General features: G+C 37.8%; 2 protein-coding genes across 3 annotated transcripts; one reads left to right on the top strand and one right to left on the bottom strand.

Annotated features, from left to right (window-relative positions):
• The first annotated feature begins 32085 nt into the window (after positions 1-32085).
• LOC109792808 (phosphoinositide phosphatase SAC6) lies at positions 32086-53285 on the top strand. 2 transcript variants are annotated; one of them, XM_020352247.3, is made up of 21 exons: positions 32086-32257; positions 32529-32696; positions 32817-32900; positions 33253-33380; positions 33464-33555; positions 39864-39921; positions 40169-40225; positions 40325-40358; positions 40523-40603; positions 42264-42370; positions 44241-44327; positions 44417-44494; positions 44747-44817; positions 44908-45006; positions 45346-45445; positions 45746-45854; positions 45988-46060; positions 46919-47012; positions 47127-47219; positions 50843-50909; positions 52844-53285. In XM_020352247.3, the coding sequence occupies exons 2-21, from the start codon at positions 32549-32551 to the stop codon at positions 52972-52974; spliced, it is 1791 nt and encodes a 596-aa protein (XP_020207836.2). In that variant the 5' UTR covers positions 32086-32257; positions 32529-32548; the 3' UTR covers positions 52975-53285. The 2 variants fall into 2 exon arrangements, with proteins under 2 accessions (XP_020207836.2, XP_020207837.2); XM_020352248.3 differs by having other exon boundaries at positions 33467-33555.
• A 529-nt stretch (positions 53286-53814) lies between these two features.
• On the bottom strand, positions 53815-54741 carry LOC109792809 (disease resistance response protein 206). Its single transcript, XM_020352249.3, has one exon. The coding sequence runs from the start codon at positions 54669-54671 to the stop codon at positions 54105-54107; it is 567 nt and encodes a 188-aa protein (XP_020207838.2). The 5' UTR covers positions 54672-54741; the 3' UTR covers positions 53815-54104.
• Between the last annotated feature and the right edge of the window lie 17348 nt (positions 54742-72089).

Below are 72089 nucleotides of genomic sequence, written 5' to 3' on the forward strand. Positions count from 1 at the left end.
TAAAAGCGAGCTCGACCGTCTTCGCGACCGCCGAGGCCCGTTTGGGCCGGTGGCGACAGATGGCGACTCCACTGGGGAAGCTTCGAGAGTCAGTCCCATTTAGTGACAGATTATTTTTAACAAATAATAGTTAAAATTACTTTATTACCCCTTGTTTGTATGATAACATGTTTATCTATGTGGCTTTTAAATAACTGTTGTATGTTTAAATTCCGCAATTGTTTGAAATACAAACTGTACACAAACCTTTGCACACAACAGTTCCCTCTATACCCGGGGGCATGAGTGATTAACCATAGGGAGTGGATGTTAGTACGGCCGGTTGTCGAATGGGTCTATAGGTGCCCGTAGACCGTTGTCGGAAAACATCGCTCAAGGTGATAACCATGAACTTGAGTCCGACGGTGCGTTGGAGCTTTCCATCGACCTACGATGAGAGGAATTGGGTCCCTATAATGGGGGCACCTTGGGGGCCTTGGACTGGTGAGAACAGTTAGAACCACCTTGAATATGCACCATTTCTGCAGGATACCCCTACCTCGTGATTCGCTCGTGACTGTTCGTGGATGAGTGAATTGTGTCTGCATTTTTTTATGTGACATTGTATGAGCATATATTTGCACCTTTTAAACATACAACATTCTTGTTTACAATAAAAAATAAGAATAAATAGAAATAAAGATTTTCTAGTACATGGTGTTAACATCTACCTCCATTGCATTCATATAGGTAGTTTCCCTTTTCACCCAAAATATACAAAAATACAAAATACTCAAAAAGAAAAAATACGTATTTATCCAAACCAAGCAATATCATGCATCATCTTAGGAATATCCCGAAAACATGATAATGCTTAGTTGAATAAACACTATGCATGCATATTCATCGCCATCATCTCATATCATGCATTGTATTGTAGATTATGGAGAGGTCTAGGGAGGTGCAAAGGCCATTAAAGAAAGTAGACTTCCTATTATACCGTGCTGAGAGGTTGGATCACCTCTGTACCTTGATGTCAAGAGAGGCTCGCGTCGAGTTTGAGAAATCTTATGGGCGAGTTCTCGATTTGATGAGGATTTGTGTGGATCCAGCTTTTCTGAGGGCATTGGTTCATTTCTGGAGTCCCGATCTGCACTGTTTTGAGTTCCCCCAGTTTGACCTGGTTCCTACTCTAGAGGAGTACGAGCTCATGTTACGGTGGCCTAAATCAGCTGGGGTCTACCTTTTTCAGGGGAACCATGTGGCCGTAGAGAGAGTAGCCACTCAGGTCAAACTACCACTACGATCAGCTGCCTTAGTAGGGAACGGCAGTATCAAGGGTTGGAAGCTTGCTATGATCGAAGACCACCTTTCTTCCTTGGCTGGTGAGGGAGATTGGTTAGCTTTCAACAAGACTCTTGCGTTAGCCGTGTTTGGGACGATCCTATTCCCCTTTCACGCTAACACAGTGGACCATGCTGCGATGGACGCTTTCTTTGCTTGGGACGTGCATATGAAGAGTCCCGTGCCCGCTATTCTTGCCGACACCTTGCTATCTGTTCATCTATCTCAACAGAAGCAAGGGAAGATCATCCGATGCTGCACCTCCTTGTTATATGTGTGGGGCATCACACATTTCTACGCCTCCAGTCACATGGGGACCTTGCCCGATCCGTTGAGAAGCTTCTCAAAGATCCCCGTCTGCCGCCGATATGCTTCCGAGTGGAAGGATGAGATGGAACAGTGGAGTATCGAGCACTTCACGTGGGTTTGCCCTTGGTTCCGTCCGAGCCATGTATTGACAAGATGCGGCAGTTATTCGAGCATACCGTTGATGGGCCTCAGAGGTTGCATAACCTACTCACCTAAACTGGTTATGAGGCGACTAATGAGGACCCAAATCGTTCCTACCATAGAGGAGCTGGGAGGGTTGTGTTTCTCTTTCGATCCCGAGCATCAGAGAGATATGCACGCTGTTATAAGAGCGTGGGAGAGACCAACCTATGAGGGAGATCTCGAGCTTGAAAAGCCTCGGGTGTCCGTTTCCATTGACTATGAGAAATGGAGGAATGAGAGGGGGGTGTCACAACCATCCACCTCTTGTGCAACCACGACTACAAGGAGGGTGTTGCATGAACAGGTCGACGCCTTGACCAAGAAACTGGGAATCATGGGAGCTCAGATGAGAGTTCTTGAAGAGAAAAACGAAGAATCCAGTTTCACCATTGATGGTCTTCAAAGGCAATGCAAGAAGAAGGACCATGAGATAGAGCGGCTCAAGGATGAGTGTGCTAACCTCAACGAGGAGACTACTCGGGCATCCAAAATGCCAAAGGTTGAACCGAGTAGTCAACTCCGAGAAGTCAATGAGAAGATAGCACGCCTTGAAGCCGAGCATGCAAAGCAGGCACAGTTGATCAAGGACATGCAAGATAATTTGTTTCTGACTCGATCCGACGCACAGCAATGGCGGGAGGTCGCTCAACGACAAGCCGCAAACCTTTCCGATTTCCGCAGAAAGGAAAGGGAAGGATTGGCACAAATGGCCAAACTCCAAGAGGAGAAGGATCGAGCCGAAGACGAGCTTAATGAGCTACAGGCCATGATCAACTACTATACTCAGAAAGCGAAGGAGGCTCAGAAAATCAGTGACGATATGAGCCAAGCGGTCCATACGCAGATTAAAGCAATGGGTCGTCATGTCGAGGAAGCCGAAGATGAATGGCAAAGAAACATGAACCCGCCTGTGGGTTTTTACCGGCTTTTCTCTTATTGTAAAAAATTGCTTCAAAGCATTGTATAAAGTTGTACACTTTCTTTAATGAATAAAACAGTATTTTTGAGATTTATTGCCTTTGCATCTCATTAGTCATTCATTTTGCATTTATCTCTCCTAGTAATTAATAATAAAGATTAATAAAAAGAAAGAATTAATCGATGCGTATGTTCAGAATGGATCGCACGCCATTTGTGATAAAATGCAAACCAACAACTGCGCAAAGTGAACACACGACGACGCCGTTGTTGGTAATCAAGACAGAAAAAGGGGAGGGTCCCACGCCGTTAAGGATTGTCGCTCCAAGACCTTTCCCTTACGAATCGAATAAGGCTGTGCCATGGATATACGACATCCATACTTCTGCCGACAATGATATCTCCAATATCGCTGGACTTGGGGGCATGACTAGGAGTGGCAGGATCTACTCTCCCGAAGATCTGCACGATAAAGCTCCCAAGAGTAAAGGAAAAGAAGAAAACCGAGGAAGATAGAGAATCCGAGGAGGAGACTGATGAGCTGTTAAAAATCATCAAACAAAGCGAGTACTCCATTGTGGATCAACTTCACAAGACACCAGCAAAGATCACTTTGTTGTCGTTGATCCTAAGCTCCGAACCGCATCGGCAAGCTCTGTTGAAAGTCTTGAACGAGGCGTATGTACCACACACCATATCCCAAGACAAATTTGAGGGAATTGTTAGTCACATCACGGCTAATGATCACCTCACCTTCACAGATGAAGAGATCCCCACCGAGGGACCGCACCATAACAAGCCCTTGCACATCTCTGTAAAGTGCAAGGAGTATCACATCGCGAAGGTCTTGGTGGATAATGGATCTTCCTTGAACGTGATGCCAAAAAGGACGTTCGATCAGATGGCAATCAAGGGAGTCCAAATGCGCCCAAGCAACATGATCGTTCGAGCTTTCGACGGCTCTAAAAGAGAAGTGGTGGGAGAAGTCAGTCTTCCAATCCAAATCGGACCCACTATCTTTAATGTCGAATTTCAAATAATGGACATTACTCCTGCATACAGCTGTCTCCTCGGCCGACCTTGGATTCATGATGCGAAAGCTGTACCCTCTACGCTCCACCAGAAAATCAAGTTCATCGTGGGTGACAAACTGGTGACCGTGCAAGCTGAAGATGACATACTCATCAGTAAGCCATCCAACATACCTTATGTGGATGCAGCAGAGGAAGCTTTGGAAACCGCCTTCCAAGCATTGGAAATTGCCAATGTTGAAACGTTTCCCCGAGAAATGAAGAAGGTAGCTCATATGCTCACAAAGAACGGATACTTGCCAGGACAAGGATTAGGCAAGAACTCCCAAGGAATCCCGGAGCTACCCATTATCAAGGACAATCCGGGGAAACAAGGGTTAGGATACAACCCTGTTAAAGATCAAAGAACGAAGAGGAATCAAGATCCTTCTCGACGTTCTTTAAACCAGATCTTTAGGAAGGCTGGTTCACAAACGTCAAGGCCAGCTGTCGTCATCAGGTGTCCTTTTCCTTCTAATAGGGATGTGTAAATCCAGTGACTATTAGAGATCACTCCTCGGGGACAGCCCGACCCCCGAGCCTCGATAGGGCACATGTTTCCATCATGATTATAATAAAATCATTCTTCATTAATTCTTTATTGCTTTTTTCTTGCTTGCAATAAAATTCTAGACCACATTATTTTAACCCTGTTTGAATAAACATGAATGAGGTTAAAATCATCTTAATAATAATAAACCCACATCATTTTTATGTGGAAGTGTGTGTGTCAACTTGGAGCACCTTTTCTTGGCCTCAATAAGTGCCATCATGGATAAAGAAATCCTAAAGAGCAAAAGACCCGCTAAGAATCCCACAAAAGGGTGACCTAGGCAAAAGTTAGGGTTACAAAATAAGACCAAAAGACCCGCTAGGAATCCCACAAAAGGGTGACCTAGGCAAAAGTTAGGGTTACAAAATAAGACCAAAAGACCCGCTAGGAATCCCACAAAAGGGTGACCTAGGCAAAAATTAGGGTTACAAAATAATGAACAAAAACAAAAGCCCGCTAAGACATCACAAAAGGGTGTTTTAGGCAAAAGTTAGGGCCGTCAAAAAAGAAGAAAAACAAAATAAATCCATGATGGTACCATCAATTGAATTCAACAAGGAGCTCAAGAAAAGCTATCCAAGTTGTCAAAGCACAATCATTAATAACAAAGATGTGCTTAACTTCATAAGTGTTTAATCGAACAAACCTAAACACAATAAGCCTACCATTGGCCAGCCATTCTTACAAAATCCATTTTTCAAAAATAAAACAATCCCCTCTAAAACACAAACTTTTGAAAATATATCTTTTCCTTCTTTTCTCTCTTGTCCCAACGATTTTTGAATAATCTAGTGGAAACATGGAGATATAGTGGTCAATAGGAGGGTTGACACATCTTCTAAAGGAAGGGAAGGATTATTTGGTTGATGACACCAAATCCCAAAATCAAATACGCATCATTCCTCGGTTACAGAAATCGGCAGAGCACAGCTCGTCTAGAGGAATGGCAAAAATCCAAACAGAAGAACGCATCGATTAATTTTTTTGAAAAAATGAATCAAATAGAATTAGGTGCATCATATACTGCATACATGCATACAGATGATAGGTGTACTGGAAAATCACTTATTCTCTGTTTATCCTCAAAAAAAAAAAAAAAAAAAAAAAAAAAAAAAAAAATCAATGCGCCCGTATTGAGTTTAATACGGGCGTAACAAGGTGAACGTTGAAGCAACGTTTCGTATTCAATACGACGTATTAAACACAATACGGGCGTATTGACGCTCAATACGGCCGTATTCCATTCAATAAGGGCCGTATTGATTGCCACATTTGTACAATAACGGTAAAGCCAATACGGCCGTATTATATTCAATACGGCCGTACTGGCGAAAACTTCTCTATAAATAAGACTCCCCCCCTCTCATTTTTGCATACCAATCTTCATTCTCTGCATATTTTGTTTGTGAGTGCACCCTAGACAGCTTCTCAGAAATGGCAGAGTCATCCCGAAAAAGACAGAGAGCCCCAGCTCGACGTGAGATGACGGATCGACACAGGCAACGGCTGGAGCTCATAGAGACATTCAACTTCGAGCCGTCAAGGGTGCTCGACTTTGACCTTCTCCGAGCAGTGGGCTTGGAGGATGACGTCAGGGGTTACTTCGGCAGCATAGGATGGGAATTTCTCCTTGATTCCCCTTCTCAGCTGTACTTGACAGCCACGAAGGAGTTCCTGGCCTCCGTCGGTATTACTGAGTCGACGAACAGTTATGGGGAAGATGTCTGCTCGGTTGACTTCTGGATGAATCAGGGGTACCGCTCCTTGACCTTGGACGAGTTCAATGTCCAGGCAGGATTTTTCAGCCGCACTGATCAGCTGGAATTTCGGGATGCCATATGCGAGTGGCCTGATCAGTGGACTCCGGTTGACATGTGGAGATTGCTCACTGGCCGAGAGGATTACCATTCAGGGGTAAAGGGTTCCCGGCTTCCGACCGCTCTTCGGATCTGCCACAAGATCCTTACCAGTACTATCCATGGCAGGTCCAAGAGCCCCGAGTCGATTACTCGTCCGGACCTGCTGGCATTATATTGCATGGCCACCGGACGGAAGGCCAACCCTGGATATTTCTTCCTCGAGCATGTGAAGAAGCTGGGGACACGAGAGGGAGGAGAGTCTAGACAGGGGTATATCTTGGTCGCCCCACTCCTCTCACAGCTGGCGGAGACATGGGGATGCCCCGATGGCGAAGAGCCAAGGGCGCTGGCGCCAAAGCTGATCGGTGCTACCACTTTGATTAGCATGAGGATCATTACTAGATCAGCTGGGGGGTTTGTACGAGTAGATGGCCCCGATGCCTATGCCGACATCCTCAATGACCTCGACTTTGAGGGCGATGGCAGCCCACAGCCAGAGACCGGCACTTCGCAGTCGGATAGGGCCTACTTTGATGCCCGCTTTGATGCTTTACAGCAAAGCATCGATACTCGATTCGATGCTTTTCAGCATAGCATCGGCACATGGCAGCAGAGTACAGATGCTCGACTAGATACCTTGGTGCAGGGGTTCGACAACCTCTCCATCTGGATGCATCGCCGCTTCCCGGACCCGCCACAGGACCCGCCGGCAGAGGAGTGAAGACTGGCTTCTGTTTTATTGCTTTTTCATGCATTAGTTTGGTTGGGCTTAGCCCCATTTCTCAAATTTTCCTTGTACAAATTCATTTTTAGTAATGAAATTTGCCACTTTTGAACTCAAAATTCTCTAGCAATTTAAATTCTGTACAGCAAAAGCCAAAAAAATAAAAAAGGCAAGGATACAGAAAATCCAACAAACAATTTGTACAGAATAACTGAGCCTGGAGAGGCTTACCAAAATACTCCTCATCCCCAACTGTACAGAGTAAATGAGCCTGGAGAGGCTCGCAGAAATAATACTCCCCAGAGAAAACCTCAACTCAAGCTCATGGAACGAATCCCCAGCAAGAGCTATCAAAGCAAAATCGACGCAATCCCCAATGGAAGTGCGATCATCCAAACAGTATATACAAGTCAAAGGACTTAACACTTCCTCAGTGGAAGATAGCTCTCCGACTCAAAGCGCTGAATGAGGCTAAGCCTGCAGAGGCTTCCTAAATAATACTCTGGGATACATAAGATCCCTCATTCCCCAATCGCCTACTCAGAGGCATCCCTGCAAAAGGAGAAAAAATCAAAAAAAATATCAATAAATATTTCCCAAGCGGAATTCGGCATGCAGCCAATCATCAAACATCAAGATAATTCGCCTACTCAGAGGCATCCCTGCAAAAGGAGAAAAATCAAAAAAAAAAAAAAACACATCAATAACTATTCCCCAAGCGGAATTTGGCACTCAGCCGAACACTGAACTCCAATTCCTCAGTCGCCTACATAAGAGGCACTCCTTCAAAAGGAAAAATCATAAAAAGATCAATAATCATTCCCCAAGCGGAATCCGGCTCTCAGCCTATCATTGAATATCAAGATGATCTGCCTAACAGAAGAGGCCAATCACAACCAATGACAAAATCCCCTGGCGGATAACAGCCTACACAGAGGCAACAAAATCCAAAAGTTAAAAAGAGTTACCCGAATAAGGATAACCGGGATACTCCACCAACGTCAAAAGGACGTCAGCCAAACATAAGGCATCGCTCAACTCAGAGAGAAAGAGCATCTGTGTCTATACCCCAAGGAGTCAGAAATTCCCCAAGGGTACCAACAATGCAATGCAAGTTGGGGCACAGGAACCTGTGAATGACTGCACATCCCCTAGACGGATCCCTGCGTTATCCAGCCCTCAGTGGCACAAAATCAAAAAAACAACCGTCGAAGCAGCATCGTGGACTGTGGAGACAAAATCATCACAAATCCCTGAAAAGGAGATATTCACACTACCCCGTCGTCACAAACACGGAGGTACACAGCTTCCGGCTCGAGCAATGAGCGAAGCTATCTCTGGAAAGGAGGCACTCACTGCTTACTGTCGTCACAAAGGTACTTAGCTTCCGGCTCGAACAAAGAGTGAAGCTAAGCCTGGAGAGGCGGTACTCACAGCTTCCAGCTTGGGCAGCAAGCAAAGCAAAGCCTGGAGAGGCGAAACTCACACTGCTCACCCTCGTCACAAAGGTGCTTAGTTTCCGGCTCGAACAAAGAGCGAGACTAAGCCTGGAGAGGCGAAACTCACACTGCTCACCGTCGTCACAAAGGTGCTTAGTTTCCGGCTCGAACAAAGAGCGAGACTAAGCCTGGAGAGGCGAAACTCACACTGCTCACCGTCGTCACAAAGGTGCTTAGTTTCCGGCTCGAACAAAGGGCGAGACTAAGCCTGGAGAGGCGAAACTCACACTGCTACCGTTGTCACAAGGGTACTTAGCTTCCGGCTCGAACAAAGAGTGAAGCTAAGCCTGGAGAGGCGGTATTCACAGCTTCCAGCTTGGGCAGCAAGCAAAGCAAAACCTGGAGAGGCTACTCGACAATTTTCCACCGGAAGACACTACAAGTCAGAAGGTTGGCTTATTACCCGGACAATTGGGTCAACTCCTTTACTTGTCAATCGATGCACTAAAAAGACCGTTTGACTAAGTAAAGGGGGGGCAGCTGTAGACCCCTAAAATTGTCCGGGTCGGAAATAAAAGCTTGAAGACTCTCGAAGACTGAAGGAAGATCAGCCAGAAGGACTCCTGGAAGGCCCTAGGAGGGTTCTCTGTAGGTCTAGAGGTCTTAGAATAGCTCAAAATAAGGAAGTGGAGGGAATGAAGCCCAATACGACCGTACTGAACTTAATACGGCCGTATTGAAGCTTCAATACGGCCGCAGTGAACTCAATACGGCGTATTGAAGTTTCTGAAACTTCAATACGGCCGTACTGAAATCAATACGGCCGTATTGAAGCTTCAATACAGCCGCAGTGAACTCAATACGGGCGCATTGAAATTTCTGAATTTCAATACGGCCGTATTGAACTCAATACGACCGTATTGAAGTTCAAAAATTTCAATACGGCCGTATTGCTTCTGTAGGCCGTATTGCGCCTATTCCCTATAAATATGACGTCAATTGGACGTCATTCCACACTTTTTCAGATAGTTTCAACCCTCTCCTTGAGTATTCTGGGGTTTTTGAGCAGTGTTCTGCCCTAGAAATCACTCGGAGAGTTGATCCGACAAAGTTCTTGAGCCCCGAGCCATTTTGCTTGAGGATCGAACCTAGTCGAAGGGAAATCCTCCGGATTTCCATAGTTAAAAGTTTTAGGAAGGAGCGAGCGAGCTTGTAGAGCGAGGGAACGCCAAAAAGCTTCCCAGTTTTACTCGATATATAAAAGCACGCTTCAAGAGGTTTCTTCTTAAATCCTTCCTTTTACTGCTTTCTGTGTGCATATTTAAACTGTCATCATGTAGATAGTTAATTTATAATCGCTTATAATAAATAGGGGTAATTTAGTAATTTTACGTTGTTATTTTAGAAAATAATCTGTCATAGGGAACCCGAAAGGGGCGCTGTGGGGTGCTAACACCTTCCCCACGCGTAACCGACTCCCTTACCCAACTCTGGTTGTAATGGCCAAAGTTGATTTATAAAATCAATTGCCTTATCCCTTTTTCCAATGTTTTGAGTAAAACATTGGTGGCGACTCCACGAACCCTCCTTTTACGAAAACCACTAATCCATGGAGGGTCCCGCTTGGGATTAATATGGATCGGTGAGACTTTTAATAAATAAATTGGATAAGATCGACAAGGTCTCAGTTTGAGAACAAGTCGTTCTAATAATCCAATACATTTTCAAAACTAAAATAAAAGCGAGCTCGACCGTCTTCGCGACCGCCGAGGCCCGTTTGGGCCGGTGGCGACAAGGGTAAATGCCTATAATTCCTCAGACCATCTTTATCATCCTTCACCCTTCTTAGTTCTTTTTCTTCAAAAAGGATCCTTAGGAAGTAGGTTTCCATCAATAAAGATTGCAAATTTAACAATGATGAAGACATAGGTGGATTAAGGAAGCTTGACCGATATACTTTATATGTTTACCTTCCAACAAGTGCAAATTCTAGAATCCCAAATCAAACCTTGTAATGATTAGTTAGTCGATTTCTCAAGAGAAAGAGTTTATATGAGGAGATATGTTAACTTGATGACTACCTTCAATGAAAATGATACAAAAATAATAATTATTAGTATAAGGTACATATTGGTTAATGCCAATATCTCCTAGAATATCTATTGGTTGACTCTTTATTAGATAACTTAGGGCCATAGTCTCAACTCCACACTTAGCCATGAAATTTTTGTTCATCAACAAGAAAGATAATGACCATTTATGTTGATTAGAAGATGACCAGAGAATGCTATGCTTAATACATAAAGATAACCTTATTAATCAACCAAGCTAGGGCTAAATTGATGCCCAACCCAGAGAAAGTTCATGTTTGCTTAGAATGTAAGAAGCAAGTAATGAGGCATAAATGGAACCTTTTGATCTAACGAAAAATTTCAGCTCAAGAGAGGTGAGGAACAATGCACTAACATTATGTAGACACCGAATTTTGTCCAGACCCACAAAAGCAATGAAATGGACATCTATTATCAAGGAAAGGAGCTCCCAAAGCATGGAAACAACATTACATGACATCAAAAAGACTAAAGCCTAACAAAAGGTGATTTAGTAGCCCAGAACGAGCTGTTCCAAAAACAGAACGGCTCGTCCCCAAACTGAAACGGGTTGTTCTCAAGTTGGAACGACCTGTTCTAAAACCGGAACGGGCCGTTCCAAACCACAAAAACGGCCTAAAACCCTAGTTTGAAATAGGTCGTTCCAACATGGTAGTTATGTGTTAAGACTCAATTTTAGAACGGGCCGTTTTGATTTCAAAACAGGTCGTTCCAAGATGTGAAATTAACACATAACTTACAGATCTAGAACAGCCCGTTCCAAATCTAGAACGGGCCGTTCTGGCAATTTCTGATGTCTATAAATAGCAGACTCGGCCACAATTCTCAAGGCCAGAAAATTTTGTCCAAGACTCCTTAGAGCTCAAAATTTCTCTTTCTCTCTCCTCTGTATTTCTTAAGATTTTGTGAGGTACATTGTAGTGTGTTAGGTCGCCAAAAAGCGCCTAAAGGTCTTCATATTTGAAGATCTAATAAAGCTCAGACAAGAGGTATTTCAGTCAATACTTCTCTCTCCTTCTATTTTCTTATTTTTTTTTAAATAGTGTTGTAATAAAAAGTAGCCATGTAGACATTTTAGGGTCAATCGCTTAATTTAAATTTAAGCATGTAAATAACAATTCATAAAGGGGACTAAATATTTAGATTATTAATTCTTATTGTGTTATCTTCATCATAGGGTACCGATTTAGCGCGTTGTAGGGGTGCTTAATACCTTCCCTACACTAAAACCGACCCCCGAACCCAATTCTAGTTATCAAGGCCATTATTGGACTTTTAAAAAACCTTTTCTTTTTCTAATGTTTTGAGTAAAACATTGGTGGCGACTCCATGAACCTATTTTCAAAACCATTAATTAAGGATTAGTCTGGTGTCTGGGCATTCCTTAATTGATGAGATTTTCAAAAGGATGTCTAAACCATAGGTCGCAAGATCGGAAATTTTCAGGTTGCGACAAATGGCAACTTCACTGGAGAAGTTTAAAGAGGGCCAGACCCAAATAAATGATGAAGTTAATAAAATAAGAATAATAATTTAAATATTTTTTCTCTTTACTTTGTTTGATTTATTTGTTTGGCTTTAATATCTTTTTGCCTTTTTAAAATTATGCACTTGTTTGAATAAAAATTATACACAAACATTTGCACACAACAGTTCCCCCTACACCCGAGGGCATGAGGGTATTAAACATAAGGAGTGGTTGACGTACGACCGGCCCAAGTTTGGCCTTGGAGCCTGCGAGCCTTGTCGAAAATCACACTCAAGGTGACAACCGGTTACTCTAGCCCAAAATATTGCGATAAACCTTAAAGTTTGCCAGGTCACGGCTATAGAGATACTGGGTCCCTATAATGGAGGCACCTTGGGGGCCTTAAGACCGGTGAGATTAGAACTATCCTATACAATGCACTTTTCTTACAAGGACCACAAACCAAGGATTTAAACGTGACTGTCCGCGGGTGATGGCATCCTATCTTGCATGAACTTGAGATGATGAGCAAGGGAGAGGACGCCTATACCTGGATCACGTCCTCCAAGGGTAATGCGTGATTTAGAGAAGGAATAAGGTGGAATGGACAAAAAATGGAGAGTGTGGGTGAAGTGTTTGATGAAAGGTTTGAGAGGGCACTCTAGGGTTTGGCTCACTTCAAGGTAGATGAAGGCCAATTCTAGGATTTTTCTCTCAAGGTGGAGATAGGATGGGTGGTGGCCGGATTTAGCCAAGGGTGACTAAGGATGATATAAAGGCAAAATGCTCTTTTTATATTCAATTTCCAAAGTATTTACATGATGCATAGCCTAGGGTATTTATAGGAGTGGGAGGCATCTAGGGTTGCATTTGGAGAGTGCATGGCCGAAATTCACAAGCCAAATGCACACCAAATGAAACTCAAGTTAACCCTAGATGCAACTTGGTGGCCAAGGATGGAATCTTTGGGTTTAGCTAGGCTACTTCTAGGTGCATGATAAGACCATGTAACATTTGCCCTCCACTTGGGCCTAAGCCTTTCTAACACCAAAAATAGGTCCAATAGCCACAAAAATACGTCTAGGTTTTTGTTCCCACCCTAATCAAATACCTTAGCCTAAAAATAAAAACCTATGATCTAAAGCACCTCATAATACAAGGGTAAAATAGGAAATACAAAGAAAATAAACCCTATGACTAAAATACCCCAAAATACAAGGGTAAAATTGGAAATACAAGTAAAATAGATCCTATGTCTAAGATACCCCAAAATACAAGGGTAAAAATGGAAAATCAAAGACAAGGGAAAAATAGGCATAAAAATAAATTCTAGGCTACCAAAGCTTAGGAGAGTCATTAGTGTATTTTAATCTTGAGAAACATGTATTCTAGGGTTTTGAATTCCCTAACCTTTTCCAATCTCCTAGCCATTGGCCTAGTGATGGGTCCCACATGAAGCTCCATGGATGGTCCTCCATCATCCCCTCCTTCTTGAGAAGGATTTGACCACAAATCTTCAAGCTCAATCATTCCATTGGTACCTTCAAGAGATGTGAGGCCACAATTAGGGAAAGAAACTACTTAAATCTTAGCTATGCAATCCTTAAGTACACAATTTTTTGAATAAAAGTGTTAGGGTCATTGAGGAAGCCAAAAGGCATAACCATATAAGAAAATTTTCAAAAGTTGTGGTGACCCCATGTAATTCATTCACTAAATCATCTATCTTAGGGATTGGGTGCCTTTTATGCAATGATGGCTTTTATAAAAGGTGCTCATCCTCCATTGCCATCTTCAAAGGAAAAATTCTTTTTTTCTTTTCTTTTCTTTTTGTTTTTGTTTTTGCTTTTCTCTTCTTCATCTTTCTTAGCTTTTAATTTGAGTTGTTCCTCATTCACTTGAGAGGGTGATAGAGGACACCACACAAACTTCTTACCAAAGTGTGGGAAACTTATTTTATTTGTGAGGCCATCATGGATTGTTTGCTTGTCAAATTGCCATGGCCTCCCAAGCAAGACATGACTAACCTCCAATGGCACTATGTCACACAAAACTTCTTCTTGATAATTACCAACGAAAATTGGTATGCTTGCTTGTTGGTTAACTACAATACCTCTCTCCTCATTGATCCATTGCATTCTATAAGGTTTAGGATGAGGTTTTATAGTCAAGGCTAACTTATCAACCAATCTGGTGCTACAACAATTGGAAGTTGACCCACTATCTACAATGAGAGAACAAGTTTTGTCTAAGACCTTACATTTTGTTTGAAATAAGTTCTCTCTTTGAGATTGGTCAATGTCACTAGATTGATTGTTAAGAAGCCTTCTTACCAAAAGTAAGTCTCCTTCACAAGGTAAAATCTCTTCCTCGGAATCTATGGCTTCTTCTTCACTACTAGAGGAAGAAGGAGTAGCTTCATCAAGGCTACTATAATGATCTTGGGCTTTTAAAACCATAGTTTTCTTTGTAGAACATTGGGAAGCAATATGTCCTCTTCTGTAGACACCCAATTTCGTCCAAGGGCACACAAACAAGGAAATGGACCTATGTTATAAGGGGAAGGAGCTCCCAAAGCAGGCAAACAACAAGACAGGACATCAGAAGGCTTAGAGGCCAAATAAGGTGATTTTAGTAGCCCGGAACGGGCTGTTCCAAAATCGAAACGGGTCGTTCTAAACCCTGGAACGGGCCGTTACAATATCAGAGCGGGCCGCTCCAACATGACTAAAACACCTAAAGAGTACTAGGCTGGAACGGGTCGTTCCAACACCAGAAGGGGCCGTTCCAAACAAGTCAAATTTAGAACAGGTCGTTTTGGAAAAGGGAAACTTTGTGTTAATCTCCACTCTGGAAAGAGCCGTTCTATTTTCAGAACGGGCCGTTCCAGGGTCCGTAATTTGCACATAATGACTGGACCAGAACAGGCCGTTCCGAATCCAGAACAGGCCGTTCTGGCCCCCTTCTGATTCCTATAAATAGAAGCCTCAAGCACAGTTCTCAGGGCGGCCAAAGAAATTTTGAATAAGGCTCCTTTGAGCACGAAAATTCTCTATCTCTCTCCCTTCTATTGTATTTCTTGAGATTTGTGTCGCATCTCTATCTTCTCGCTCCCTCCTATTGTATTTCTTGGGATCTGTGAGGCATATTGTAGTGTGAAAGGTCGCCACAAAGCACCTTCTCCATATTTAAAGATTCAATAAAGCTCGTTCAAGAGGTATTTCAGTCAATCTTCTTCTCTTCCTTTTATTTCTCATCTTTATCTTTTTTTGTTATAATAAACGTCATAATGTAGATATTTTAGGGTTAATCGCTTAATTTATATTTTAAGCATGTAAATAAACATTAATAAAGGGGATTCAATATTTAATTTATTAATTATTATCGTGTTAATTTCATCATAGGATACCGGTTTAGGGCGTTGTAGGGGTGCTTAATACCTTCTCTACACGTAATCAACCCCCGAATCCAATTCTGGTTATCAAGGCTATTACTGGACCTTAAAAAACCGTTTCTTTTTCCAATGTTTTGAGTAAAACATTGGTGGAGACTCCATGAACCTATTTTCAAAACCATTAATTAAGGATTAGTCTGGTGTCCGAGCATTCTTTAATTGATGAGATCTTTAAAAGGATGTCTAAACCATAGGTTGCGAGATCGGAAATTTTCGGGTTGCGACATCTTCCAAGACACTTAAAGCACTTGATTTCACTTGACTTAGACTCTTTGGAAGGTGCTTTAAAAGATGATTTTTCTTTTTCTTCTTTTTTTTCTTTTTCTTTTTCGTCTTTGGGATAAGGTAGGGAAGAGTGGCCCTCCTTCTTAAAGTTCTTGGGATAAGAGGGAGTGGAGTCTTTTCAAAAAGTTTTCCTTTTAAGTTGATGCTCCACCCTTGAACAAAGTTGAACAAGTTCATTCAAGTCCCTATAAGGAAAAAGTTCAAATTTGTCTCTTATCTCAAGATTAAGACCACTTTGAAATCTAGATATTGTGGTCCTCTCTTCCTCCCTAATCCCAGCCCTCATCATTAACAACTTCATAGCTTGCCTATATTCTTCCACACTAGAGGATCCTTGTTTCAATCTTTGAGGCTTATCCGTAAGCTCTCGATCATAGTATGGAGGAATATGCCTCCTTCTTAAGGCACTATGGAGCTCATTCCAATATTGGATTGGGGGCTCATGATTTATTCTCCTTTCTTTTTATAAGGAGGTCCACCAATACATAGCATGCCCTTGGAAGCTAAGGGTTGCTAAAGAAACCTTCCTATCTTCACTCACTCCATGGCAAGAGAAAAGTTGTTCAACTTTCATTTCCCAATCCAAATAATTTTCAACATTATCCTTGCCATGAAATGGGGGAAGTGTGATGTTAGGTTCTTATTAGAGGACTCCTTATGTCTATTTTGCCTTGGGGGTCTTTGATAGTAATCATTATTGTGATGACTACTATAGAAGATATTACTTGGAGGTGGGGTATGATGCCCCTCTTCCTCATGAACAATTGAAGGTATCATATGCCCTTTGCCTTTTGAGGATTTAGGGGAAGTGACTCTTGGTCTTGAACCACTAGCCTCCCCCCCCCACAACTAACCTAGCAAACAACCTTTTTATCTCTTCATTATTTTTTTCATTTTCTCTTTCTTTTCTTCTTAACTCTTCATCTCTTTTTATATTTTCCTCTTCTTTTTTTCTTAGGTACTCTTTTAGTTGCCTAAGTTCATCCCTAACACTAGACCTAGAACTATAAGAGTTATGACCATGTACATTAGAATGATCACTCATCTTTGATCAAGAAAAGGTTTTCACAAATTTGTTTTCAAAAAAGGTTTGAAAAAGGTTTTCACAAAGAGTGAGTGATAAAAGGTTTTCAAAAAGAGTTTTTAAAGGTGTAGGATTGGTGTAAAAAGGCCTAAGTGTACAAATTGAACTATCAAAGGGAGGTGGACTACAAGGAATCACTTAAAAACCAAGCCTTATCAAGTAGGAATCACTAAGCCCTTTCACACTTTTCTTACAAAACAATTTTTGTACTAAAGTTAGGTGTGTGTGTGCACGACCCCCTAGTAGGCAAATTGAAGCCTTCTAAAATGAAAACAATTAAAGTAAAAGACCTAAACAATTATACTACCAAAGCACTAAAGCATGCAAAGAAAGAAACTAAAGCATGTGCTAGTCGGATTCCCTAGGGTGGGAGCTTGAAGTGACCTTGGTGGTATTCAAGCCACTCCCACAAGCACTACTCGAATTACCCTAAAAACTACTTGGTTTAAAGAGGCCAATTACAAACCAAAATCAATAAAACAAAGGCCAAAAATACAAGTGGCCAAAAATTGCACAAGATAAAAGCAATTTTTAGAAGAAAATCAAGTCTTCAAGTCTCCAACTTGCTTCCCTTCACAATGAACACCCAAGTTAGTCCTCTCCTTGGTGTTTGCTCTCTAAGTGGTTTTTAATCCTCCAAAGCAATTCGGACAGCCCCTCCACTCAATCCACCAAGAGAATGTGTGGTGTTTAGAAGCTTTCCTCACCTAAGCCAAGAATAAACCAAACCAAGAGTACAAGAGGCCAAGGAATAAAAACTAAAAAGGCACAATTAAAAAGGCTAAACTCAAGTGGAGATTGATGAGACAAACTTAAGAATAGAAGAAAGACTCAAAAACTAAAATTAAGGCACATTAAAGAAAGGTAAGCACACAAAAGAGTAATTCCTAGAATGGTACTAGAATAGAATGGCAAGTAGGTTTAAAAGAAAATTGATGCACTTAACATGTTTGATTTATTGTCTCATTCGGCTATTAAGCATTGTCCAATGGTCCAAAAATTTACTCCAAGTGCCAAGGTATGAAAATTGGTCCAAAACTCCACAAGTCTAGCAAAAGGGTTCCCTTTTTCATGTTTTTGGTTTCTTTGTTCTTTTTGGGCTTGTCCAAGTCTCGGTTTTAATGTTCCAAGTCCATCCACTTTTCTCTTTTTTATTTTTTGAATTTTATACTATTCCTTTGCTTGGGTTTTACACTTGTTTTTGGTAGTTTTGTTAGCAACTTTTTGGAGTATTCTTTTAGCAACTTATAGTAGCTTAATGAGACAAAATTTGAGTGTTTTTCTTAGGTTTTTAATAGCCCACGTCCAGTAGCAAAAATAGGCATATAGAAATCAATTTCACGCTCAAATTATCAAACATCATGTAGGCATACAAGTTTACCAAGGAATACACAAAATTGGCCGAAAATTTTAAAGCAAAAAATGTGTAAGGATACAATCACACATGATATTTTAGTGACATGGAACATGCTAGAACTAATTAGCATGCATGATTGACTTTTCTAAAGCATATAAGTCACGACCAATTCATCAAACACATGGCATGCATGTCATATTTTTTTTCATTTCAATGGTTAAGCATAAAAACTTGGAATTTTTTTTTCAAGGTAGTTCAAAGAGATAAGCTCATGACAAAATCGAATGGATTAAAAAAATAAAAACATTAATGTATAACATGCAGCCCAAAATTTCCAGCAACTCAAAAATTTAAAGAAAAATGCAAGAACCTAAATAAGAAAGCCTAAAATGCCAAGATGATTCACAAAGAACATATGGTATGAATCAACACATGATGAGAAGAGATTTATGGATCATCAAAATATGGAAATGATGATGATTCATTTAGGCACACTTAGGAGACATGTAAGGAAGACATGACATGACCGAATATTTTTAGAGATAAAGAGATTGTTACCCTTGAAGAACCAAGGCTCTAGATACCACTTGATGGCATCCTAGCTTGCATGAACTTGAGATGATGATCAAGGGAGATGATGCCTACTCCAAGGATCAAGTCCTCCAAGGGTAATGCGTGATTTAGAGAAGGAATAAGGGGGAATGAACGAAAAATGGAGAGTGTGGGTGAAGTGTTTGATGAAAGGTTTGAGAGGGCATTCTAAGGTTTGGCTCACTTCAAGGTAGATGAAGGCCACTTCTAGGGTTTTGCTCTCAAGGTGGAGATAGGATGGGTGGTGGCTGGATTTAGCCAAGGGTTACTAAGGATGATATAAAGGCAAAAATGCTCTCTTTATATTCAATTTCCAAAGTATTTACATGATGCATAGCCTAAGGTATTTAAAGGAGTGGGAGGCATCTAGGGTTGCATTTGGAGAGTGCATTGCCGAAATTCACAAGCCAAATGAACACCAAATGAAACTCAAATTAACCCTAGATGCAACTTGGTGGCCAAGGATGGAATCTTTGGGTTTAGCTAGGCTACTTCTAGGTGCATGATAAGACCATGCAACCTTTGCCCTCCACTTGGGCCTAAGCCTTTCTAACACCAAAAATAGGTCCAATAGCCACAAAAATATGTCTAGGTTTTTGTTCCCACCCTAATCAAATACCTTAGCCCAAAAATAAAAACCTATGATCTAAAGCACCCCATAATACAAGGGTAAAATGGAAAATACAAAGAAAATAAACCCTATGACTAAAATACCCCAAAATACAAGGGTAAAATTGGAAATACAAGTAAAATAGATTCTATGTCTAAGATACCCCAAAATACAAGGGTAAAAATGGAAAATCAAAGACAAGGGCAAAATAGGCATAAAAATAAATTCTAGGCTACCAAAGCTTAGTGTATTTTAATCTTGAGAAGCATATCTTCTAGGGTTTTGACTTCCCTAACCTTTTCCAATCTCCTACCCATTGGCCTAGTGATGGGTCCCACATGAAGCTCCATGGATGGTCCTCCATCAGCGGGTGTACATTTGTTTGAGCATATGCGTGTTGCATTTGTTGTGTTCTCTTTTTGTTCATTTCAAATAGAAAGTAATTATAGAAAAACAAACAGATATCAATAAAAAAAAATTAACAATCTTCTGTATACCCTAGCTCTAAAGCATCATATAGGATAGTTTGTTTCGAAAAAAAAATAAAAAAATATATAGAAAAAATCTTGCATCATAACCTTTAGTAAAAAAAATGATAAAATTTAGCCAGAAAACAAACATCATGCATCTCATAGGATAGTACATTAGCATACATTCTTTAGAAATGGGAGGCACATATAATAGTATGCAAAGATGTTCTCTAAACAAGAATCAATGAGAATGATATTCGTTGAATTTCTCAAGTGTCTTTGCATCCTATTTTACGTTTCATATAGATAACACACCTTTTTTGTAAATAATAAATAAGAATAAAAAGGGAAACCTAATCTGTGCGAGTTAATCAAATAATGGAAATTACTGTAATCAAATGCGAACCCGACACATCAAATCGGGGAACACTTATCAGTAATTGGGGCATCACACGCCCAAATCGAAGATTCAAACACCGAGACTTTCCCATGCGGAAATGACAATTGTTGGGATAGGAGGAATGATCAAGAATGGACGAATCCTTGCTTCTAGGGAATTACAAGACAAAACCTAATTGAAGAATAAAGGCATTGCATGATGAGGACCCGCTAGGACGAAAACCCGCATGGAGCGTTCTAGGCAAAAATATTAGTGCAAAGAAAAAAGAATCAAAATCCCGATAGGATAAGTCCTATGCAAAAGTTAAGGATATATAAAAATTAAAAATGTTTGTCTGAGTTGAAAACCGAAAGGCGGCTCAAGTATTCCCTTTAGAAAGCAAGAATTCATAAAGGTTTCACTCCAACTTCCATACACCGGTGTTCAAGCAAGTGGGAATGCGTTCCTGAAGTAGTCCGACCAATCATCAACCATGACTCTCTAGGGGCAACCTCCGTCTATCTCTCCGTGTACGAATCATGAACTCGGGGCACGCCCGAGCCTTCGATCTTTGCTAAAGGGGCATGTGTAAATTGAAAGTACTATTTTAAATGCCATAACACTCTTTCATTTCTCTTTTCCCTTTAAATATTCACTCTAGGCCTCATCCATCAATCCTTAATAAACAAAATGTATTTGTGACAAAGATGTTACTCGATAATAGCATGGAAAGAATAACAAAGGAACAATCAGGAATATAAACATGATTGAAGATAATAAAATTAATCAAAACTCTGAACATCTACGACGCATTATCTGAGTCTAAGGCAGATAAGGAAATCACTTCCTTAAAACACACAAAGATGAGAAAGTGATCAAATGCAGAACCATGAGATTCGCATCGCATAAGAGGAGTCTTACACAAAAAAATAATAATAACTTCAACTCATTTTTTGCCGACAAAGGAAGCACAAATCTTGGTGCATGAAAGGACTCTTGACACCCATAGGCCGGGGCAACATCTTTCTCCTTGGTGTATGGGACGAGGGTAGAAGGCATTGGTCTTCCCAAATATGGATGGCAAGAAGTTTTGTTAAAGCAAAAAAGTATTATGCTTGAAAAATATCACTTGCAAAATACCACTAGGATGAAAACCCGCAAAGAGCGTCCTAAGAAAAAAAAAAGATCAAAAGTTCCCGCTAGGACACGTCCTAGGCAAAAATTAGGGATCTAAAAAGAAAAAAAATAGCAAGTGACGACTCTCCAAGTTGGAATCCAAAAGGTTGCTTGAATACTTCTATAAGATGCCGAAATACAAAGACTTTCCCCAAGACTCAGACATGTAGTCCAAGATAATTAGGAGAATGATTATAATTATTATCCAAGGAAATGTTTGTTTAAAAAAAACTTAAACACTAACCTATCTCAACCACCCATTCTAAATCATCATTTCCCGTCCTTTCTGTCTTGTCCAATCATAATGACGTATATTATGGATGGTTGTCAAAATTGAACATGTCAACAAAAAATGAAAATGACCCGCTGGGATGAAAACTCATAAAGGGCGTCCTAGGCAAAAATTAGGGCAAATAAAAAGAGCAAAAATACCCACTAGGATACATCCTAGGCAAAAGTTAGGGTCTCTAAACACAAAAAAGAGGGAGCCCCAAGATGGTTCAATACATCAAATGGCCAATACAACTAAAGTTGTGCATCAATCGAAGCAGTCTCTTCGTGAGAAGGAGAAAAGGAGAGCCACCTTCTAAAAAACAACTAAAATCAAAACATGCATTGCACGCACCCACAAACATTTCACACACTTAGAAAGTTTTCTTTATCGAAGGGGGATTATTCAAAAATAAATAAATAAAAATCATGCATGAATAAGCATCCAGCATTTTTTGTATCCTGACAAAAGGCAAAAGCAGCCCAAACTAGGGGCATCAACAATCTTCAATCAAGAAAGCATAAATAATCACTAGTGCAAAAATTGGATTTAAAATTGGAGTTTTAAGATCGGTTATAAGGTAACCGATCTTAAAAGTGACGCGGTGGCAATTTTGTAAATAACATGAACACTTTTAAGATCGGTTAAAATTTAACCGATCTTAAAAGTACTTTTAAGATCGGTTATTCTATGACCGATCTTAAAAGGTATGTCTGATACAACTTTAAAGATTGGTTATAAAAGAACCGATCTTAAAAGTGACACTTTTAAGATCGGTCATAAAATAACCGATCTTAAAAGTACTTTTAAGATCAGTTATTTTATGACTGATTTTAAAAGTGCTACTTTTGAAATCGATTATTTCAGAATCGACTTTGTATGTAGTATAAAAAATCGGTTCTTAGATAACCAATTTTAAAAGTATCATCAGAAATCTTTTATATTCCCCTCCATTTTCATTGATGGCAAAAACTAGGAGAAGTGATAGGTGTTCTCCTCCTTGGATTCACCAATGCTTGGATCTCTTCAATGGAGAATGAAAACCGAATGGATGAAGCTTGAATTGAAGGAAGATTTCAGAATAAGGTAGCCTAAACTAAGGATGGAAGCATCCAAGCTTAAGCAATAAGAGATTGTTCACTTCAAAAGGTAGGAAACTAGGTGAGTTTCTAGGGTTTTGAAGGCACTCTCTCTCAAGGTGACTCTTGAAGAATTTAGCTGAATAATGGTTCAGAAAATTCAATATATCAAAAATGATTACAATGTGTGAAGGAGGGAGAATATATGGATCCGGAATTAGGGACACTTGGCGCCAATGTGGAGGCTTCACATGTGGCGCCAAGTTTTGAATTCAAATTTTGAATTTGAATTCAAAACTTAACTCACATGTACAAGTCCGGTTCACATTGATGCTAGGTGTATTTAGGTTTGATTTAGTTTGCATTTAGGGTTGAATTTGAGTCACACATGTTCAGCCAAGGTGGTGCCATCCATGTGACTCAAAATGCAACTTAAATGCATGCTAAATTAAACCTAGTTTTGCCTAATTCAATTAAACTAATAATCCTCCTTAAATACTAATCTAATGACCTAAATACAATGGCCAAACATATACAAACATTAGGAAATAATAAAAGAAACAAAATGAGCCCAATATTGAGTACCAAAAGCCCAACCATGAAGCCCAAAACTAGGCCCAATAAGCCTATGGCCCAAAAATGATGCCCTATGTGGTCCAAAATACAAGACCAAAATATGTGAAACCTATACTAATATAATATGTACAAAATATAAGAAAAATAAATTTATCAAGAGATGGCCCATGTGAAGCTCAAATTGGGCCTTCTAGGCCCATCGGGCCCATTGGGCCTTGACTGGCCCATACCTTCATGTCTAGCCAACTCCTCTTGGCTCCTTCAATATGTCACCCCTTGCCTTCCTAGGCATGATTCCATCATCCTCTCCCTCTTGAAAAGGATTTGTCCTCAAATCACGAGGATCCATGGGAGAAAAATCATCACCTACATGCACAACAAACCATGTATAAGAGGTGACATGTTCATGGAATGGAATGTGGATCCTAAGAGGAATCCTTCTATCTAGCCTAGCAAAGAAAACTAAACTATTGAAATTGAACTTCCTAAAAGTAGAAATAGGATCCTCTTCTAAGCATAACCTATAATGAAATCCTAAAAATGTAGTAACACTAAGACTAATACAATGGAAAGAATGATTCTTAAAAATTAAAACATCTTGCCTAAAATACCCTAAATGGTAACCTAGGCATTTCCTAAAATATAAAGAAAAGACTACTAGGAAACTTCCTAGACAATTTTGAATCATATTGTTTGGTAGATAAAAAGATAAAGTCCCATGGAATCTTGAAAACTCATATAAACTATTTTTGTCTTGTAGGGAAGGAGGCAAATTAAGTTCAAAATAAAGATGAACTTCCCAAAAGATCAAAAATAGAATATGAAACATGACAAGATGTATCTATCAAAAAATATATTCCAAAATTTGGGTACTTTATTAGAACAACTAAGGTAGAAGGAGTCCTAAAGAGAGGGAAGCTTTCTTCCTTGGGCACCTCCAAGGAAGTAGCACAAGAAGTGGAACTAAATGTAGTCCACTCCTTCTTCACTATATCTTGAAGTTGAGATTCATTTTTCTTTAAAATATTTTGTTCTAGAATCTCTACTTCATGACTAGTGGTAGCATAAGGGTAAGAGTTAAGGTCTTGATGTATGAGGAGAGTATTTTGCAAATGGTTTATAGAACAACTCTCTTCATTCACAAGTCCTTTAGAGGAGATATTTTCCTCCTTACTTTTCCCTAATAGAAATTCCTTTTTTCTTTCTTTTTCTCTTGTTTTTCTCAATTTTTCTTTTGCTAAAAGTTTTTCTTCCTTTTGTTTAAGAATATGAATTTCTTCCTCTAAAATTGCAAGTTGTGCTTCTCTTTCAAGTTTTTCTTTTTCTCTTTTTAACACTTCTTGCTTTGTCCAAGGTGTTAGTGATTTAAGCCTTTGAGTAGGATGTGAAAAACTTTTTGGAGAGCTTGAATCACTACCACTTGAGGAATATTTTCTCATGATTAAACAAAAGAATTTTTATATGCTATGCAAAAAGAAAATATTTTTGAGCTTTTCTAGGAACAAAAATAGCACTTGGAAGTCTAAGTGTACAAATTGCACTATCAAGGGAGGTGAGCTACTAAGAGCCACTTAATAACCAAGCCTTTTCAAGTGGAAATCACTAAACTCCTTTGTGGTATTTCAATTCCACAAAACTTTTCATAAAGATTTTTATGTAGTATGTTTTTCACAATTTTTTTGGAAGCTGTCTAAACGTGAGCAATTAAATCTACACAATGCTAGTGGATTTAGGACACGAAAACAAAGCAATTAAAGATCAAACAACTTAAAGGAAGCAAGGATAAACAACTAGTCGTTTTGCCCTAAGTGGAAGCTTGAAACATATGAAATTTCCAAGCCACTTCCACTAGTACTACACGTGAGTGAGCTACCAAGGGTTAGATATACCTGACCAGCTTCTTAATACTCCCTCCAAGCTTTACAAAATTGATTTAAAATATAAAAGAAATTGCAAAAATTTAAACTACACTAGAAAAAAATTTGTGGCGGCTTTAGTGACCAATTAGTGATGGATTTGTTGTCCAATTTTTCTAACACTTGTTTAAGTGTTTCAATCCGCCACTAATCTTTGTTTTTGCTTGCTCCTGGACCCTGCACAAAGAACACAACAATGTGATTAATGTAGGCTGCTCACAAGGTTAAGGGAATGATCACTCTTGTGAAGGTAGTTTAGGAAAGTTTTGGTCACTAAATTAGGTCAAATTTGAAAGTCTTTTGTGTCCAAATCTTTCCTACTTTTTGTTGAGTCAATGTTTGATCCTTAAGCAAGGATTTGAGGCCACTTCCAGCACAGAATTTTTAGTCAAAGAAAACAAGACAAGCAACAAAAGCACAATTTAACAAGCTTATACCAAAAATTGAAGAGTAAAGTGTTTAAGACAAGACTCAAAGATATTCAAAAATTAAAAGAAGCTAGCACACAAAAGATAACCTATCAAAGGAACTAGAGTTGATTAAAAAAAATCTAAGATTAGAAACAAAATTAAGACACAAAATATGTGGCTGGACTGAAAAAAATTATAGACAAGAACACACCAAAACCGAGAGCTAGGTATACAAGATTTTTCACTCCTTTTGGCTTTTTCTTTTGCTATTTTCTTTCTTTTCTTTTTGCAAAATATTTTTCACTTCTTTTTCTTTGATTAATAAGGAGTTTAAATGCCTTTTTAACACTTATAGGTCTCGGCCTTCGGCTAGAAAAACTGCAGCAAAAATTTTCACACAAAACAAGAGGTGTTCACTTGCATTTTGTAACTAGTGCTTCACAATTTTATAGTATTTTTAGGTCAAATTTTTAAGCACTCATTCTTTTGTTTTCTCATGTATTTAGAACACCAACACCTCTGTTTTGCCTCTGTTTTAAGTGTATAAGATTTGTTAAAAATTTCAGCCACACAATAAGACTCAAGGAAACCTAATAGGAATTAGTGTTTAGTAATTTTTTTGACAAAACTTTTAACAAGACATAAAGGAAACCTAACTCTAAGAAATTTGCTAGAACTAATAGAAAATCATGAACTCAAATATGTAAAACAAAAGCACATATAGGTAAGGTTCAGATTCAATAAGAAAATATGCAAAAAATTTCGGACACAAACAACACACAAACAAAAACTAGGTTAAACAAGCTATTCAAGGAATTTGCAACATATAAGAACTAAACACAACTTACTAAGACAAAACAAGGATTCAAAAACAAAAATCTAATGCAATGGATGAAGTCCAATCACGGACACATGCTAGGAAATGAGAGACTCAAACAAAAACAAAAAGAAGCACAAGCAAATAGGTCCTAAACATATTGATTGTGAAAGAAAATCAAAATACAATCAATCAATGGATCTATGGATAGAAATTTTTCAAAAAAAAACAAATAGATCCGAAATGAAACTCAAACAAGACACACAAGAACACAAAGAAAACAATACAAACGGACCAAAACAATTAAGGAAACTTATCTCCAAGAAGAACCTTGCTCTTCATACCAAAAATGATGGCAAAAACTAGGAGAAGTGATAGGTGTTCTCCTCCTTGGATTCGCCAATGCTTGGATCTCTTCAATGGAGAATGAAAACCGAATGGATGAAGCTTGAATTGAAGGAAGATTTCAGAATAAGGTAGCCTAAACTAAGGATGGAAGCATCCAAGCTTAAGCAACAAGAGATTGCTCACTTCAAAAGGTAGGAAACTAGGTGAGTTTCTAGGGTTTTGAAGGCACTCTCTCTCAAGGTGACTCTTGAAGAATTTAGCTGAATAATGGTTCAGAAAATTCAATATATCAAAAGTGATTACAATGTGTGAAGGAGGGAGAATATATGGATCCGGAATTAGGGAAACTTGGGGCCAATGTGGAGGCTTCACATGTGGCACCAAGTTTTGAATTCAAATTTTGAATTTGAATTCAAAACTTAACTCACATGTACAAGTTCGGTTCACATTGATGCTAGGTGTATTTAGGTTTGATTTAGTGTGCATTTAGGGTTGAATTTGAGTCACACATGTTCAGCCAAGGTGGTTCCATCCATGTGACTCAAAATGCAACTTAAATGCATGTTAAATTAAACCTAGTTTTGCCTAATTCAATTAAACTAATAATCCTCCTTAAATCCTAATCTAATGACCTAAATACAATGGCCAAACATATACAAACATTAGGAAATAATAAAAGAAACAACATGAGCCCAATATTGGGTACCAAAATCCCAAAGGCCCATGAAGCCCAAAACTAGGTCCAATAAGCCTATGGCCCAAAAATGCTACCCTATGTGGTCCAAAATACAAGATCAAAATATGTGAAACCTATACTAATATAATATGTAAAAAATATAAGAAAAATAGATTTATCAAGAGATGGCCCATGTGAAGCTCAAATTGGGCCTTCCAGGCCCATCGGGCCCATTGGGCCTTGACTGGCCCAAACCTTCATGTCTAGCCAACTCCTCTTGGCTCCTTCAATATGACACCCCTTGCCTTCCTAGGCATGATTCCATCACTCATTCTCTTTAATCTTTCCCTCCATTTCTTTCTTTACTCTCTGACGCTTTCATTTTCTAAAGTCTCCAATAAGGTAAATTTCGTTGTCATTTTCGTTTTCATTTTCATCTTCTCACGTTCTTCTTGTGTCTCTTTTCATTTTTCTCATGCTCTTCTCGTCTCTATTTTCGTTGTAGGTTCAGTTTGGGTAAATTTTGAACCTGGAACGGCCAGCCATAATAATACTCAGCATTCAGCAGGTAGCCTGGAAAGGTCAGCCATAACAATACTCCCTCTTCAACAAGCTACAAATAAAAGAACACACTACCATGTGGCAAACAGAACAACAAGAAGCATCCACATCAAGCCTGAAGTCTAGACGTTTTAGTTTACCATCCTTGAACATTCAACAGGGCATACCACCCAACACTCAGTTGCCTCAAAGGGCAAGGATACTAGTAAACAGCATCTACCCGAAGGAAACGATGTGGAGGAATCTAATGTCAAAACAGGAGAGAAGACACGAATCTTCACCTCACTATCACAAGAGGAGCTATTAGAGCAAATGGCATGGAGCATCTACTCGAAGACTAAAGATCAGGTGTACAGTTTGTCAGCCTTGTTACCCACTAGAGTACGCAACCAACACTCAATTGCTCTAAAGGGCAAGGATACAAGCAAATACAACTATCCAAGGGAAACAACATAGAAGCGCCAGCACCTAAGAGACGAAGAGAAGACTCGTACCAAATGTCTACGTCTTTACTGGCCTTTGGAAAAGAAACACATTACTATTCCAAAGAATAAGTAAAGAGGGGCAGCTGTAGACACCCAATTTCATCCAGACCAACAAAAGCAATAAAATGGACGTCTATTATCAAGGAAAGGAGCTCCCAAAGCATGGAAACAACAGGACATGACATCAGAAGGCCTAAAGCCCAACAAAAGGTGATTTAGTAGCCTAGAATGGGTTGTTCCAAAAATAGAACGACCCGTTCCCAAACTGGAACGGGTCGTTCCAAACCACAAAAAAGGCCTAAAACCCTAGTTTGAAATGGGCCATTCCAACGTGGTAGTTATGTGTTAAGACTCAATTTTAGAACGGGCCGTTCTGATTTCAAAACGGGTCATTCCAAGATGTGAAATTAACACATAACGTACAAATCCAGAATGTCCCGTTCCGAATCCAGAACGAGTCGTTCTGGCAATTTCTGATGTCTATAAATAGAAGACTCGGGTACAGTTCTCAAGGCCAGAAAATTTCGTCCAAGACTCCTTAGAGCTCAAAATTTCTCTTTCTCTCTCCTCTGTATTTCTTGAGATTTTGTGAGGTACATTGTAGTGTGTTAGGTCGCCAAAAAGCGCCTAAAGGTCTTCATATTTGAATATCTAATAAAGCTCAGATAAGAGGTATTTTAGTCAATACTCATCTCTCCTTCTATTTCTTATTTTTTTTAAATATTGTTGTAATAAAAAGTAGCCATGTAGACATTTTAGGGTCAATCGCTTAATTTAAATCTAAGCATGTAAATAACAATTTATAAAGGGGACTAAATATTTAGATTATTAATTCTTATTGTGTTATCTTCATCATAAGGTACCGATTTAAGGCATTGTAGGGGTACTTAATACCTTCCCTACACGTAATCGACCCCCGAACCCAATTCTGGTTATCAAGGCCATTATTGGACTTTTAAAAAACCTTTTCTTTTTCCAATGTTTTGATTAAAACATTGGTGGTGACTCAATGAACCTATTTTCAAAATCATTAATTAAGGATTAGTCTGGTGTTTGGGCATTCCTTAATTGATGAGATTTTCAAAAGGATGTCTAAATCATAGGTCGCAAGATCAGAAATTTTTGGGTTGCGACACATTGGAGGTTGATTACTAAAAATTTGAAGGTCTTAAGTTGAAATGAAGATGTTGGAGTTTTGACCCATTGAAAACCCATAGTTGATATGTTGGATTTAGGGTTTAAGGTTTAGGATAAAAAGTGAGTTAATATGCTGGAATTGGATCCAAGGGCCAACAATGAGGCACAAATGGAAACTTCTGTTGTAATGAAAAAATTTTAGCCTGAGAGAAGTGAGGAACAATGCACTGACATTAGAACTCAACTAGAGTTGGAAGATAAAAAACAATTGCTTGCTACCTTGAGGGATAACCCCAACTTGTTTGCATAGTCTTTAACACCCCAAATTTTCTAAAATTAATTAAAGGATGTATGAATTAATTAAATGAGTTTTAAAAAATAATTTAGAGGCTTTAATTATAATTTTTTTAATTAAATAAAGGAATAGTTTTGAAATTATTTTGTTATAATAAGTATTTGTAGAAAAATAGGTGTTTTTTATTATAATTTTTTTTATGTATTTTTTTATAATTATGTTGGGAGAAATATATTTATTTTATATATTATTTATGAGTTTAATTAATGAATGGAAAAAAGTATAATTTTAATTTATTTGATTAAATAATGGGCTAAAAGCGGGTTAGAGAGTTTTTATAAAGGGTTAGCGACAATTTTTCTTTTTAAGCTTTGCCATTTTTCTTATGCTTCTTCTTTGTGCTCTTAAGAACTACTTGGAGATCAGGAAGGTGATTACCCAGAAGATTTACTTTCATCTACGAATGCTCATTGAGGTAAAGTGGAGTGAGTAGTCTAACTCTAGGGTATGGGTTATATGTTGGGTAGTGAGATTGACCCCAATCTTTTCACTATTCATGTGTAACACCCCATTTTTTATAAAATATAATATAGGTATTTTATTAATAATTTTGATATTTTTATTTTTATTAATGAGAGCTGATTAATATTTATTTTATTATTATTTACTATATTTTGTGATAATTAAATATGTTGAGTTTAGTAACTAGTGGTAATTATTTTCATATGAATATATTTTGAGGTTTTATAATTAAAGGTTATATTATTTAATTATTTATTAAATAAGGGAAGGAATATTTTTTTGAGATAACCATGGTTCACATTTTTTACTAAAGGGTTAACGAGAGGTTAAGTTTAAAAGAGAGAGATAGCTAATCGGATTTTAAATTTTTACTTTTCACGTACGTGTTTACACTTTAGAGCTTAAAGAACTTGAAGGAGGAGGAAACTATCCCGGAGTTGATTGTTCATCTTTTTTTGCTCAACAAGATAAGAGAGAGTATTGGATAGTGGGATTGGTCTCAATCTCATCTCTATTGTATGTCTATGTATGGGAAGTTTTTCCAAATGTGTCTTTTTCTTCTCTACAATATTAATTGATTCAATGAATATTTATAATTCTTAAATATTTTTATTAAATAAAATATAAAAATATGATTGTTTCAATCTCACTGAAAGATAAAATCAGAGATAATATAAAATTATAATAAAATAGTAAAAAGTTTGTATATATCAAAAGAAAATATCTTTTTTATTATCAGTATAAAAGTATAGATATAATTTCAGTTTTTTGTTTCCTTATTTTTTCTTAATACACCAAAACAAAACTTTTAATGTTATAATTTTATAATAGTTTTAATAAATTAGTAGATTTTTGAACTTTTTACGAGTTTTTTTTAAGGCAGAGTTTATAATTGAGTTATTGAGTTTCTACAACTTTTGTAATTAAAATCTAGACTAGTAAAATTACGACAAATCGTTACTTTTATACTGGTTGTAAGTACCACAATTAATTTTAGAGATTCAAATGAAAAATTATAAAATTCAATTACTGAATTACAAATTTTAAAATAAAAAATAACAAAAAAATCTTAAAAAGTTCATGCACTTAAAGATATATCAAACCTTCTATAAAGAATGTTTAATATGTTGTAAAATAAAATAAAAAATATTATTAGTAACACTCGTCATAAAAAAATGAAAAAATAAAATAATAATAAATTTTAAAAAATTTGCAATTAACTTTATAATAGTGAAATATTTAAGAAAATATGTTTAAAGGTATAAAGGTAATATTTTTAAGGGGTAAAAAATTAAAAAAGAAATACAAAAACTAAAAAGAAGCTATCTTTATTCAAGTTATAGATTTATATAAACATGAAAGGAAATTAAATCTAAATTCTAAACTAGAACATGGTGGTGGTATTTTTTCTAAGACTGTTGAAGTGTTGAACACGCTGGTGGATTATTATCAAAATTTAAATTGACTATGTCATATGCCTCATAGGGTTCTCCATGGTAGTAGCCTAGTAGATCTCACAGACCAGTAATCACCTTCCACGTGTCTCCAAATCACACTCATGCGGCACCATTGTAGCAGAACCAATCGAAGTTTCCGCCCCAATGCCACAATCGCGTTTGGACATTACGAATACAAACCCGCAGCATGTCCCACATTGGTCGCATAAACAAAACAAGTGATTTGTGAAGCTTCCAAACACCCCCTTAGTTTCAAAACAAAAGAAGCACACTACTCCGTCGGTGCAATATAATCATTAAGGCTTAATCCCAATTTGCATTCTCAATCTTCATTCTTCAACCAGGTAAACATTTTCAGTTTCTCTTTGAGCATTTTTTTCGCGAGGGAAAGGAAAATTCTGGAACTATACTTTCAATTCATTTTTTTCGCGGGAGCCTTGTTCTTCGATCGAATCAACTCGTTTGAGTAATATTGACTCGATAATTGCTTCTGTGAATGTGAAAAACCCTAGAAGATTATTTTAATTTGAATTTGATTGTATATTCTGGTGAATGTAGTAAGTACCTTGATATGTAAATAATTGAGTGCATGTGTGTTGTTGTTGTTGTGTTCAGTGTGGTGGTGAATTTCGATAATGATGGAGAATCCAGATTCTGTACAGAAGCTGCACACGCAAATGCGGCTTTGGGAACTTCCGAGTCAGTATGTGATTGAACCAATCGATGGATCTTCCTGTTCTGCTTTGGCAGTTAGTCGAAAAGATGGCTCCATGATGCTCATTGGTTCGTTGTTAATTCGTTTCCATTGATTTTTTGCTTACGCTTTTATTTGTGCTTTGCTTTTAGTGTCTCTTCGGTGTAACTGAATCCTTGGTTTTTGCGTTTTTGTTTTGTTTTCGATAGATGAGATTCCTGAATGCAGAACCCTTCGAGTTCCCAAGATTTATACGATTTATGGTGTGGCTGGGATGTTAAGGCTTTTGTCTGGTAAGTGAATGTGTTAGCCACAGCAGAGTTAAGGTGAATTATACATTTTTTCTTTCTTCTTTTCTAGTATTGTTTTAAATGAAAAAGTAGAGAAGATAAGGATTAAGAAAGATATACAAACATTTGGATTCATTGTGATCCTTGGTTCATTTGCCTATACTCTGCAGTTAGTGCATGAAGTCTCTGGTTTTTCCATTCGCATGTACTTTTGATTTTGGTCTCATGATATTTTTTTTGCATATCTACTTTCGATACCTGAGCTTCTTTCTTGCATGGATGTATTCCTTTTCAAAAGTAGACATCAATTTGACCATTCACTTTGGTGTACAACTTTCATATACTATACCTTTAGGATCGTATTTGGTGGTTATAACTGGGCGCGAATGTGTTGGATCCTACTTGGGGCATCCAATTTACAAAGTTTCATCTTTGAAGGTTTTTCCATGTGATTGTTCTCTAAATAATACCTCTACTGAACAGGTAAGCTACTAGAGCTCCACTTATTTCTTTTATTTTATGTTCATAAGCAATTTGAAACTCAGTTGTTGTACAATATGTGGTAGAAGAAGACAGAGATGGAATTTTCAGGGATATTAAATGTTGCTGAGAAGACTACCGGTCTGTTCTTCTCATACGACGCTAATTTAACTCTCAGGTGAACTTTTCTGGATAATTTTAGCAAGCATACAATTGTAATTGTGACTGGAACAATATATAATATTTTTTATTCACATATATAAATACCCATATTACTTACCAAGCGGGTCTGCAACCATGTAACCTTTAATGTTCAAACATTAAAAAACACACTTTTTTACATTTGTTAACATCACATTTAGGATAATCACATCAGGTTTTGGTTTTTAATGGATAAAGTGTGTATTATTAATTCATGCACACTTGAGAAATTATCTTTCGTATGCGGCATTCACGCCGAGGTAGAATTTTTCAGCAGAGTTATCACAAGTCTTAGTTAAATCCCGTTCGTATTCGTACATACACATTTTCTTTCATCATACTTTCACTCTATTTTTCCTCTCTGTTTTTATTTATTTTTTCCCCATAATCCATCACATCATTACTTTCTATTTTTTCTTTTTCTTTTTATCTCTAACGTATTTCAACCCAAAATAGGATCAATAAATATCATTACTCCAAGTCTTTAAGCATGTCAGTATAAGTGCAATATTAGATCTTGTCTATTTCAAGAAGGAATTGTCTGCAAGGGAATTGAGTATGACCTTGACCACTGAGTATAGCTACCAAGTCCTAAATTCCTGACTAACGAGAGGGAATTGAATAAGGACTACCAAGACCAACATTCCCGACCAAATTAAGGAGAGGGAATGGGAAAACGCCTTGACCAGTTATGGAGTGTTTGGGGAAGTGATTTAGTGGGTAAAGGAGAAAAAAGAGAGGGATTATCACAAAATTAAAAAAAAAATGTATTTGAAGGAAATGATTCAAGTGAATTTGTGAAAAAATTATGATAGGATTTATGTAGATTTAATTTTACTTTTTTATGAGTAGACTTGTGTGAAATTTTCTATAAAAAAAATGCTTACACAAGACTAATCTTATACTATTATCTAAATAGTTAATAAAAAATAAAAATATAATTGTCTAAATAAGATATTTTTACATAAAAATTTAACTATATAAAATATAATTTTAAAATAACAATATTTTTTTATTTCTCACTTAATTTAACTATGTTAAACAATTACAAATTTCACATCATTTTCTATTTATTTTCTATCAAATTAATTTTCACATTGTCTTCCATTCTTTCCCTCTTTTAAACAAAGTCTTAGGCTTCATCTGGTATTGTGGAAATTGTACTGTATCAGTCTGTTCCATACCGAAACAAAAATAGAGAATAAATGGGAGGAAAAGAATGAAAATGGAAAAGTCGAAATAAGTTGGATTGTTTAGTGAGTAAAATATTAGGTGGTGAAAATAAAAAAGTAGTAAGTCCTCTAAACTGCGTGGAAATATCGTGAAATATTGCTGCACAAAAGTTAATCGATTGCGTAAAATATTAATAGATTTAAAACTGCAATAGGATGAGTAACAAGTATGAACAATAGTTTCCTAAATCAAATATGGATTCTTTATTCCTAAAATCTACCGGTTTGGAGACACCTTCATCTGTTTGCTTAAGATGGCATTGCTCCTATTGCATGTGAACTTATAGATCACTGGTTTTTAGGGCAACAACTTTAGGAAAAAGATTTTCACTCATAAAGTTTCCGCCCAGCATCTCTAGACTATAATTATTAATATGATTAATTTTAAGTGTTTTAGAGAAAATGATGCATGTGATTGTTTTATTTTAGAAGTGGTTTTAGAGAAAATGAATGTATGTGATTGTTGAGGGAGTTTTAAATAATGGTGTGAATCTCTTCTACATGCTTTATTTAAGAAAAAAGTATTTTTAGTTTGCAATGATTAATCATTGATCCTGAAAGCTTTTATAATAAGATTAGCTAGTTGACTCACAGTTTAGGTTTTTTTTTTTTAATCTAAAACGAGGAACCCTTTTTTAATTTAAGGGGATAAAAAGAAGAGGACAAAAATAATTATCTAAAAAAAACTTCAAATTATAATTGAAAGCCTCTTCCGCATGGTATGCTCCTATGAAGCAGAAGTACCCGATTTCACTTTTGGAGTTTTAATACTGGATAAGTTTAGGTCTATTTCCTATGAGAAAAAGAAGTTGCACAAGGGAAATTTCCGCAACTTCTCCCAATATTTTTATAACAGAAAGAAATAGTTATATATATATTATTCCTACCATAATTTCTTAAAATATTTTTTTACAGCATATTTTTTCTATCACATTGTTTTAATATACTTCATATTTTATCTATCTATTTATTCCTGTAAAAGAATTATTTAAATTTATTATGTAAAAATAATTTCTAACAAAGAATTGTGATTACCTAATTGCTTTGACAAGACTGACGGTCCAGACAAAAAAATTGTACCACCCTTGAAATGAAGTGTATATTTAAAACTTTTAAATAAAATTATTTATTGAAAAATAGAAATTCTCAAATAATCCTCTGATGTTATATAAATTATTCTAGGTGGTGGATTTTTTCTTTCCTTTTAACAACTAGATATTGGGTGCCTATGGGATATGTATATTCTTAACTTCATTAAAAAAGTAAATTTGAAAGCTATTTTCATGATTTATATGGTTATATATATATATATATTCATCATAGATATATTTTTACTTATTTTATTTATATGCTAATATACCTTTGAAAAAAGTTATTTGCAATTGCGATGAATATTTACTCTCTTTTTTATTTATTTATTTTTATATATAACTATTTACTCTTATTATTTAACCACTAATACACTCATGTGATTACCATAGAAATATTTTTTGTTAAACTTCTCTCCATATTTTAAATTTATTCTTAGAATCTCCAATTTAGAAAGGGCATTTAAGGGAAAGTCTAGCATTTTTCGGTGCTTAGTAAGATATTTGATAAGTTTATAAATTCATTTGACAAGTTTATAAACTAATTTGATTAAAATAAGTTTATTTAGTATGAGAGTTTGTTTGAAGAATTTGTAATTTATTTTCTACTTGAAGTACTTATGAAATCTTATTGTCATTTTCATAAGCTTGTCTCCATATAAGCTCTAAATTTTTTTAATTCTGATTAATTTACTTAAAATCTTTGTTTTACTTTTTGAATTTAGAAACCATTTTGTTTACATGTTCTTTGACCTTTATTATCAAGTAAATAAATATGTCATTTAACAATAATTAACTAACTTATTAGCTAATTTTAATAAACATTTTCAATTCAATCAGTTAATTTATAAACTTTTAGTTTTTCAATTCCTAACTTATGAGTAAGTTTGACAAGGCATTATGAGCTTATAAGTTCCTTTGATCAAAATAAGCTTGTTTGGATATATAAGCTTATTTTAAGGCTTATAACTTATTTTAATAAGCTAATTAATGTAGTCTACAGCTTATAAGCTCTTAGTTTTTCTTTTTCTTTTCTCTTTCCTTTTTTATATCATTAATTTACATGATATCTCTTTCTTTTTTTTTTTTCTTTTTTTTTTGTCCATAAACAAGGTCCATGTAGAAACCATTTTTTCTACATGTTACCCTTTCACTCTCCTAATTAAATAAATAAATATGTTATTTACATTAATCAACTAGCTTATCAGCTAATCTTACCAAACACTTTTAGTTTTGATCAATTACCTTATAAATATCCAGTTTTTCAGCTCAACTTGTAACTTACAAGCTTTTAGTTAGCTTATAAGCTTGCTTGACCAAACACATCCTTGGTAAAAAAGTACTTAACCTATTCATGTTCATCATTTAATTAAACAAACAACAAGTGCTTTTAGAACAACCAATGTCTAGCACCACACACCTTACGCTCGACGCCATTGGGATAGGGAGTTCTCTGTCTCACCCACGCTCGACGCCGTTTGACCTATGCTTAGTGTGGATTAGGTAGAGATCCCTTAGACCTTTATGCTTGGCATGGTAAAGTCTCACACTCGGTCTCAGGCCAACTTGAGACAATTCTCTTTCCTCACACCCAATGTCACTCCTTAGGCGGCCAACGTCAATCCAGGCAGAGTCAATTCTCTCACCTTGCACTTCATACTATTGAAACCACATCCGATGTTAGTTCAATTCAAGACAATTCTCTCTCCTCATGTTTGATCTGATCAAGATAGAATGTCTCTGATTGAACTACGCTTGGTGTCATGAAGGCATGTTCGACGTGACGATCAATTTTGCATTTAGTAGACTCATGAATTTACTCCCCAACACTTGAAAATCAAAAGAACCAAGCATGCAATGCAATATTCCATACATATGTATCACAACCAACTCATTTACTACGTGCAACAATTAGATGGCTCCATTCATCAAAATCCACCTTCATATGCTCAAAGCACCAAAATTTAACAACTCATCATTTAATCTAAATCTATTCAACGTAACAACTGTTTGATAAAAGAAACCAACATGCATCACAAGCATTCCAACTAAAGACAAGTTTTAGCTTCCTTTACCTCACTCAAATTTAAGAAAAGAGATGAAGGAGAAGGAAGAACAAAATTGAGCTCCTCCGTGGAACTTTGCACACTCAAAGCTTTGATTCACAACTTTATGGACATGAATCAACAACAATAACTTAACTTTTTGAAAGGAGGATGACACACTCATAAGAAGGTCAAAGGAAGAAAAAGGAAACTTTGACTTCAAAGAACTTCTCTGTAGTTTATTTATCTAAGATTTTGAAGAATTAAACTCATGAGACTCAATTCTTACCAAAATCTCCCTTCAAGGTCAAATTGAATCTCTATCCAAAGAAACACTCCAAAACACTGAAGGACTCTTTAGGAGTTCTTTAACTTCCAAAATCTCTCAACACTTCACTTTGGAACAACTCAATACATAATTATTGTTAAAAGACAATAATTAAACAAAAACTTGTGATATTACAAAATCAACGTATATTTAACACATTAATGTTTTTCATCAAAATAAATGAATAAATTTTTTTGTATATATTGGTGTAAAAAAAGTTGTATAGATATTTCTAGAGAAAAAAAAATCATTTTAGAGAAAGAAAAAAAATTGTTCAATAATTTGAGAAAAATAAACACATGGACTAACAAACTATCATTTATATTAAGTTTGTTAACTTTAATAATAATTTTAAAAGTCACATAAAAAGTAGGTTCTAATTAGTTGAAAATCTAAAATCTTTTACACCAACAAAACATATCATTAAACTCTAAAAATTTTACAGTTAAAATATAGTTATTAATTGATTTAATTAATATTTAAAATATTTTTCTTAATTTCTTGAGTATAACATTCACTCTTATGATCTGTCAAAAAAAAAAAGAGTAAAAAAACTCACTCTTTTAAAATATGTTTCAGCACGTTTTTATATAAAGTTTTTATCCTCATCATGGTATATAAAATTTACCCACGTAATTTAAATACTGACATACTTTTATATAGTTTAGGTAAAAAATTTACTATTCCAATTGAGACATTAATTTATTTTCTTTTATAATATGCTTTGGTATGAAGTTTTTATTTATGTAAACTATAAAATATTTCTATCTTGTATATACACGTATAAATATTTACATGTATAATTTGCATAAAAATATTATTTCATATTGACTTTCATCATGTGAAATTATTTTAAATTAGTTAATAAAAATAAAATCCGAAAGTTTAAAAATTAAATTACTTATCTAAATAAAATTATTATAATAATAGGTAAAATATTTATAAAAAAATAAAAAAATGCATAAATTTTATTTTTAAATTTAAACAAAAATTTCAATAATTTTTTGAGAATTTTTTTTTGAAATTTGATAAACATAAATAAAATATTCAAAATAATAAATAACACTTACAAGTGGAAATATTTTCAAAATATAATAATTTCAAATATTTAAAATATTATACATATATCTTAATTTAAATAATATTTTAATTTAATAATAACAGGTTATATTTTATTGTTAAATATTTTTTAAATATCTTTTATGCACAATTAAATTTCTACAATCTAAATATACAAAATGTGAAAATTATTATATATGTGTGTGTTAATGTAAATAATTATTTACATAAAATAATAAAATGTAAAATTAAAAAATTAAATAATTTTAATATTAAAGAGAGGTGGGTAAATAAAATTTATAATTAGGAATGTTTATTTGTTGAAATAATAAGAAAAAGAAGGCATAAAAATTAAATTGATTTTGATGAATACTTGATAATAAAACTTTAAGGTGGGGAATGTTTATATTGTATTATATATTATAGTTAGATGCATGGTTAAAATAATAATTTATTTATATTTGCGATTGAAATAAAATTAATTGTAAAATTGTAATTATTGATGTTATTATTTTTAATATTATGTGTTGCAGTGTCCAACGACTAAATGAACTTGGTGAAGAGTCTAGGCTGCTTCCCCTTTGGAGACAGGTAATGTATTGCCTTTTGTGTCACTAGTCGTTTTACATGATATTTTTTCTACAAAAGAGTGCGGATGCCATGATTGAAAAATTATTCTTCTTTAGTTTGTTCTTTTTTTTGGATCACAATTTATAGTTTGTTCTTATTACTATCCCTTGGTCTCTCGATGTATATGCAAAAAATATCCGGATCATTCAATCTTCTTTTCTTTTTGTTTTCGTGTTTTTCTACTTATGATACAAATGCTTTATCACAGGCAGAGCCACGGTTTTTATGGAATAATTATCTGTTGGAAGTGCTTATAGATAACAAGGTAGGCCTTTAAATTTGTTGATATATATTTTTTTTATTTCTTCATTACTTATGCATTATAATATTACTAAGTAATTAATGTTTGATCTTGTAAATGCAGCTTGACCCATTCTTGCTCCCTGTAGTCCAAGGCAGTATCCTTTTCTCATTGTTATATTCCTCATTTTATGGTTGTTTTTCTATGACATGCAATGTAATTTTTGTTTGGGTTGTTCATTTGTTTAATTTGACTAATTATATTGTTACATGGTAATCACTTAAGTATTTCTTTTTAGGATTATCCTTAACAAATCATTAGGCTTTCATCACTTTCAATCAGCTATTGGGAAAGATATCATTGACATCACTTTGATTGCTAGAAGATGCACAAGAAGAAATGGTATTTAAATTTTTTGAATAAATTTCCATATGTTTCTAGATTAAATATGCTCTTATAATGCTTTTGTATATGCCTTTTTTATGATTTGGAAATTAATCTTTCATCCCATGAAATTAATAGAGGTTATATTGGTAGTGCTTATAAAAGTAGCTAGTTGTGGAAGATTGATAGGATGGTTTGCATTACATTATAGGTATGTTTTACAGACCATATATAGGTTCTAAGTTGTAAAAAGTTAGATTTGGTATTAGTTCTTATTGGGAAAAATCTAAGTCCTACATCGACTAGAGATAAGGTAATTAAAGAATATATAAGTGGAAAGCAATCCTCACTTTACAATACAAGTAGATTTTATAGGATTGATATTTTAAGAGTTCTTTCTAGAAAATAGAAAATGTGTTATGTTTACTGTTAAGCTAAGCCAACTGTGGTCATATTATTTTCTATTTGTCAAAAACCATTTTCTGGTGATCTCATTAAAGTTTAAAAGAGCAATTTCTCTTAAATAGAATACAAAATGGTCTAATTAAGGAATTCCTAAAGTGATGCATACACGGTTAATTCTTAAGTTACATATCGATGGTGTCAGGCGGATATATGTACCTTAATAGCGGGGCAATGTATTTTACAAAATAAAAATTAATAATAATTATTATCATGAAAATGAATGAAATGCAATGTGAAATAAAAAAATCTAATTGAATAGTGCATAAAAGTACTAGAGAGCTTAAATTAAAAATAAAAAGTAAAAAAAAAATACTAGTGGATGAAAAACAAAATTTGATAATAGAGTAAAATATTTTAGTCAATGAGTTCAAATATACAAAAAAAAAAATTTAAAATATATATATATATATATATATATATATATATATATATATATATAGGAGGACAAAATGCAAAAATTTGACTTACATATACATAAAATTTTGAAAGTGAACAGTGCATTTGCCGACCCCATTTCGATACATGTTCTAATTCTAATAGGTCGTAATTAAGGTGGGCTAGGGGTGACTGTAATGAAACAGGATTTCCAACATTCCTAATTAAGGAAATGCATAAGCTATCGCGTACGAAGTAAATTTCGACGTTCTAGGATCAACGATTCTGTACAATAATTATAAACGAGACAACTATTATATTCTCATAATTAAGGCATTTAGTTCTGTCTATATGAGGAAATATCATATTCTGATCTATCCAAGGGATTACAACACAATCAATTTAGTCATGAGAACATGACTTCAGCAAAGGAGAAGATTGATGTTGTTCTTGTTCATGTATGTCTTTTCATTATTGGAATAATATGGAATAAGTAGGGATGGATTGGAAAGAGAAGGAAAGTAACAAAACAAAAGTAAGCTACCTTCTTTATTTCGAAGCTTAATAAGGGAATGGAACAAAATTAAATTAGTATTTCAGACATCTCATATCACATAATCTATAAACTTTGAAAATTGTGTTAGAAAACTTCGTTGTCATTTGGCTGCTTAATGAAGCATGTGTCCTCAATAATAGTGATTAAACTACCATATTAAGAATTACTGTTACGTAGCTGCCGAGCATTGCACAAAAAATTTTCAACAGATTGTGCTGCAGTAGTGTCTTCTTTTATTGGTTGGTTGGCCAAATGATAAAAACTCAATTCATTTCCTAAAAGGAACTCGAATGTGGAGAAGAGGAGCTGATTCTGATGGGTATGTGGCTAATTTTGTGGAAACAGAGCAAATTATGAAGCTCAACGGTTATACAGGATCATTTGTTCAGGTAATTTTTTGTATTATGATGGAGCAACTGCATTTTGCAATGCACGATATAATGGTTTTCTTGATTTTATTTAATTTAGTGGTCCTATTTCTAATCACATGGAGCTATAATTGTTTTGAAATAGCTCTTTGATAAACATTACCCTCTCAACTTACAAGATACTTAACAATAGGTTAATTAATAAACTGATTTTTTCTTAGATGTTTTTATTTTAGCATGAATTAGCTAACAAAATTGTATTTTTTTAGTTCTATATGTTTAGAAAATTCTTCATTCCCTTTGTTTTTTGGTCGAACTTCATTCCTTGTTTGAATAGTACTTGATGCTTTATTTCAAATTATTGATTGCGAACTATACAGAAGTTAGCTTTTCAGCCCACTAGCAAATAAAGAATTGCTTCAAATTGTGTAAAGTTTCGGTAACATTTTCTTATTGTTATGAATAATGTTATTTATACAAGAAATTGTACATCAAGTTTTACAATAATGAGAGAGAAACATATGATGTGATGGAGAGAAAAAAAAATAATTAATTTATTATATAAATTATTATGAGTAGTTGCACGAGTGACACTGGAACACTTCTGATAGAAACTGGTAGTATATTTAAGGGAATAGCTGAAATTCTAGAAGATCAAATCTTTTACAATAGACCAATATTACTCAAGTGTAGAAAAAGAAATAAGAAAAATAGGAATAACAGAGCAGAAAAAAAGATAACTAGAGTTATAGGTGCAACCTCTACCTCTTAGACAAATGCCTAACCAACTCCTCACCCTCCTAATTCCCCATCGTCCTCCTTTGCTACGCTTGTATCCTATAAACATGTCTTCCACTATCTTTCCCATCATGGTAGAATATTTCACTTCAATGCCCTCTAGCCACGTGCACATTCTGTTAAGTTTATCATACCTTCTATTTTTACATTCCCTTACTTGACTCATTTGTTCCCAGCCCATCTCCTCTTGCCTAACAGTGTGATGGAGAGAGATGACAGGAAAAATGTAATTTTTTGTGTAAATTATTAATGAATTGTTGCATTGCTAACTGTAACACATCTTTATTATAATTTGATGGACAAGAAAGAAAATACAATAAGAGCAAATAAGCAATGCATGTTTGCTTGGTAGTTATATTGCAGAGTATAAAACTAAGACAATATTTAAATGTGTATTATTTTCGTCAATTATTAACAAAATTTTCAAAAATTAAGTGTAATATATTATTGATGCAAAAGCTGAGTCACAAAAAAACACATCTGTTTCACAGAAAATGATCTTTGAGGAATGTTGAAAACAGAACATGAATATAGAGATGTATAACTAAGAACAAATATAATATGTTGAGATTAAGAAATCTGCAACTTCACACACAAAAGGGAGTAAAAATTGATCTGATTATTTGAGTTATGAATTCAGTTTTACACACTTGAAAGTGTTTACAACAATTACTTAAATACTAAAACTAACTCTTGATTGGGTAAAGCAAATAACAAATTATGAATAAATTAACAAGTAAACATCATTTGTTTGTACTACTTATTTTTCTGAATATAAGTAACCTTTAACCTAACTTACAAGCAAAATAGAAAACTGCAAACACTTTAAAATATTTAATTATGAGAGTAGAAAAAGTTTGGATTATATTATTCTTGAATCTTGATATAATTTAGATTTTCATTGTTTATTTGTATTATAACAATTTGCTCCCAAGTCTAGAATATTTTACAGTTCGGTCACCACTCACGAAGCATCTGCCATTTGCTGCAATGCTATCCTCCATAATTCCATGCTGGAATTTTTGACTTGCTAGAATGAGCTGCCATCGAACTTCTCATTTGCGTAAGTGCCATTATGGTTTATATTTTGCAGGTTCGTGGTTCAATTCCACTGCCTTGGGAGCAAATTGTTAACTTAACATATAAACCAAAGTATGAGTTATTGAAACATGAGGAAGCTGTAAGTGGTTTTATGGCTGTTATATTACTTGAGGTTTTCATCTAATAATCTACATGTATTTGATTGTCGTTTCTTTACTTATAATACAGCCCCGAGTCCTAGAGAGGCATTTCTTAGATTTAAGGAAAAAATATGGGGCCGTGTTAGCTGTTGATCTTGTCAACGAGGTGAATATTCTTCCATTGCAAAAATACTTAGAATGCTTATCTTCAATTTTGTCTAATGATACTAATGTTTATGATTGGTTACTGAACTTTATAAGTAACTTTAGAAAATGGATGTTGTCAATAATATGGCATCAACCAAATACTATCTTTATATAATGTTGTGCATAGTCTGAGAATATATTGTGTTAATATGGGTGGAGTTATGTATCAGCATGCATCTCTTTAAGTGTCTTTTATCTGTTTTTTTATCAGCATGGAGGAGAGGGGCGGCTATGTGAAAAATTCGGAAGCACAGTGCAAAATGTAGCTAATAATGATGTCAGGTAGGAGTCTTTTTCAATTGACTATTAAAATATGTATATGTTATTTGTTTTATTTTATTTGGTATCCATGCAAACCTTCTGTTTTTGTAGATATGTGCACTTTGATTTCCATCACATTTGTGGGCACGTTCATTTCGATCGTCTCTCAATCCTTTATGATCAAATTTCGGATTTTATTGAGAGAAATGGGTAAGAGATTTTATTAATTATATTTTGAATCATCTAGATATGAAATTTTCTTGAGTGTTCATTCAAGAATTTGATTTTCATTCATCGCCTCGTTTTATACAAGGCGGGTTTAGCAAATTAATAATTTATAATAGTGCATTTATTATGTTGCATATTGTGGAACTGTTTGCTAAAAGGTTTTGGATTATTGTCAAAGCATAATTTAATTTGTTGTCTAAATGTAAAATGGTCCTAAACAATTTTTTTTTCTCAATATTTGTAATCAAACTTTTACTCATCTCTAGCTAAAGTGCTCCAGAAATTTGATCCCTGTGTTGCAATTCTGTTTTGAAATTGTAGATATCTTCTATTGAATGAAAAAGGAGAGAAAATGAAGGAACAACTTGGGGTTGTTAGGACGAATTGTATTGATTGCCTAGACCGTACAAATGTTACTCAGGTTGGTTGGTTTATACAATGCAAGTATTCTGTGCCTTATTAGATGAATAAAAAATGTTAATTTTCATTCCCCATTTGAATGTTCCGTTCCTCTTGTATTATCTATTTTGGACTTACTTCTTAGCATAGCATAAAAAGCTCAACATTATACATATATGCTTGTGTGCATACTACATACGTGCACTCAAACACTGAAATTGCCTTCATAATTCTTATGTTCAATTTAGCTACATGTATGCATGTGTTTCTATGGCATGATTTTCCCACTTAATCAGGTTATTATTATATTACATGTATGCAGAGCATGATAGGCCGAAATATGCTAGAATGCCAGCTGAGAAGGCTTGGGGTCTTTGGTGCTGAAGAAACCATTTGTTCACATCCAAATCTAGATGAAAAATATAAGATATGTACGTGTATTACTGCATATTTTTGGAGTATAAATATGTGTTGCACTATGTAGTTATTTTCATTCGATACGTTTTAAATGGTTAAACAGGACTTCAAACCTAAATTCTATTCTAACTGATTCTCTATTATCAGTGTGGGCTGATCACGGGGATGATATAAGTACTCAATATACAGGCACTCCTGCTCTCAAAGGAGATTTCGTCCGGTATTTTCCCAAGATCTTTTCCATAAATTTCCATGTTCATCACATGTTAAAAATAGAGAAATCCACAAAATGTTATTTTATTGTTAAAATTACATTGGCATAGGATAGTAGCAAAGTCACATAAATTGTATACCCGCCCTAATTGCATTGTGTACAATAAAAGTGTATGAAATTTTAAGTAGCAAGTAGAAATGTGTGATAATTGCAAAATCACATAAATAGTATATTAACTTTTTATTTAGATAATTATTTTACTAAATTTCAGGTCAATACAAAATTATATTGTAATTCATTTGTATATGTCAAGATTAAATTTATATATAAAACATGAAATTTAATATAAAATATGAGTTATTGAATGAGTAGATTTTTTTTTGAAATAAGGAGATTTCTCCTCATATATATATATATATATATGAAAATAAGAACTATTTTATTATATTTTATTCTCATTTAGTTTTCATAAAATTTTACACAAACAACATAACTACATAAGTGATGATAATTATAACTAAAGGGAAAAATTGATAAAAGTTGCATTCTTATAAAGTTATGAAGGGTGTAATTCTTTACTTAATTCAATGAAAATTAATCTTTCCTAATTGATTAATGTTTTCTCTTTTTACCATATCCTTAATTAGAAAATTTTCATGCTCTTTTTTTAATGTTAGTTATTATTTTTTATGTTGTATATTTTAATTACACTATCAAAATATTCAATTAGAATCAAAATTATAATGCAATTTTGCAATTGTTTTATACTTCGAGATTGAATTACTTCCATATGTATCTGATAAAATTTATATATTTAAAACTTAACCTTATGCCTCACCTCATTAAGGCTTTGGTTGGATTCAGATTCGGGCATCGCACAATTCAGGGGATACTAAATGATGGTTGGAATGCTCTTATGCGCTATTATTTGAATAACTTTTGTGATGGAACAAAACAGGTTTCAGAATCTCATCTCATTATAACTTCTGTGACGGAATAACTTCTCTTGATTTAAAAAAATCATAGTTTTATCTGTAACTAACTTACCCTGTACATGATATTTTGTTTAAAGGATGCAATTGATCTCCTGCAAGGACACTATATAGTTTCTATGAACCGAGATAAGGCTCCTTCTTCTCAGAACCAAGGCCTTGAAGCTATTATTGTGAGTCAAATTTAGATACTAATATTTTCTACTCTGAAGTTTTTGGTTTTGCAATAGTTATTAGAAAGTTCATAGTATAAATACATATTAACTTGTGCGACATATGGGTAATTTCATTCTAATTATACTTTAAATTAGTTGAAATTTAAGCCTTCTGGAGACAGCCTACATCCCTCAACATACTTAAGATTATATACACCGAAAAATTATTCACAATATGTTATTTAAAGAATAAATAAATACATGAAAGGATTTCCTAGATTATTAAGTTCCAATACTCCTTAAAACTATATGTACCATGTAAATTCTAATACACCCCTCAAGCTGAAGCATACCATAAGAACATCTACCACTTCATCATTAGACTTGATAAACGAATGTCATTTTACCTAAGATATTAAGGAAATGGTTTCAGGTGATTTGTATAAATAAGAAACAGAAAATAAATACACAGTCCTATACTCCTATTTACAATCTCTCAATGATAATAGGATATAAATACAGAATCTTCATGATTATGGGAGATAAAAATCAAAACAGTATCATGAGATATAAATGAGAAGATAATCAAGGATCTGGATTTGTTACAATTTGAATTCAAATTATAGATAATTCCTAATTAGTTCCAACAATCTTTTCATAGATGAAATGATAATTGATCTCAATGTACTTGATTCGTCCAGAGAAGATTCAGTTGAAAGCAATATGAAGTTTACTTGATTATCACAAATAACTTCATGGATCTAATCTTACAAAATATGAACTGCTTCAAGTGTTATTTCAAGAATACGAGTTCAGATGTATGAGTCATATCTCAATACTCTATACCTCAACACTCAATCTAGCAATAACATTTAGCTTCTTGCTTTTCCATAAAATAGGTTTCCTCTATAAAGATAAAATATCAAAGAAGTGAATTTTCTATCACAAGGAGATTCTGCCCGGTCAACATCAATATAAGCAACTATATTTCTTTGTCTTTTATTAGCATGTACTAACCCCTTTTCAAGGGAGCCCTTAATATACCTCAGAATTTTGATTACAGTTTCCCACAAAATATGCCTGAGATAATTAAGTTTTCCCACAAATCTCTAATTTGATAGGAGTTGAACATTCAAGTCCAGTCCAGTGGATTACTAGCTAGTTTGTGGCATAGCATCCTAATTTCTTCCAAAAATATTGAGAGCATACTTTGTGTTAGATGGTAGTACCAGCCTTAAACTTTCTTAGCCCCAAGAAAGTATTTTAATTGACCCGAATCCTTGGTTAAAAATGGTAATATAAGTGTTGATTCAAACTTTGAATTCCTCATGATCATTTTTGTGTAATAGAGATGTTTATAACACTATCATCCACATAAACCACAAGATAGAAGCGTAAGTTAGATGAATGTTTTTAAAATAAAATGATCTACATCTACCTCACTAGGAATCATGCTAAACTATTTTGTATGATATAAATCATCTAAACAACACAGGGGAGACTATTCAAGGACATACATTAACTTACGTACGTAATTTTACAAATTAATCATGACACCTCCTCAGCAATAAAAATTACTCGATATAGAGCCACCCGGCTAATCATCGTGCAAAAAGACTTTTGGTTTAGGTTCAGCTAATACAAAGGTCAGTGATGCATAGCTGCTCTGGATAAGTAAAGACAAACAAAAGTCAGTTTTACAATAAGGGGGAAAGTGTATCTATAACCAATACTGAAAATATAAGTAAAGCCTTTTAGAAACCAAGGCACCGGGAAGATTAATTACTTGATTCTTGAGGACTCAAAAGACTACGGAATAATGATAGGATTCTTTAGGTAAGGCACTGGGAAGACTTGGGATCAAGGTTATGAATCTTGAGAGTTTACATATCTTGTGGAGGATCCGTAAACTCGAATCATAAACTCGTAAGAGTTTACTTAATATAAAAAATATGTTAAAATACTTATAAATAACATAATAACTAACATTTTAACTTCATATTAAAGTAAAATAGTAAATTGCAATAATAAAGTAACAAATTTTAGTGACAAATACATAATTTTGCACAAGACACAACTCACAAGTTCTTAAAATTAAAATGACAGTAAATAAAAAACTAAAAAAGGATTAATATCTTCAAATCAAGTATAAAAAATATTAACTATTACATGTGTAGCATATTTCTGGATCAGATAAAAAAAATGGGACACGAGAGAAAAATAAACAAAACAAAGATAGGAAAGGGGAAAGAAAGAACTTTCACTACAAAGAATGAACAACCCTAGTGCAAAGAGAACACGGAGGAGAGAACCTGAATGCAAGACTTGGAGGAGAGAACCAGAACGCATAGCGCGAAGGAAAAAATCAGCATGCATGGCGTAGAGGAGAAAACCAGAACGCACAGTGATGCAAAGGACAGAACTAGCATGCATGACGCAAAGAGGGAGAACGCAAAAAGAGAGGGAGAACGAGAGTCGCATGACACATAGAGCAAGAAAAATACTTTGTTTTGGAAAAATCCTAAGTGAAACATGCGTTTTGGGGGGTTTTGTGAGTGAAGCCCTTAATCTCGCAATACCAAAGTAAACTCACGAGATTACTTGAGATTACTAAAAAACGAGATTACTAACGAGTTATACAGGTATAGCCGACCAATCTTGTAATCTTGTACGAGTTAACAAGTTATCACTCGAGATCGATAACCATGCTTGGAATGTTGAATACATGTTAGTAAAACCCTAAACCAAATACAAAAATATTAAAACAATTTAGAGGAGAACACCATACCCATTTTTTAGTTGAGAATACTCAAGAAAAACACATTTATCTTTACATGGAGAAATATCATGCACGAAACACGTAAAACCAAATACAGAATAAGAAACCGTATAAAGATATTTTTTAAGAAACAAGAGATAATGATAAACTTGCATATTTATAATTGAAAGTAGCATACAACTTATTAACTTTCTGTAAGGAATAACATCATCCTAAAACATTAAAGGTGCCTTAGCATTTTAATAGATTATTAATGTTTCAACTTTCATTACTCTTTGTAACCCATTTACCATTGTAATACTACGTAAATTCCAACAAGGTATGCAAAAAGCTGGGTTTCTTACTCTACATATTGTGGGATATTTTTTGGTCATAAAGTATGCAAAAAGTTGGTCCTAACTCTTCGGAATACTTGTATGATGGTAGGTTTCAATGGGCCAAACTACCAACCGAAATTGTACTTATTAAAATGGAGAGTCTAACTTAATCTCGATAGTTAGTTTAAGACAAGAAGATTGATTAGGTCTTATAACAATTATTTTGGCCATATTCCTTCTTGATCTAAGAATTTTTAATATTTGAAACACATAACACACATGGGCTACCAAACAATTCTCAAGCATAAATTCCACATGATATTATATACTACATGGTTTACAGTATTGATATTAAAAAGTATAACTTTGTCAAAGAGTCATAATGTGGCTGGACTAAGCGTTGCAGTATTGGCTTGTGTTGAAAGTCTAACAAGACTATTTTTCATTCCATACATTTTTTGGTATGTTGCAAATCATTATCGGGGTTGCTTGAAGAATGTCATGCATTTTAAAATATATTAACGTGCCTTTGTTTATCATTGCAGTCATTTCCTCTGGCTATGGGTCTGGTTTTGACCGGATTCTTTTCTGCAATCATGTCGTTGAGGCAAGGTGAGTTAACTATTTTTATTGTAGCTTAAAAGATACGAAGTACTCCTGAAGTTTAAACAAAAAATGATATTTTTTTTTAACTGCATGTGCATGCTCACAACAAACTTTTAAGAAACTTTGTGGTTTGTAACCACCTTAATAAATGTGAATTTAGGTATTTTTTCTTATATATAAGTCCAAAGGAAGTATAGAATATGAGAGGAGGAGAGGCGAAGAGAGGGGCAACTGTTAAGTAATAATTATCAATTCATAAATAAAAACTTATTTTTATTGACATAAAAAAATGACATTTCAGGTGACACCATATATAATTATCTCTATTTATTTTTATTATTATTGTATAGACACATAAAAAATACGCCCAAAAATCAAATGAGAGAACTTTTTGTCGTTCTATTTTTTAAGGTCCACAGAACATTTTCTATCCTTAAATAGGTGAACTAGTTAAGATGCCGCAAGAATAGAATCCCCTCTCACAAGTTACATCCATGATCCTGTTAACAAAAATATAAAACATTTATAAGCTAAACTACTAATTAATACTCCTGATAATGTATAAAACATACAGTTTCATGATCCGTAATCCTAATAACTACGTATATTATAAACTTTACTATATCACATACTGTTTTTCTTTCAACATAAAATTACTTAATTGTCAATTATATTTAATAAATACCCCATCAAATACATTACAATATTTGACATCAATTGTGTCTAAGAAATAACTCATGCTTTCTGAAACTACTGAAATGCATATTGAGAATCACGTGCTCAAACTGTAATGGCCAAATGGGCCTACTGAGAATTGCTTTGTTCTATGCTAAAGTAGGGAGGGTAAAGACTGTGCATTAGTTGATGACAGCTACCTAACAAATATTTTGCATGCCACACATAAACGGATTTGGTGCATTATTAGATAAAGATTGAATTACTCATGTTTTAAGTGTCTTTTAGTCTAATTTGCTAAGAATAAAATCCAAACTGTCTAACCTTTCATCTAATGGCTCCATTTAAAGTGAATGCGTGATTTCTAGAATCCGTTCCATTTCATTTCATCTCTTTCCATCAATCCAAACATGGCCTACAGGTATGTAACTTGTGAATCCACAAAACCCAGATGCAAAGCCCTTGGAATCAGGGTTGTAATTTTTTTCAGGCCAGGGGTGGCTGAAAAATGGCAAAACACAAAACTCTTTCTGATTATGACAAAAATGAAATAGATGGTATATTGGTGGACTCATGGAAACAATAGTAATTAGCACTCTGCATTCATTTTCTTAGTGATAAGGGCAAAATAGCGAATATGGGATAATATTGGTACCACATTCCCTTTTGTTCAACCAATAAAATTGAGGAATGTTCATTCTTGCTTCCTATTTCCATCAACTCCTTTGTTTTTAATCCATGGAACTCTAACCAGATGAAGGCTTCAGTTATACAAACAAGAGTCAAGACTTCATTAAATGAGAGTAAAATCTTTCACTAAAATTTTATGGTAAAATGAGCACGTTTGGTTCAACTTATTTTAAAAAGAAATATTTTGTTCGCAGAATTTTTAGTGAGCTATGAAAAAAAAAAAATCTTTACTCCATAAAAAGCTTGCTCAAACATGCACAATATTATGATTTGTGTATGATGTCTTTTAAGTGAACCGGCAGGTTTAATGAAGTAACTTAAAGTGTTTAGATATCTTGTGACCTACCACTGCAAAACTACTTGTCTGAGGTTTCTAGATAATTAAAGCATAAACGAGATCTGCAAATTTATGAGAATTCCTGTTCAATCTATACAGGTGTATGTGCAGGGTAAGAATTTGTTAAAAAAATCTCGTTACAACTTTAAGCTGTTACAATCCAAGTGATATTTTGATGAACTAGTACTGTATTGTCTGACATGTCTTTTAAGTGACAATCAGTAATTCATTCCTGCAGTTAGATTTGATTTTCGGCACTTGTTCTTCTCGCTAATATGGGCAAGCATTAGTGTTGGTATAGCAGCATTTGTGAAGGCCAATGGTCGGATTTTCTGTAACAGACCTCAGTTACACAAGCCGCGGTGTTGATTTCTATATGCAGATCACTTTTGGCAATTAACAGGCCTCATCTGCAGGAGCCTTACTTCTACACTAAGATGAATTCAATCTTTGCACAAGGTTCCTAGCACACAGCTTATTGTAGTATCTATTCCTATATATTAATTTTGTAGTTATTATAGCTTCCAAAATTCATTCATATCCCATTACAGTGATTGGTGCATTGTCGGGATTTCTTGCTCTGCCTTCCCTTTTGTATATGCAGGTTTTATTTGTGTCTTGTATAACATTGAAGCACTCCAAGTTCTTGGATATCTCATATTCAGTTGATTCGTTCTGTATGGTTTTAAGAGGATTTATTTCTTTTACATTTTGTTTCATGTTGTATCTGCTGCAGCCACTTGGATTATTTTTACTCTCATCAGTCAAATGAGTGATGCTAGATAAGTAACCCATTCAGTAAATGATTGGAAATTTAGCCAAAAGGAGTGGAAACTATCAAGCAAAGTGAGATTCACATCATTTAGCCAATGATTGGAAATTCGCTGGCTATAATTTCAACGTATTTGTTACTTTTAAGTTGAACATATGCTCATAGCCTTTAAAACGTGTTTCCAAACATACCTTTAAGTGATTTCTAAAAAAATTTCACCAAACAACAAAGGGTAATTGTGTTAAAAGAGTGTGTTGGTATTAGTAACATTTTTTTTCTACCATGTATAGTCATACCAGTTGCTTGTTACTACAAAATTGAGATCGAGGCATCCAACATTTCAGAAATCAAATAAATTGATAGGGAAATCCATGTCCTAGTGTAGACTCTGAAGTATGTACAGTTAAGAGTCGGTAATAATAATGAGGTTGCTGATATGATACTAAATCATTACTTCATTTCAGTACTAAAATAATAATGAAACAAACAGACGAGAAAATGGAAGATTAACCACATGAATCAGCATCTTAGGAATACAATACAAATTACTGACTAGTGAGAACAAATTCAAACGAGGACAACAAAACCTACAGGTGGTAATTTTTCAAACAAAAAAGAATGTTACCCTTTGGAACTGGGTTATTATTAGGTGTGGTCAGGACCTTCATGGCCATTTAAGCAACTTTAAAATTCACAGCATATCCAGATTGTGGCCATGCAAAATAGTTCATGAGGCGTGATGAGTTGCATATGGAGGCCAGTAAAGATGAAACTCAATCTTGTAGACAACAGTAAGACCCTTAAGATCAACCGGAGAAGAAGTGACATAGCCTTGCACAAACATGAAATCTTCAGTGCCTCCTACCACTGGAAGGTTCGAGGGTTTGATATTATTTATTGCACCAACAACGGAAATAGAGCCCTTGTGGTGCTTCAAACGCAGAGTTAGCTTTGCAATTGAAATGCTTTGAAGCCCGTCAACACTAGATGTGATGGAAGTTCCTTCTGAAATCCCAACTAGTTTGGAGGATCTATTGGCTGCAACAGTCAAAGGGTCCTGAAAGACAAATAAGGTTCCAAAGGGGGTTGTGGTTTGAGAGATTCCAGCTCCTCCTTTTATACTAATACCCTCCACTATGATATATCCGGTTTTGTTTATGGTCTCATGTTGAAACAGCGAGAAGTGAAGGGATTTGAGGTGGTGGTGGTGGTGAGAGCTTGCAGAAGTGGCTTTAAATTGGATTATGGCCAAAAGTAAAATAGCAAGAACATAGTTATGTAAATAGGACGCCATAACTACGTTGGTTGGTTGTGATTACTGATTAGAGTGCAAAGAAGGGTGATATCCCATTTCATTATATACAAGACAAGAGTTGTTGGTTTCTTTATTTTTCTCTTCTATTTTATGTTTTGTGGTACAAAACTTGGTTCACATTACCGTGTGAAAACTGTCGATGACTTGCGGTTGATAGAGTCAATGAAAACAGAAGCTAAGTTATTGGAGGTCGTTCAGTCTTCTATTCATTGTATTAGATCCTATAAGTATTTGACTGAAAAATTCTGTGCGCCTCTAGAAGGAATATAGAAACTAGAAAGACACTAAAGTCCTTTGCTGCATAATCTTTCCCTAATCCAATGAAGTGAGATGACAAGGAATTAATACGTGTACTATCCGTACTGCGAGGCCGAGCTCCTAGCTCGTCACTTAACCAGATCATAACTAATTTGAGGAGATCTCGGTCCAGACGAGATCCGCTATCTAATTAGATCACAACTGATCTCAGGCCCAAAGCCCAACGCCCAACGCAACCCTAATCTACACTAAGGTACGTGCATTACTTATACGAGACTCATACTCATACAAACCCTAACTTTAGCATTGGAGTCTCTTTTGCAGGTACCACCCCAATCTTGGAACATCAAGCGTACCAGCGAAGGAAGCTCACCAATCTTACTCGGCAGATCACCTCTACAACATATCTCCGGTAAGAACATTTGGCGCCCACCGTGGGGCCGATCAAGACAGCTCTTATTAGCCACGCTTATGGTTTTCACCAGAAGCCATAGCAGACGTGCAACAGACGATGCAAATCATACAACCACCATGGATAACGAAGCGGCATTGAGAAGGCTGATCGAACAGGTCGAACAGATGCGGCAACAACACGATGTCGATCTGCAAAACATGCGTGCCAAACACGAAACCGACCTAGCTGCAATACGGACCGCCAATGAAGCTGACCTAGCAGCGCTATGCGCCAAAAACGAGCGGATTCGCGCCCAGCTCCCTCGACGCCCCTCCGACCATCCTCCTGAAGCAAGCAACTTCCACAAGGAAGAAGAGCATTCGGTCTCTCAGCCCCGAGCCGCGACTAGGGCACCGACTCCACGACCTGCCGCGCATCGGTCTCATGTACCGACGAACAAGTCGGCCCATGAAGTCAGCAAGGCCCCAACACATATCACAGGGGGTCAAGCAACTTTCTGTCGTCATCCCTTTATGGACGGCATCATGGAGACACCACTCCCTCAGGGGTGGAAGCCCCTCCACCTCAATCGCTACGATGGCACGGCGGACCCCGATGAGCACATCGACCTGTATACGACACAGGTAAACCTCTACACTAACAATGATGCTATATTGTGTAGGTTTTTCCGACCTCGCTCAAGGGGGCCGCACTCAACTGGTACACCTAGCTTCCCGCTGAGTCAATCGACAGCTTCAGCACTCTGGTCAGGCGGTTCACAACGCAGTATGCAACGAGCCGACCTCACCACATCACTTCGGCCGCCCTGGCCAGCCTCAGACAGATTGACGACGAGCCACTTCGGGCATTCATGGAGCGATTTGCGGCCACCTCGGTTAAAATCAAAAATCTGAACCCCGAGGTCGCCCTGCATGCCATGCTCATGGCACTCAAGCCTGGGCCCTTCGTCGACAGCCTATGCCGTGAGGCTCCTCACGATATGGACGAGCTTCGCACCCGAGCAGCGGGCTACATCCAGATGGAGGAGCACTCCGCTTTCCGTGACCAGGTTCGTGGCAAAGGACCAATGAAGCCAGAACAGGGCCACAAAGAGAAAATCAAGGTCAACAACGATAGCCAGTTCAAGAAGCTAGCTAGGGCAAACCGAGGGGGAAGATATGACTTCTACATTCCCCTGAATGCGCCCCGCGTACACATACTGGAGGAGGCCAGCAACAACAACCTGCTCACTCTGCCATCACCAGGTCACACCCCCAACAATGCCGACAAATCCAAGCACTGTCGGTGCCACAGAAATCACGGTCACACCACTGAGGAGTTCCGCTCACTAGGGACCGTATTGAAGAACTCATCCAGGTGGGCCACCTCGGCCAATATGTCCAGCGACAACAGGGTCACCGAGGAGGCTATGGTGGACGAGGACGAGGCAGAGGCCATGGTTCAGGAGCTCGCGCGGACCAACCCTCTGGCCCTCAACAGCATGCCGGCGGAGCAGTGCAAGCCGAGATAAGCCAAGAAACAGGATCAGCTCCCCTACGGGGAGTTATCAATACAATTGTAGGTGGCTTTGCAGGGGGAGGTGCCACCCGCTCAGCCCGGAAGAGACACCTCCGCAATATCAACACTGTCCATTCCGCTACCTCGGCTTCGCACCAAAGTTCGCCACCGATCACCTTCACCGATAACGACTATGTCGGCGTCAGTCCCAACCGGGATGATCCCATGGTCATAGCCGTGGAGGTAGCCAATTGGGAGGTGCAAAAGACACTGATAGACCAGGGGAGCTCGGCAGACGTCTTGTATTGGCCGACCTTCCTCAAGTTAGACATCCCCCACTCTCTCATCCAACCTCACACAGAACCCCTAGTCGGTTTTGCAGGAGAGTAAGTACACATTCGGGGATACGTGGACCTGCAAACCACATTCAGAATCTCTCCGGACACAAGGAGAATCATGGTCAGATACCTCCTTGTAGAAGCCAACACCTCCTATAACATCATCATTGGGAGACCCACGTTAAATCAGCTTGGAGCATGGTGTCCACTCCACACCTCACTATGAAGTTCTCGAGAAATGACGGTAAAATCATCTCCGTCAAAGCGAATCAGAAGACAGCTCGACAGTGCTACGCCGAGAGTTTGAAGATCTCCTCGTCCGGCGAGCCAAGCAAGAAGGATCCTCCCACCGTGGCTCACATCACCCACGTGGAAATCATCAATCTCGACCCGAGGTCCGATTCCCATGAGGAGCGGCCGAGCCCCATTGACGAGCTGGATGACCTCCAGATAGGGAAACTTCCCGGGCAGTGCACAAAAATCAGCAGGCAGCTGAGCTCGAAATTGCAGCAGCAGCTCGAAGCTGAGATCCTCCAGAACGCCGACCTCTTCACCTGGTCCAGCGCCGACATGCCAGGTATAGACGCTGACTTCATCTGTCACAGGTTAGCAATACATAAAGAGGCAAGGCCAGTGGCCTAGAGGAAGAGGAAGGTCGGCGGTGAAAGGCGGGAAGCCATCATCACCGAGACACAGAAATTGCTGAACGCTGGCTTCATCCATGAGGTCAGATACACCACATGGCTGGAAAATGTGGTCCTGGTGAAGAAGAGCTCGGGGAAGTGGCGCATGTGCGTCGACTACACCGACTTGAACAAAGCATGCCCCAAGGACTCATACCCCTTGCCTAGCATTGACAGGCTGGTCGACGGAGCGTCCGGGCACGCCCTCCTCAGTTTCCTCGACGCCTACTCTGGGTACAACCAGATAATGATGTACCCCCCCGACGAGGTACATACGTCCTTCATCACCGACCACGCCAACTATTGCTACCAGGTGATGCCTTTCGGTCTCAAAAACGCAGGGGCGACCTACCAGCGGTTGATGGATAAGGTCTTCCACCACCAGATCGGGCGGAACATGGAGGTCTACGTCGACGACATGGTAGTCAAGACCACCTCGGCAACAGATCATGCCACCGACCTCGCCGAGGTGTTTGCTCAGATCAGGAGGCACAACATGCGCCTCAATCCGGAGAAGTGCGTCTTCGGCGTCTAGGGAGGCAAGTTCCTCGGTTTCATGATCACTAGCAGAGGAATTGAGGCCAATCCCGAGAAGTGTAAAGCAATCATCCAGATGCAAAGTCCACAAACGGTGAAGGAGGTCCAACGCCTGGCCGGACGGTTGGTCTCACTGTCCCGTTTCATCCCCAGACTTGCAGAAAAGGCAGGGCCGATCTTTACTCTGCTATAGAAGCCACAAAACTTTTAGTGGACGGATCAATGTGAAGAAGCTTTCTGAAGCTTCAAAACCTTCCTCACGACTCTGCCAATCCTACAGAGGCCGGATCACAAAACCGACCTCCTCCTCTACTTGGCCGTGACAGAAAGCGCTATCAGCACAGTAATAGTACAAGAGCACCAGAAAGTGCAGACACCGATCTACTTCATCAGCCGATTCCTCCAAGACGTGGAAAAGCGGTACCAAATGATCGAGAAACTGGCACTAGCACTTGTCACCGCAGCCCGGCATCTCCGACCCTACTTCCAGAGTCACCAGGTGGTAGTCAAAACCGACTACCCCATCAAGCAAATTCTGCGAAAGCCCGAGCTTGCCGGACGGATGATTGCGTGGTCAGTGGAATTGTCAGAGTTCGGCATCCAGTATGAAAGTCGCGGACCCCTGAAAGCCCAATGTCTGGCCGACTTCGTAGCCGAGCTCACCCCTACTACCGCCGAGGAACCTCAGGTATGGACTTTACACGTTGACGGGTCCTCCAACTCTAAAGGTGGTGGTGCAGGTATCATTTTGGAAGGGCCAAACCAAGTCACCTTGGAGCAATCCCTCAAGTTTAGCTTCAAGGTGACCAATAACCAGGCGGAGTACGAGGCACTTCTCGCAGGACTGAGGCTAGCCCGCGACCTCGGAGCCCGAAGAGTGAGTTGCAACAGCGACTCGAAGCTCATGGTGGAACAACTTAGTGGGACGTACCAGGCAAAGGACACTCTTCTACAGCGGTACTTCCACATCGCATCCCACCAGATCTTGTCCTTCGACGAGTTCACCATACAGCATGTGCCGCGAGAACAAAACACCCGAGCTGACCTCCTATCGAAGCTCGCCAGCACCAAAAGGCCTGGACAACATCGAACTATCATCCAGGAGACCTTACACTCACCCAGCCTGGACGACAAAATCGTCAACGTCAATGAAAATGAAAACCTGGGATGGATGACAGGCATCTGGGGTTACTTGAAAGAAGGAATCCTGCCCGAAGATAAGGACGAAGCTCGAAAGATGAGGATGAGATCGGCTAAGTTCGTCATTGTTGGAGACGAGCTATTCAAACGTGGCATTTCTACCCCACTACTAAAATGCTTGACCGCGCCTCAGGCGGCCTACGTCATCGAAGAAATTCATCGGGGCATATGTGGCATGCACTCTGGAGCACGCTAAATGGCGACCAGAGTACTCCGAGCTGGGTACTACTAGCCCACTCTAAAGTTGGACTGCCAAGACTACATCCAAAAATGCAAAGAGTGCCAGCAATTCGGCAACACACATCGGCAACCACCTGAAGCTCTCCACCATATGATGTCGGCGTGGCCTTTCTCCTAGTGGAGAATGGACATTCTCGGGCCATTCCCCCCTGCGAAGGGTCAAATGAAGTTCCTCCTAGTGGCGATCGATTACTTCACCAAGTGGATCGAGGCATGTCCACTCGCCAAAATCTCTACGGAGAACGTGCAAAAATTCACCTAGAGAAATATCATTTGCAGATTCGAAATTCCTCACACCTTCGTTACTGACAATGGCCGACAATTCATTGCATAGGGATTCAAAGACTTCCTTCGCGAGCTCGGTATCAAACATCTTCCGACCTCGGTAGAACACCCCCAAACCAATGGCCAAGCCGAAGCAGCAACAAAGTCATCCTCCGGGAACTCAAGAAGCGACTGGGGAACGCCAAAGGACAGTGGCCCGACGAACTTCCCAGCATCCTCTGGGCATATCATTGCACTCCCCAGTCAACCACGCAAGAAACGCCTTACAGGCTAACTTACGAAACTGACGCAATGATCCCAGTGGAAGTCAGAGAGACATCCCACCGACGTTAAGTTTTTAATATCGAGCAGAACGTTCAAGAGTTGGCGGCCGACCTCGACTTGGTTGACGAGCTTAGAGATGAAGCTCAAATCCACGAAGAAGTCTGCAAGCTCCGAGCTTCCCGAAGGTACAACACACGAGTGTGATCTCGCTCTTTCCGAGTTGGTGACTTGGTGTGGCGATTGCTAGGCGAAGCACGAAAAGACACGTCAGATGGGAAGCTTGCGCCCACTTGGGGTGGCCCATTCCGAGTTACAGAAGACTTGGAAAATGGAGCGTATAGACTGGAAGAACTTAGTGGAAAACCTATACCGCAAACTTGGAATGCTACGCATCTCAAGTTTTATTTCAGTTAAACTTTGTACGAATGAGCTGTGCACTCTTTTCCCGCCTCAGTCTTTTGTCCCAAAAAATAGAAAAATGGGTTTTGGCTGAGAGGGTTTTTAACGAGGCACATATTTTCATCAATAAAGTAACTCATTCTCTCCTATTCACATTCTTTTATCTTCATCATTTTACCACAAAATGCTCTATGCTTAACGCGCTTATCCAAGGTCGAATTCGAACCTTGGTAAAATACATTCTGCTATAAATTTGAGGTCGAGTACGAACCTTAAAACGCTAAAATCCGAGGTCGAATTCGAACCTTGATGAAACACGTTCTACGCTAAAATTTGAGGTCGAGTACGAACCTTAACACGTTTGTTTTAGGTCGAGTACGAACCTTAACACGTCTATCTGAGGTCGAGTCCGAACTTCGGTATGATTAAGGTCGAGTTCGAACCTTCACAAAAAACTACTTAACGAAAAATCTGAGGTCGAGTTCGAACCTCAGTATGATTAAGGTCGAGTTCAAACCTTCACAAAAATTACTTAATGAAAAACCTGAGATCGAGTTCGAACCTCGGTATGATTATGGTCGAGTTCGAACCTTCACAAAAATTACTTAACGAAAAATCTGAGGTCGAGTTCGAACCTTCACAAAAAACTACTTAACAAAAAACCGAGGTCGAGTTCGAACCTCGGCATGATCAACTCAAGGTGAAGTATCACCAAGTATAAAAGCATACAACAGACATCGAACGTGTGTCTCAAAACGCGCAAACAGCAAAAATCAAGCCTAAACACTGTAGACCCCTAAAATTGTCCGGGTCGGAAATAAAGCTTGAAGACTCTCGAAGACTGAAGGAAGATCAGCCAGAAGGACTCCTGGAAGGCCCTAGGAGGGTTCTCTGTAGGTCTAGAGGTCTTAGAATAGCTCAAAATAAGGAAGTGGAGGGAATGAAGCCCAATACGGCCGTACTGAACTTAATACGGCCGTATTGAAGCTTCAATACGGCCGCAGTGAACTCAATACGGCGTATTGAAGTTTCTGAAACTTCAATACGGCCGTACTGAAATCAATACGGGCGTATTGAAGCTTCAATACAGCCGTATTGAACTCAATACGGCCGTATTGAAATTTCTGAATTTCAATACGGCCGTATTGAACTCAATACGGCCGTATTGAAGTTCAAAAATTTCAATACGGCCGTATTGGTTCTGTAGCCCGTATTGGGCCTGTTCCCTATAAATATGACGTCAATTGGACGTCATTTCACACTTTTTCAGATAGTTTTAACTCTCTCCTTGAGTATTCTGGGGTTTTTGAGCAGTGTTCTGCCCTAGAAATCACTTGGAGAGTTGATCCGACAAAGTTCTTGAGCCCCGAGCCATTTTGCTTGAGGATCGAACCTAGTCGAAGGGAAATCCTCCGGATTTCCATAGTTAAAAGTTTTTTAGGAAGGAGCGAGCGAGCTTGTAGAGCGAGGGAACGCCAAAAAGCTTCCCAGTTTCACTCAATATATAAAAGCACGCTTCAAGAGGTTTCTTCTTAAATCCTTCCTTTTACTGCTTTCTGTGTGCATATTTAAACTGTCATCATGTAGATAGTTAATTTATAATTGCTTAGAATAAATAGGGGTAATTTAGTAATTTTACGCTGTTATTTTAGAAAATAATCTGTCATAGGGAACCCGAAAGGGGCGCTGTGGGGTGCTAACACCTTCCCCACGCGTAACCGACTCCCTTACCCAACTCTGGTTGTAATGGCCAAAGTTGATTTGAAAAATCAATTGCCTTATCCCTTTTTCCAATGTTTTGAGTAAAACATTGGTGGTGACTCCACGAACCCCTCCTTTTGCGAAAACCACTAATCCATGGAGGGTCCCGCTTGGGATTAATATGGATTGGTGAATCATTTAATAAAATTGCTCGTTTGACAAGGTCTCAGTTTGAGAATACGTCATTCTAGCAATCCATATTTTTAAACAAATAAACGAGTCCAACCATCCTTCGCGACCGCCGAGGCCCGTTCGGGCCGGGTGGCGACAGATGGCGACTCCACTGGGGAAGCCTCGAGAGTCAGTCCCATTTAGTGACAGATTATTTTAACAAATAATAGTTAAAATTACTTCATTACCCCTTGCTTGTATGATAACATGCTTTATATATTTGGCTTTAAATAACTGTTGTTTGTTTAAATTTCCGCAATCGTTTGAAATAAAAATTGCACACAAACCTTTGCACACAACAGTTCCCTCTATACCCGGGGGCATGAGTGGTAATCCATAGGGAGTGGATGTTAGTACGGCCGGTTGAATGGGTCTATAGGAGCCTACGAGACCGTTGTCGGAAAAACATCACTCAAGGTGATAACCATGAACTTAAGTCCGACAGTGCGTTGGAGCTTTCCATCGACTTACGACGAGAGGAATTGGGTCCCTATAATGGGGGCACCTTGGGGGCCTTTGACCAAGTGAGAACAGTTAGATCCTCCTTGAATATGCACTTTTCTGCAGGAGACCCCTACCTCGTGATTCGTTCGTGACTGTTCGTGGATGAGTGAATTGTTTATGTAAATGCTTATGTGCAATTGTTTGTGCATTAATAAATAACCTCGTAATAAGGTCTAAGAATAAATCCCCATGCATGAAAATGTCATGACATGAGAGGAAAAACCAATGTGTGAAAATATAATAAAAGTAAGGAGCATAGGCATCATTATCAATAAAACCTCATGCATCCTCATCATCATTTATAGGTTCACTAATACCCTCTCGATGTGAATGAAAGAGACCCGTGACTATTGAGATTCTCTGTTGTGGAGAGATAATAGTCTAGGGAGGGTGATAAACTTTCATCTTAAAAAGGCAGCGCCTCAAAGATGAAAGGTTATCAAGCTCATGTCAAGAGCGTATTCATGAATAAACTAATTAGGTTAAAAAATTCATTTTAGAAAGTGGCTGGTCATCTCTCTGTCCTCACACGCGCAAAGAAAATCAAGAAAATGGAAGCGCTAGAGGAACAAAACAAGAAGCTCACGACCGAGCTTTCACAGCTCAAAGAGCAGATGGCGCAAATGTTGGAACTCATGCGTCACCATAACATTCATGGATCTCATCACAGTGACCATGGGTCCCATCATGAGGGAGAGGAGGAGGAGCGTGAAGAAGATCCTCCACATGCCATACCTCTTGGGGCTGGAATTATGATCAAAGAGCCCGAGGTTTCAAAAGAACAATTCCACGCCCTAGAGGATCGGTTGAGGGCTATGGAGGGGCATGATTTTGATGTCAAAGATGCCGCCGATATGTGCTTAGTGAGGGACATTCAATTCCCTCCTAAATTTAAAGTGCCAGATTTCCCGAAATATGTGGGATCGACTTGCCCCAAGAGTCATCTCACCATGTACTGTCGCAAAATGGCTGCATATGCCACCAATGAAAAGCTCTTAATTCATTGCTTTCAAGAGAGCTTGGCTGAAACTGCACTCAACTGGTATATGCAGCTAGATGGAAATCTAGTACACACATGGAGGCAGTTGGCTGACGCCTTTCTCAAGCGCTACAAATACAACATCGACCTAACACCCGATAGGTCAGATCTTCAAGCCTTGAGCAAGAATAATGATGAATCTTTCAAGGCGTACGCCCAACGTTGGAGGGAGTTGGCGGCACAGATAGAGCCCCCGCTGTCAGATAAGGAGACGGTGTCCATATTCATCAACTCGTTGACTGGTCCCTATTACGATAAAATGATAGGGAACACAACGACACTCTTCTCGGACATCATCACTATTGGGGAGAGAGTGGAACAAGGACTTAAAAGTGGGAAGCTGGCTAAGCCTTCCCAATCATTTGAAGCCAAGAAGACCTTCGGGAAGAAGAAAGAAGGAGGAGTCAACGCTGTAACCATTTCTCCATCTTCTTCCACTTCGAAGTCGGGAAAGTCGCAATACAAGCCTGTGAGGAAGTTTGATAAAATTCCGACCACATATAGCGACCTCCTGCCGAAGCTAGTGGAGGCGCAACTTCTAGCTTATGTTCCACCGAGGAAATTTGATCCACCATACCCCGATTGGTACAAACCACAAGACAATTGTCTATACCATTCGGGGGCATCGGGGCATTCAACGGAGGACTGTAAAGTTCTCAAATATAAGGTCCAAGACCTTATTGATGCTGGGTGGGTCACTTTCGATTCGACAGCGCCTGACGTGAGCAAGAATCCTCTACCAAAGCAGGAGTAGAGAATGGCAAGCCACAATAGGGCCCCTTCATATTTTTCTTTTCTTTTAGGGACTCATGATCAGTACCCGAGATCATGAGAACCTTTTCATGTAAATAAGGGTTTTACAGTTTTTTAAAAATATCAATAAAGAGGCATTTTTTCACATTACTCTCTTTTTTGTTCTTTTCTCTCTTTCCCCATTAACATTAATAAATTCTAAACCTAAACAGAACCAATAAAATAATTATGTCTGTAATTGTTCGCTCTGACCGGGATCCGAAAGTTGAGGATAAACGGGTTGAGTTGGACAGTGATGAGGAGACCATCTCTCCGGATCTGCAAAGATTGCTAGATCAAGAAACTCGTCTACTCCAACCATGTCAAGAGGAATTGGAGACCGTGAATTTGGGGCAGGGCCGAAAGATAAAAAAGGTCAATATTGGGACCCATATCGGTGATGAAATAAGGACACATGTTTCCACTATGATTATAATAAAATCATTCTTCATTGCTTCTTTTCTTGCTTATAATAAAATTCTAAACCGCATCATTTTTAACCCTGTTTGAATAAACATGAATAAGGTTAAAATCATCTTAATAATAATAAACCCACATCATTTTGTGTGGAAGTGTGCACGACAACTTGGAGCACCTTTCCTTGGCCTCAATAAGTGTCGTCATGGATAAAAAGAAATTCATTCAGGATAAAAATCCTTTAAAAAACAAAAAGCTCGGCAGGAAACCCAAAAAGGGGGCTGCACAAAAATAAGAGCAAAAGACCCGCTAGGAATCCCACGAAAGGGTGACCTAGGCAAAAGTTAGGGTTACAAAAATAAACAAAAACAAAGGTCCGCTAAAACGCCACAAAAGGGTGTTTTAGGCAAAAATAAGGACAATCAAAAAACAAAATAAATTCATGATGGTACCATCAATTGAATTCAACAAGGGGCTCAAGAAAAGCTATCCAAGTTGTCAAAGCACAATCATTAATAACAAAGATGTGCTTAACCTCATAAGTGTTTAATCGAACAAGCCTAAACACATAAGCCTACCTTGACCATCCATTCTTACAAAATCCATTTTTCAAAAAATAAAATAATCCCCTCTAAAACACAAACTTTTGAAAAATATACTCTTTCCTTTCTCTTCTCTCTTGTCCCAAAGGATTTTAGAATAATCTAGTGGAAGCATGGAGAAATAAATCATCACTGAAAATGGATCTAATCTGAATAATAAAATGGTGGAAGAACTGTGCCAAGAGTTCAAGATCCAACACCGCAACTCTTCCCCATATCGGCCAAAGATGAATGGGGCAGTCGAGGCAACCAAAAAGAACATCAAGAAAATAGAGCAAAAGATGGTTGTCTCATTTAAAGACTGACACGAGATATTACCCTTTGCTCTTCATGGTTATAGGACTTCAGGAGGCAGTTCTACCCGTCGAAGTCGAAAAACCTTATATAAGGGTGATCATGGAAGCAAAACTTTCCGAGGCAGAAAGGGTTCAAAGCCGATACGACCAGTTGAACCTTATCCAAGAGAAACGGCTGAACGCCATATGCCATGGTCAAGCCTATCAAAGGAAGATCAAAAAGGCTCTTGACAAGAAAGTCCACCCTCGAGTCTACCATGAGGGAGAGTTGGTAATGAAGAAATTACTACCAACTCAAAAGGACAAAATCGGAAAGTGTGCCCCAAATCACGGAGGACCATAAGTGATAAAACGAGTCTTCTCAGCAGGAGCATTAATCCTCACAGACACGAATGGAGAAGAACTTCGATACCCAGTCAACACTGACGTGGTAAAGAAGTATTATGCTTGAAGACGTTGCTTGCATAAGCCCGCTAGGATGAAAACCCGAAAAGGGCGTCCTAGGCAAAAATTAGGGAGAAATAAAAGCCCGCCAGTACAAGGGTACTAGGCAAAACAAAGGCAAAATTATCCCCGCTAGGATACGTCCTAGGCAAAAGTTAGGGGCAAAAGAATAAGATGTAAAAGCAAAGCAAGCAACGATCTCTTGAATCGAAAACCGAAAGGCGGTTCAAGTGATTATCTTCTAGAAGCAAGCGTCTTGCAGCATCTACACTCCTGGCTCAGGCCGAAGCAATTAAGGGAACGTAAAGAGCAACAATTACAGATATAATTGTTAAGCCCAATGTATATAGCCTACCTTGGCCAGCCATTCTTCAGAAATTTCCTTCTGTATATCTTTCTGTAAAAACACTTGTGAATATCAATAAAATATCCATTTGTTTCTTTTCTCTCTTGACCATGTGATTATGCCTCTAAATTGATGTTTCAAAAATTGTACGAAACTCTTTTAATAATCGGTCAAATAAAGAAAATTGGAGGGGTTCCTATAAAATCCATAATCTCCTGCATAAAGGCTCACAAAAATACTCCCTCGCGTCAATGACAGAAAGTCCTCCAAGAAGAAGAGGATAGGGAGAGCCACTCACTTTTCTAAATAAATGAACAAAAATAAAAAAAATTTGTATTGCATTTGTGCATCACACACACATTAGTTGCACATTCAAAGACCTTATCATGAGGCAACCGCATAAAATAGAAAAATAGAAAATTGCTTGTGTATGACAGCAGCAAACAAAATGCAAAGATTCAGAAAATCGACAGCGTCATACAGAATAACTGAGCCTGGAGAGGCTTGCCGAAAGAATACTCTCAGAATAACTGAGCCTGGAGAGGCTCGCCGAAATAATACTCTCTCAAAATAACTGAGCCTGGAGAGGCTCGCCGAAATAATACTCTCTCAGAATAACTGAGACATTTTTATAAAGAAAAAGCCAAAACCAACAAAAAAGGCAAAAATACAGAAATCAACAAAAATACAGAAAAAGCCGAACTCAACAAAAAAGGCAAAAACACAGAAAAAGCCAAAATCAACAAAAAAGGCAAAAACACAGAAAAAGCCAAAATCGAAAAAAGGGCAAAATACAGAAAATCCAACAAATCGTACAGAATAATTGAGCCTGGAGAGGCTCGCCGAAATAATACTCCCGCAAAATAATTGAGCCTGGAGAGGCTTGCCTAAATAATACTCCCGCAGAATAATTGAGCCTGGAGAGGCTTGCCGAAATAATACTCCCTCAGAATAATTGAGCCTGGAGAGGCTTGCTGAAATAATACTCTTTCAGAATAATTGAGCCTGGAGAGGCTTGCAGAAATAATACTTCCTCAGAATAACTAAAGCCTGGAGAGGCTTGCAGAAATAATACTCCCCCAACTGTACAGAATAATTGAGCCTGGAGAGGCTTGCTGAAATAATACTCTCATCAGAATAACTGAGCCTGGAGAGGCTTACTGAAATAATACTCTCTCAGAAATAACTGAGCCTGGAGAGGCTTGCCGAAACAATACTCATTCAGAATAATTGAGCCTGGAGAGGCTCGCCAAAATAATACTCCACATCAAAGAATAATTGAGCCTGGAGAGGCTCGCAGAAATAATACTCCCCAGAGAAACCTCAACTCAAGCTCACGGAACAAATCCCCAACAAGAGCTATCAAAGCAAAATCGTCAAAATCCCCAATGGAAGTACGATCTCCCAAGCAGAATATCCAAGTCAAAGGACTTAAACTTCCTCAGTGAAGATAGCTCTCCAACTCAAGTGTTGAGTGAGGCTAAGCCTGTAGAGGCTTCCTAAATAATACTCTGGGATACATAAGATCCCTCATTCCCCAATCGCCTACTCAGAGGCATCCCTGCAAAAAGAGAAAAATCAAAAAATATCAATAAGTATTCCCCAAGCGGAATTTGGCACTCAGCCGAACACTGAACTTCAGATCCCCAGTCGCCTACACAAGAGGCACTCCTTCAAAAAGGAAAACCCAAAAAAAAAAAAAAAAAAAAAAAAAAAATCAATAACAATTCCCCAAGCGGAATTTGGCTTTTTAGCCAATCATTGAACGTCAAGCTGATACGCCTAACAGAAAAGGCTAATCAAAATCAACGACAGAATCCCCAGCGGATAACAGCCTACACAGAGGCGACAAAAATCAGAAAACCCAAAAGAGATACCCGAATAAAGATAACCGGGATACTCCACCAACGTCAAAGGACGTCAGCCAAGCATAAGGCATCGCTCAATTCAAGAAGAGCATCTGTGTCTACACCCCAAGGAAACAGAAATTCCTCAATGGGTACCAACAATGCAATGCAAGTTGGGGCACAGGAACCTATGAATGACTGCACATCCCCTAGACGGATCCCTGCGTTATCCAGCCCTCAGCGGCACAAAATCAGAAAAACCGTCGAAGCAGCATCGTGGACTGTGGAGACAAAATCATCTCAAAGCCTGAGAGGCAATATTCAGATACCCAGTTGTCGAGAGCACCGTGGTATACACAAGCCTGAGAGGCAATACTCTGCTACCCAGTTGTCGAGAGCACCGAGGTATGCACAAGCCTGGAGAGGCAATACTCAGCTGCCCAGTTGTCGAGAGCACCGAGGTATGCACCAGCCTGGAGAGGCAATACTCAGCTGCCCAGTTGTCGAGAGCACCGAGGTATGCACAAGCCTGGAGAGGCAATACTCAGCTACCCAGTTGTCGAGAGCACCGAGGTATGCACAGGCCTGAGAGGCAATACCCAGCTACCCAGTTGTCGAGAGCACCGAGGTATGCACAAGCCTGAGAGGCAATACTCAGATACCCAGTTGTCGAGAGCACCGAGGTATACATAAGCCTGAGAGGCAATACTCTGCTACCCAGTTGTCGAGAGCACCGAGGTATGCACAGGCCTGGAGAGGCAGTACTCAGCTACCAGTTGTCGAGAGCACCGAGGTATGCATGAGCCTGGAGAGGCGACGACTAATACTCAACCTGGAGAGGCTACTCAACAATTTTCCACCGGAAGACGCTACAAGTCAGAAGGTCGGCGCATCACCCGGACAATTGGGTCAACTCCTTTACTTGTCAGCCGGTACACCAAAAGACCGTTTGACTAAGTAAAGGGGGGGCAGCTGTAGACCCCTAAAATTGTTCGGGTCAGAAATAAAGCTTGAAGACTCTCGAAGACTGAAGGAAGATCAGCCAGAAGGACTCCTGGAAGGCCCTAGGAGGGTTCTCTGTAGGTCTAGAGGTCTTAGAATAGCTCAAAATAAGGAAGTGGAGGGAATGAAGCCCAATACGGCCGTACTGAACTTAATACGGCCGTATTGAAGCTTCAATACGGCCGCAGTGAACTCAATACGGCGTATTGAAGTTTCTGAAACTTCAATACGGCCGTACTGAAATCAATACGGGCGTATTGAAGCTTCAATACAGCCGTATTGAACTCAATACGGCCGTATTGAAATTTCTGAATTTCAATACGGCCGTATTGAACTCAATACGGCCGTATTGAAGTTCAAAAATTTCAATACGGCCGTATTGGTTCTGTAGCCCGTATTGGGCCTGTTCCCTATAAATATGACGTCAATTGGACGTCATTTCACAGTTTTTCAGATAGTTTTAACCCTCTCCTTGAGTATTCTGGGGTTTTTGAGCAGTGTTCTGCCCTAGAAATCACTTGGAGAGTTGATCCGACAAAGTTCTTGAGCCCCGAGCCATTTTGCTTGAGGATCGAACCTAGTCGAAGGGAAATCCTCCGGATTTCCATAGTTAAAAGTTTTTTAGGAAGGAGCGAGCGAGCTTGTAGAGCGAGGGAACGCCAAAAAGCTTCCCAGTTTCACTCAATATATAAAAGCACGCTTCAAGAGGTTTCTTCTTAAATCCTTCCTTTTACTGCTTTCTGTGTGCATATTTAAACTGTCATCATGTAGATAGTTAATTTATAATTGCTTAGAATAAATAGGGGTAATTTAGTAATTTTACGCTGTTATTTTAGAAAATAATCTGTCATAGGGAACCCGAAAGGGGCGCTGTGGGGTGCTAACACCTTCCCCACGCGTAACCGACTCCCTTACCCAACTCTGGTTGTAATGGCCAAAGTTGATTTGAAAAATCAATTGCCTTATCCCTTTTTCCAATGTTTTGAGTAAAACATTGGTGGCGACTCCACGAACCCCTCCTTTTGCGAAAACCACTAATCCATGGAGGGTCCCGCTTGGGATTAATATGGATTGGTGAATCATTTAATAAAATTGCTCGTTTGACAAGGTCTCAGTTTGAGAATACGTCATTCTAGCAATCCATATTTTTAAACAAATAAACGAGTCCAACCATCCTTCGCGAATGCCGAAAGCCCGTTTGGGCCGGTGGCGACAGACACAAAGGCAAAGAAAAGCGCAAACGCAAATAGACAAAGAAAAATATACATATACAAGCAATGTTTCACAGTTCCACACTTGAATTCAAAACAGGAAAATAAAGTAGAAAAAATGTAGCTAAGCTATTACCAAATTGGCCTACGCAGAGGCATTCTCGCTGGAGCTGTCCTCGACATCGTCTTCCTTGACAAGCTTCCTGAAGCGGATGACTTTCTCCACGTGCATGGCAGAAAGCTCAGATCCTGGCGCGAGGAGCCTGGCTTGGCGAGCAGCCTTGAGGAAACCCCTCTTATGCTCAATCAGAACCGAGCGCTCGATCTCCTCAAGCTTCTTCTCCAGCATCGCCTTCTCCGCCTCCAGCTTCGCGAGGTCTGTTCTCAGGGCGGCAATCTCCTCTTCCCTGCCACCGAGAATGACCTCATCGCGGAGACGCTCCTCAGCCGCCACAACAAGCTCGCCCCTTAGAAAGGTCACTTCGTCCTCTAAAGAGCAAACCCGGTCCCAGGAAGACGTCACCTCATCTTCCAAGCTTCGCACCCGACCTCGGGATGACGCGACGAGCCCCTGCAGCTCGCCCACCTGGGAAGCATAATTCTCGTTGGAGCGCAGGGCAATCTCCAACGATTTCTGAACCCTGGCGAGATCTGCCTTAGCTGCTTGAAGCTCGACGCCCTGCATCTTCGCCTCGCCGAGGGCGGCACTCAGCACCTTGTTCTCCTCCTTCAGGACCTTGTTCTCGTCCTTCAGAGGTTGAACTTGGTTCCTCAGCCTAACCAGATCCTCCTGCTGTGTAGACCACTTATGCTTCTAGTGGTCCACAATCGCTATAGTTCTTTGTAGAA

Source organism: Cajanus cajan, chromosome 5 (genome assembly GCF_000230855.2).
Source record: "Cajanus cajan strain Asha chromosome 5, NIPB_CcT2T_4, whole genome shotgun sequence".
Lineage (NCBI taxonomy): Eukaryota > Viridiplantae > Streptophyta > Magnoliopsida > Fabales > Fabaceae > Cajanus > Cajanus cajan.

Coding starts and splice junctions, on each gene's coding strand:
- LOC109792809 (XM_020352249.3), bottom strand. CDS start 54,671: ATGGCGTCCTATTTACATAACTATGTTCTTGCTATTTTACTTTTGGCC.
- LOC109792808 (XM_020352247.3), top strand. CDS start 32,549: ATGATGGAGAATCCAGATTCTGTACAGAAGCTGCACACGCAAATGCGG. Junction 44,328..44,416: donor TATTGAAACATGAGGAAGCT/GTAAGTGGTTTT, acceptor CTTATAATACAG/CCCCGAGTCCTAGAGAGGCA. Junction 45,855..45,987: donor AGATGAAAAATATAAGATAT/GTACGTGTATTA, acceptor CTCTATTATCAG/TGTGGGCTGATCACGGGGAT.